Genomic DNA, 60,948 nt, shown 5'->3' with positions numbered 1-60,948 from the left:
GAAACTGTGTGCAGTTCCTGCACAGTCTGCATTTCCTCATTCAGTGACTGCCGCTGGATGCGTTGCTATGGGATACGGAGACTCCAGTGCAAAAACGTTAAACCCGGTCCTACATTTTTCCGAAAAAGCTGCTTAATTGTTTGTTTTTAGATTAGATTAGATTTAATTTATTGGTCCCCGTGGGGAAATTCGTCTTCACTGACTGAAAACATTACAGGAAAAAAGACATTACATAACATACAAGAAAAAGATAACATAAGATAACATACAAGAAATTAAAAAAAAAAAAAAAAAAAAAAAAGGAAAGTAATTCACACGATCCGCAACATCTCCAACTACAGCATAACAGTGAAAACACGGACTGACGGAAAATCTCGTCATTGGTGGGGAAGCGTTGGGAAGTAATTGATGGAATATCTCGTCAATGGCGGGGAAAGAGTTAATGGCAGCTAAACAGTCATGGAGGGAGGATAGTTGATTAAGGTTGTTGATTTTTGCAGAGAAGTAGATTTGGATGTCATCGGCATAACAGTGATAGGATATGTCATGGAACTGGCTGAGTAGTTGACCAAGGAGTAGCATGTATAGGGAGAACAGGACAGGGCCGAGTACTGAGCCTTGAGACACTCCACACAGGAGGGGAGCGGAGGAGGATACGTGGTTGTTGATATGAATGTTGAAGTGTCTGTTTGTTAAGTATGAATGGAACCAGTTCAGTGCAGTACCAGTGATACCAACCCAGTTATGGAGTCTGTCTAAGAGGATGGCATGATCAGTGGTGTCGAAGGCTGCTGTTAGGTCAAGTAGTATGACAATGGAATGTTCGCCATTGTCTGCGTGCATCAGGATGTCGTCTGTTACTTTAAGTAGTGCAGTCTCAGTGCTATGTTTGTGATGGAAACCAGATTGAAATTTGTCAAATATTTTATTACCTTCAACTAAATTGAGAAGTTGATCTGCAACAATTTTCAAATTTCAAAATGTCCAAACTCTGTACATGATGTATGTAAGGTAAAAGTGTTAATGTTTCAGAGTTACAGTGTTTATAAGATGTGTCACAGACAGACGGACAGACATGCTGATGACAATACTTCCTTCAGGTCTAGGGGGTTAAAAACTACAAAAAGTACAACAGTGGTTCATTTATGCAAAACTAAAACTGTTTTTTTCTGCTTTGCTCTTTTCAATATGTCAAGTGGATGCCAGATGTTTTCAGGGAAAATGAAAAACATTCTGACACTAAAATAAGAAAAGTAGAAGACCACTGAGGACTATAGAGGAGAATACAGTGGTTTCCTACAGTACATGTGTTTTTGTGTGGATACTATGATGTGACCAACTGTACGTCTTCCAAATGTGGAAATAAGACACTTCACCAGCTTCACCTGATGGGAAACATCAGCCCTGTCTTCCATATCTTCTCAGAACAGATGATGAGCCTTTTTTTGTCTTCACTTCCTGTAAAAGGGTAGAGAAAGCTGCTTTTGATTTTTTTTTTTCTTTTTCTGGCTGGATCTTTTCAACCCTTTTGCCAGTTTTGTTTGGAAAAAGCAAAGAAGAAGCACAGCGAGCAGATTACTCCTCATCTAAAATGTGAGTTATTACTTCTTTTAATCATTATTTAGCACTTGAATAGCATCACAAATAAGGAAACTTTATTATTGAAAAGAGCATTCTGTTAGATTTATACATAGCTGTAACATAATACAAAATGCAAAAGAAATAATTAAAATAATAAATGATATCATGAATGAATATGTATGAAATTAACCCTCAAAGGTCTAAACAACTGTTGGTGCTCAAACACATCTATTAATCTAAAACCACCCATATTATCAATACATTTAAGTACTTCGGGTAAAATACAGTTTCTCAGCTTTTCAGTATCATCAGATGTGTTTTATTTGGATGTCCAGAGTCTCTGTAGTGAACGTAGAAACACTATCGACTGCAAACAATAATTCACCAGTAAAACCCATGAAATTAGACAAATAACAGTGGCTGTAGACACTTGTTTTTATTTTCACTTACTGATAGATTTTGCTGAACAAGTCAATTTTTCTTCAGTTTTCTCTGTTTTAAAAAACCTAAACTGAGGTTTTATGAACATCTATGTGATTAGTAAATCAAATATAACAAAATTCCTTGAAAAATTAGGTAGAGGATAGTATTATAGTAAATGGTGGTACATTTTAACCTCACAAAAAATTAAAGATAGTGAGAAATTCCTTTGGAAGTCACTACAAAAGCAGTTCTAGATCTTTCAGGGTCCACTACTTTGGTTTATTTTTTTACACTTTGCATAAAATCATGATGAAAAACATATTTAATGTAACAGTGACTGTCACGTTGATTTTCTTTTTATATTTAGAAGATGAGGACTTGTCTCCTCTTCTGCCTTCTCTGCCTGATGGCTCCTGTTAGTTTTGGTCAGATTCCAGGTCCTCCTGGTCCTAAAGGTGACAAAGGGGATCCTGGATTTCCTGGGATTCCTGCACGTCCTGGGAGTTATGGTTTACCTGGTCTTCCTGGTCCAAAAGGTACATTTTACCAACTTCACCACAAATAATACAAGAGCAGTTTGGGAAAACCTCATTTAAAAAAAGAGTTCAAAATGTTTATGAGATATGATCAATAGTTATAAATCATCTGTTTGGGATTACTCTACATCATGTAATTTATGTACACTGCCTGGTCAAAAATAAAACCACACACACACACACACACACACACACACACACACACACACACACACACACACACACAATATTTCATTAATCCAACTTGATTCACTGTGGCATATGTGGTGTACAGATTTCAGTCTGGACACTGTAGTTGTCAAATTTTCAGCCCTTTGTCTGTTTCCAATATGAAAAATGTCTTCCACAGAGCTGTGACATATTTGATTTGTATTTTACCATGACTGTTATCTGTATATTTTCATCTCAGTCAGAGGTTCTCAATAAAGAAATTGACAATAATACAGAATACTGTAATGACAAAATAATAATCAAACACGTATCTAACCTAGAAAAGCACTCGGAGAATGCAGACCTCTGCCAAAGCAGATCAGTGGGCCCCCGTGGCCCTCCCACCCCCGATCACCACCAAAATTTAATCATTTCATCCTTGTGCCAGTGTCAACATTTCCTGACAATTTCATGAAAATCCGTCCATAACTTTTTGAGTTATCTTGCTAACAAACAAACAAACAAAGACGCACGCACACAAAGCAAAGTGATCACAATACCTCCTGGTGGAGGTAATAAACAAAAAGCTCTGTGGGGCTTCATTTGTATAAAATCACTGCCTAATCTAGTAATAACAAACAAATAAATTGACCACAAAGCATTGTTGGGCAGTAGCATGACCATACCACTGAATTTTTGCTGATGTGAATATAAATAAAAGTAGTGAACTGTTTAAAAGAACTTAACTCTGGTGTAGAAAAGACTTAAACACCAAGATCAGGTCCATTTCATCACAGTACTCACATGTGTGTATGTCCACATTAAGTATGTCAGTTACTCATGAAAGTGGGAACGATGGATCATCAGATGAACAGGTGGATTGGTGTGATGTCGGCAGTGATTTGTACCAGTCTGTTGTGGTGAAGAAGGAGCTGAGACGAAAAGCGAAGGTCTTCATTTACCAGTCATGATACGTTTCTACCCTCACATGTGGTCACAAGCTGTGGCAGAGACCGAAGGAACAAAATCACAGATACAAGCGGTGGAAATGGGTTTCCTCCACAGGGTGGATGGACTCTCCCTCAGAGATAGGGTGAGGAGTTTGTCCATCTGGACCAGATGATGGTCCTCCACTCTGAGAGGAGCCATTTGAGGTGGTTTTGACATCTGGTCAAGATGCCTCCTGGACACTTCACTGGAGACGTGTTTCACACAAGTCCAATGAGGGGAAGACTCCAGGGCAGATAACAAATGGACAGATTCTACTTTGTGGCTGGTCTGGGAACGCCTTGGTGTCCCCCAGAGGAGCTAGAGGAGGTGGCCGAGGAGAGAGAAGTCTGCAACAAATTCTTTGACCCAAACATACAGTCAGTAGCTTCATTTCTTAAACTCCTCCAGTTGAGGCAGCAACTCATCCTCAGAGGGCACTCCATCCTTTTCCATCTCAGAACCATGGCCTCGGACTTAGAGGTGTTGATCCTCATCCTGGCTGTGAACCACCCCAGTGTAAGGTGGAGGTCACTACTTAATGAACACAAGAAGACCACATCATCTACAAAAAGCAGAGATGTCACCCAAGTGTCCAGAACATACGGCTGCAGGTCTGATGAAACACATACAAAGTCCATCATGGACCTATGCCCTCAGGTGTCCTGGTGTCATGGACACTTGTGGACATCCTTATGTTTGTCTGTATGGACAAACTGTGATGTGCACAGAAGTCCAACAACAGAACACCAGTCGGATTAAGGCAGGCTGTTCCCCCCAGTCACACTCCTCCAGGTCACACTGTCATTGCCCACAGGAGCGTTCAAGTCCCCCAGAAGAACACTGAAGTCCCAAGTCAGGACACCTTCCAGACCCCCACCCAGGGACTCCAAGAAGGCTGAGTACCCCTGGCTGCTGTTCAGTGCGTTAGTGCAGTCAAACACACCGATTTGTGACCTGAAGGTGCCCCCCCTCTTAACCCCGACCGGCCAATCTCAGCCTCTTGATGACGTGGCACCACTTTAATTATCAAGTAAAATCATGTTACATTTCCATATTTATTTATTTATTTGCTCATCAGGAGACCCAGGACCAAGTGGACCACCTGGTTTCCCTGGACCTTGGGGACCTAAAGGACCGCCTGGATATCCTGGACCTATTGTAATGTGTGGACGAGGTGCTGTTTAACTGTTACTGATTCAGAACTTTTGATTGAACATCCATTTAAGCACAAATTTATAGAACTGTGTTCCAGTCCCTTAACATTCGATTCGATTCAATTCGATTTGATTCTATTCTCCTAAAAAGTAAATACTTGATTATATTCATAGGCTTATACATATTTGAAATTCTATTATTATTATTATTATTATTATTATTATTATTATTATTATTATTATTATTATTATTATTAAAATAACATAAACTAGTTTTGTTAAATTGTTAGCTTTGCTTCCAAAATGCCTCAGAGATGGTTTTTACTTTATTTCTCTCAACATTCTTTTTTTTTTGTTTTGTTTTGTTTTGTTTTTTTTAACCATGACCATGATTTTATGTTTTACCTCTAAACATCTCACTTTAGGAGGAAAAATCTCCCATTAAACTGATGATGACTGATTAACTGATGTCCTGTTCATGCTGATTTGAGATATAAATGTCAATATTTCTTTAAAGTTTAACAGTAGATTTTTCTTCTTAAGTGAGATGTGAAGAAAGTAGATGGTTAGTTGTGGTAGAAAATTGTTATTTACAGTCAGAGCAGGAAAAATATTTTTGAAATTTAGAGGAAGAACATTTAAAATATCCATTGTCATGGAAAAAAAAATGTAGAAATCAATATTGAGAGAAATTAAGTAAAGCCAGACCACTGTTTAGAAAAGCAACACCTGAATTCAACATGTCTGAATATTTTTGTCCAAATAGTGTAAATCAACTGATCATTTCAGGAAAACAATTGCAGCATTTCAACATTTTGTTTTAAGTAAAATGTAAATAAAGTCAGTACTTCTAAGTTGTGCATCGCTATGAAGGGTAAAGGGGGGATGATAAACCAAAGTGTTAAAGTTAAAACATATCCTTGTAAAGAATGAAACAAGAATCTCTTCTTTTCAATCCAGATCCCCATGGTTCTGTTAGCCGTGAATTTGAGGATCTAAAGAAAATCTTGGAGAACTTACAGCGACGTAAGTATTCTGCAAAAGTTGGATGGTAACATCTCTGAACGGTAGAGTTGTAGAAATTGCATTTTGTATGTAATTGTATTTAAATGTATTTTATTTCCATCCACATCCTTTATTGGATTTTGTTTGTGTGTTTGGTATGTTTGGACCTGTTTGATAAAAAGCATTTCTGGATTGAAGAGAGTGTCTTTTCCTGTTAAGTATGAAAGGGAAAAGTCCATGTAATTTGATACTTTAACACAGCTTCTTCTATCTATTTGTCTGTTGTAGTTATAAAGTATGAGTTCATCAGGAGAGCTGGTCAGAAATACTTCGTGTCCTTCAAGGAGAGAGGCTCTTTCTCCAAAGCTGTTGACTTCTGCTCCCAGCAAGGATTACAGCTGGCTTTGCCCCAAAATGAGGAGGAGAATAACGCACTGACTCAGGTGTTTGGTGAAGGTGACAAAACGGCCTGGATCAGCATCAACAACAGAAAAGCACAAGGGAATTTTGCAGTCGATCTGAAAAACCAACCTTTGGTTTTTACCAAATGGGCAGAAGGGCAGCCGGACAGATCAGTCCAGGATACAGGCTGCACCATGCTGACAGAAAACGGCTTCTGGACAGTCACACAAGAATGCTCCCTGCAGGCTTACATCATTTGTCAGTTATAAATAGAACTCATTTTTGTTTCCCAATCTCTGTGTTTTAACTTGTTACTAAACTAGAAAATCTCACCTCCTCTCGAAAGCTGAGTACTGAAAATCATCAAAACAACAACTATGAAAAACCACAGAAAACAGTTCTACAGTTGTTCATCCTTGTTCATTTTATATCACTCATAAAATACTTAAAATATAAAATCATATTTCAAAAGAGAAATTATATCTTCAGCAGTAGAGAACAAAGAAAGATCTTCATTATTATCTTCAACTATTGAAATTGAAAATACTGAAACAAATGTATTATAATCTTACTGTAGATATTACAAAAACAGGTTTTGGCACCAAGGCTTGCTTCCTGTTTTTTTTTTTTTTTTTTCTAAAACTATAACAAGTACTATGACATTAATTGTAGCTTTTGCAAAGACATAAAAGCATATTATGTCAAACTACAGCAATAAAATGTATTTTGTGTCATTATTTTGTTGTGTTTTCATTTTTGGCTGAATTAAAACCATATTTCATTCACTTTTACTACATTATAGTCATGGTTTTTCCAACTGTTACTCACATGAGCCAGTACTGAAGCAAAAATCAAAATAGACAGAGATAAAACAAACCAAATGATTAAAAGCTATTTTTAAGTGGGAAAAAATATAGCACAAGTCTTATAGGGGCGTGTAGAAGCCAATAATGTAATAGCGACCCATAACATAATAAATTTGCCATTTTTAAATGTAACAGGCTAATAATGTAATAACTGGCCAATAACGTAATAAAAGTCCTGAGCCGATAACGTAATCACTTTTGGCCAATAATGTAATAACTTATTACGTTATCGGTTGGTTATTACGTTATTGGCCTGTTAAAAAAAAAAAAATTATTTGCAAATGTAATAACTGAGCCAATAACGTAATAATATATTAATATCACTGTATTTAAGTTTCATTTATTAGATATAACTGTGATAAAATCTCTCTCTCTCTCTCTCTCTCTCTCTCTCTCTCTCTCTCTCTCTCTCTCTCTCTCTCTCTCTCTCTCCATGTATTTGTCTATTTAACTTGATGGTTAAAATACTTTCTAGTCCTGTCTGCTGCTCCTCAGCCTTTCAAGCTATCGCCATACGAAGTGGAAGCACATGTTTACAAACATAGACAATGGTATGTTATGAAATATGTATGACATGTAACTCACTCTCAAAGACAGTAATTATTTTTTCACTGTTAACCCTGTACAGCCTGAACCATTAAATCATTGACATAAAATTTCAGTTCTTTAAAACTGGAGCCTTTATTGGTCCTTCTGAACAACCAAAAAAAACAAAAATTCAAATATTAATTTCCATGTATGACTTTCAATTTGTATCATATTTGATACATTGGGTCTCAATGCTCACATATTATTTTTTAACAAACAAAAACATAGTATAACACAAACATATCATAACATGTTATGTCACTACTTATAAAATATAGATTCACATCTTTTTCGAAAGTCTGCTCTCCCTAGCATAAAAACTACCACATCTACAACCTGTGGTTCCCCACAGGTCACATACTAGTCTAATGTAAGACTATTATACAGCATTTGAAAGTTGTATAAATTATCTTTGTGAGATAAACAAAGATTTATGCAACTGTTGATCCACCTGTCCACATTTGTTTACTATAAGATTATTATATCCTGTGTAGATCAAAGTTCTTATGTCATATATCGGTCATTATATTGGTTATCGGCCAATATCGGATATCGGCCGACATATTGGACATCAGCATTTTTTTAGCCCCCAATATTGGCATCGGCCCCAAAAATCCCATATCGGCCGGGCTCTAGTATGTGGCCCCTGAACTAATGTGAGTTTGACATCCCTGGCATAAAGGAAGACCCAAAAGTATCTGTTCATATCATGGCAAAACTCAGGTATGACAACAACTGCATCAGATATGGTTTTACCTACACTGAGGACAAAAACCTCAGTTTGTTTAATGCTTGAATAAGTGGCTGAATGCACTTTTTAGTTTTGGTTCAAATGTACCTAATATAGTGGATAAGGGAATATTTCCCTCTTTAGCATCGCCCCCTGCTGGTCAGTTTGGTTTATTGTTGAACTGTGTTACAACCCGAAGGGTGAAACATATTTACAAAGGACACCGGGAGTCAAGGAGTATAATTAGAAAAACCTTTTTTATTTATTTGCAGTTAGTTTTTTTTTGTTCTTCTGCTATTCTCTTCGTTTGTACCAAACATGGTTCTAATGAAGCAGAATCTAATAACCCCTTTTAAACCCCGTGCCCAAAGTAACAAAAGAAAAGACCAGAGTGGACCGGCAAACTAAACATAAGGACGGTGCGCTGGACAGGCCAACCCTGTACAGGGCCGTAGAAGCTGCCAGCGCACCGCTACCCTATCAAATAAAGCAAACTGCAAAATATAAGCCCTAACGAAAGGAAAAACGAAAACAGGACGTCCGGATCCACCTGGTCAAACAAAAGGATAAGCTAACAAAAAGCTAACAAAAAAAAAACCCTGCTGGCGTGGAGCAACCTGCGTGGACGAGTGGAGCGGATGCGCGCCTCAACGTGCGCGCTCCGGACGCCGGCATCGCTGGAGGAGGTGGAGAGAACGGGAGGCGAGAGAGACCGAGAGCCCAGCCCTGGTCCAATTTATAGGCTCAGCCGGCGGGAAAACCAATTAGCCATCTATTGAAGAGATATACTAAATACATATTTTGCCCAAAAATGTTATCAAGGCAAAAAAAAAAAAACAAAAAAACATAGAGCAATATTTACCCAAAAGTGTAAAGTAAGAATTAACAAAAAAACCACAAAAGACAAAGGGGGAAAAATAGAAGTGCGTCAGAACATAACAAACTGTCTTCTGTGTTTTCATACTGTGATATTCTGTATTATCTCAGGTTCAAAACACACCATCTTTTCATTAAATACATTTGAGAAGTTTAACTTTTGTCAGTTTGGGTCGCAGCTTGTCACTGAGGGGTGATAGTGGGTCCTGAAGCCAGACCATCTGAGGACCACTGCTGTAAAGTCCAGTGGTGACTTCATTCCCCCCATGTCTCAGCTGTGTTTGACCCATTTGTCCTCTAGGTGGAGCTCCAAACTACTACCCCAACAGCTTCAGCGCCCCGGACACCCAGCCTCAGTTTGTTGAGTCCAGGTTCCAGGTGTCTCCTGATGTGGCCCGTTACAACAGCGCAGATGAAGATAATGTTACCCAGGTAACAAAAAAGTCACATTCACACGGCGGTGATTCTAGGATCAGAGGTTTAAGGGTGCTGAGCACCCAGAGTACTGGCTGGCCAGGCAAGAGAAATGTCACTGTTTTCTACATTTTAAGGCAATTTCAGACCATCATTCCCACATTTGTGAAAGAAAAGTGTGACATTTTTGGGGAATGAGAAACTCTGTGACTAAACCATCAAATCTGAAAAAAGTTATTTAAATGCTGAGCCACAGTAAAACAGGAATGGACTGTATTATGACTTTATGTCTTATACTACTGTAATCCTCCATTTTTGATACAGCAGCTCCTCAACATATACATATACATGAGAATGGGTTTAACTCCAGAGGAATATTAGTCTCAGAGCTACCAGATCTACTTCCAAACACTGTCTGTAGATTACAATACATTCACTTTACAGGTTTCATCAGTGGAACATTTATAAATCTGTTGTATAAACTGTACATAAACCAATATATATGTGGAATAACACCTTATGGTACCTTCAAAACATCAGCATACAAGCACTTTTGTCATTTGTTTTCCAATTAATGTGATTAAAATACATAACATTTAGCACATTTAATCTCCGAGGCAGATCATTTCTACAAAACTGTAGACCAGTGTATATGTTAAGTGTCTCTCTGCTCCCCTCTCTCTCTTTGTGCTTTAACCAAAAGACAAATAACCAAACAATGTGTTTTATATCTAATATGCCTACACACACACACACACACATACACTACACTGTCCTGATTTAATGAAATGCTTGTTTATAAAAGTGAGTTTTTAAGAGTCGCTTGAAGGTGTCTACAGAATCTGGTGATCTGATGTAATGGGGTAGACTATTCCAGAAGGTTGGGGCCAGAATTGCAAAGGCACAGTCACCTTTTATTGAGATGTTGGAGTGGGGGATGGATAGGAGGTTAATGTTTGATGAACGGAGTGGTCGTGAGGGTGAGTAGGAAACTAGGAGGTCAGAAATGTAACTGGGGGCGAGGTTGTGTAGGGCTTTAAAAGTACTTAGGAGTATTTTGAGGTGAATGCGGAATTTTATTGGAAGCCAGTGTAGGGATGCGAGTACTGGAGTGATGTGGGACCGACGACTGGTGTGTGTTAACAACCTGGCGGCTGAATTTTGAACTAACTGTAGACGATGAAGGGAGGACTGGCTGAGGCAGGTGAAGAGTGAGTTGCAGTAGTCTAGACGGGAGAAAATGAAGGTGTGGATGAGGAGCTCGAGGTCAGAAGGGGAGAGGATGTGTCTGATTTTGGCAATATTTCTGAGTTGGAGGAAACAGGACTGGACGAGCTTAGTGACATGGTGTTTGAAAGACAGATGTTGGTCAAAGATGATACCAAGGTTTTTAACAGTGGGTGTGATGTTTGAGTGGAGGGAAGCAGTAAACTGTTCAACTGAAGTGGAGAAGGTGTCTGGTCCGATTATGAGAATTTCTGTTGTACTCGGGTTTAGGTGAAGGAAACTGTGGGACATCCAGTCTTTAACTCTTTCCCCGCCAGAGCATTTTCCAGTGAGTTGGTAGCCAGCGCCAGCCGTTTTGGTCATTTTCACTAACCTTTGGAGGCTCACTGAAAATGTTGTTAGGAGTATGTGAACACTGAATACATCAAAAGAAAGAACAGAACTTCAACTTTTAAACACAAAAAAAACGATTTTATTCTATATTCATTCGTTCATGAGATATAGACATTTGAATATTGGTCATTTTCAGGAAAAAACTGAATTTTGAGCAAACAGCTGAGAAAACTGCATTTTTTTCAAAGATATTGATTTTCAAGATAAAACTGATTTCCTATTTACATTTTTGACTCTTTCTCATTTACCAACAGTAACACTGTATTCCAAATCACAAAATAAAATAATAATAACAGCAGTAATAGTAACAAACAGCTCTAAGATATCCCATCATTCCACAAAATGTCAGGGGAATCCACACCAAACTTTAGACTAAACATCTTCTAAAGCACCAGGTTCCTTCTAAACTTTACACATTTACGTACATCAGTTATAAGTCTTCCACATATTAGTTTAGCTTTTGATATAAACACTTCAATATTCCTCATTTTCAAGGAAAAAAGAAACAAATTCACTAAATACTGTAGATTTCTGGCCTTTCCTTGGCTGCACCAGGTCCTCTTGTTTGGACCACCTGCTGTGTTTGATCTGTAAATAATTATTTGGACATCTAGTTATTTATCTCTGTATGAAAATATGTATTTATTTATTTCCTACTAAAGCCAAATCAAACAGTGTCTTACCTGTGTCCCTGCTGACATTATACAGCTGAATCTGTTCTGTGTCCTCAGTCTGAACTGAACTCACTCTAACAGATGAACACTAGCTGTCCTTTGTCTTGTCCCATGTCTGTGTCTGTCCTCTCCTTGAATGTCCACTAGAAATGTCTCTTTTCTCTTCCTCCTGTCTGTCATTTTCTCTGTGTCGCTCCGTGCCCCCCCACCCACCCCGCACCTCCGTGTCGGACCTGAGCCGCTCCGTGTTTCCCGTGTTCCGTGTCCGTCTCCCTCACCTTCTATTTCTCCGTTCCTGTCTCTAAATGGTTCTTCTGTAGCTCCATCATATATTGAATTGTCAGACTCTGTCTCCATAATCATCTTTAAGGCTTTTGAAACTGTGTGCGGTTCCTGCACAGTCTGCATTTCCTCATTCAGTGACTGCCGCTGGATGCGTTGCTATGGGATACGGAGACTCCAGTGCAAAAACGTTAAACCCGGTCCTACATTTTTCCGAAAAAGCTGCTTAATTGTTTGTTTTTAGATTAGATTAGATTTAATTTATTGGTCCCCGTGGGGAAATTCGTCTTCACTGACTGAAAACATTACAGGAAAAAAGACATTACATAACATACAAGAAAAAGATAACATAAGATAACATACAAGAAATAAAAAAAAAAAAAAAAAAAAAAAAAAGGAAAGTAATTCACACGATCCGCAACATCTCCAACTACAGCATAACAGTGAAAACACGGACTGACGGAAAATCTCGTCATTGGTGGGGAAGCGTTGGGAAGTAATTGATGGAATATCTCGTCAATGGCGGGGAAAGAGTTAATGGCAGCTAAACAGTCATGGAGGGAGGATAGTTGATTAAGGTTGTTGATTTTTGCAGAGAAGTAGATTTGGATGTCATCGGCATAACAGTGATAGGATATGTCATGGAACTGGCTGAGTAGTTGACCAAGGAGTAGCATGTATAGGGAGAACAGGACAGGGCCGAGTACTGAGCCTTGAGACACTCCACACAGGAGGGGAGCGGAGGAGGATACGTGGTTGTTGATATGAATGTTGAAGTGTCTGTTTGTTAAGTATGAATGGAACCAGTTCAGTGCAGTACCAGTGATACCAACCCAGTTATGGAGTCTGTCTAAGAGGATGGCATGATCAGTGGTGTCGAAGGCTGCTGTTAGGTCAAGTAGTATGACAATGGAATGTTCGCCATTGTCTGCGTGCATCAGGATGTCGTCTGTTACTTTAAGTAGTGCAGTCTCAGTGCTATGTTTGTGATGGAAACCAGATTGAAATTTGTCAAATATTTTATTACCTTCAACTAAATTGAGAAGTTGATCTGCAACAATTTTCAAATTTCAAAATGTCCAAACTCTGTACATGATGTATGTAAGGTAAAAGTGTTAATGTTTCAGAGTTACAGTGTTTATAAGATGTGTCACAGACAGACGGACAGACATGCTGATGACAATACTTCCTTCAGGTCTAGGGGGTTAAAAACTACAAAAAGTACAACAGTGGTTCATTATGCAAAACTAAAACTGTTTTTTTCTGCTTTGCTCTTTTCAATATGTCAAGTGGATGCCAGATGTTTTCAGGGAAAATGAAAAACATTCTGACACTAAAATAAGAAAAGTAGAAGACCACTGAGGACTATAGAGGAGAATACAGTGGTTTCCTACAGTACATGTGTTTTTGTGTGGATACTATGATGTGACCAACTGTACGTCTTCCAAATGTGGAAATAAGGCACTTCACCAGCTTCACCTGATGGGAAACATCAGCCCTGTCTTCCATATCTTCTCAGAACAGATGATGAGCCTTTTTTTGTCTTCACTTCCTGTAAAAGGGTAGAGAAAGCTGCTTTTGATTTTTTTTTTCTTTTTCTGGCTGGATCTTTTCAACCCTTTTGCCAGTTTTGTTTGGAAAAAGCAAAGAAGAAGCACAGCGAGCAGATTACTCCTCATCTAAAATGTGAGTTATTACTTCTTTTAATCATTATTTAGCACTTGAATAGCATCACAAATAAGGAAACTTTATTATTGAAAAGAGCATTCTGTTAGATTTATACATAGCTGTAACATAATACAAAATGCAAAAGAAATAATTAAAATAATAAATGATATCATGAATGAATATGTATGAAATTAACCCTCAAAGGTCTAAACAACTGTTGGTGCTCAAACACATCTATTAATCTAAAACCACCCATATTATCAATACATTTAAGTACTTCGGGTAAAATACAGTTTCTCAGCTTTTCAGTATCATCAGATGTGTTTTATTTGGATGTCCAGAGTCTCTGTAGTGAACGTAGAAACACTATCGACTGCAAACAATAATTCACCAGTAAAACCCATGAAATTAGACAAATAACAGTGGCTGTAGACACTTGTTTTTATTTTCACTTACTGATAGATTTTGCTGAACAAGTCAATTTTTCTTCAGTTTTCTCTGTTTTAAAAAACCTAAACTGAGGTTTTATGAACATCTATGTGATTAGTAAATCAAATATAACAAAATTCCTTGAAAAATTAGGTAGAGGATAGTATTATAGTAAATGGTGGTACATTTTAACCTCACAAAAAATTAAGATAGTGAGAAATTCCTTTGGAAGTCACTACAAAAGCAGTTCTAGATCTTTCAGGGTCCACTACTTTGGTTTATTTTTTTTACACTTTGCATAAAATCATGATGAAAAACATATTTAATGTAACAGTGACTGTCACGTTGATTTTCTTTTTATATTTAGAAGATGAGGACTTGTCTCCTCTTCTGCCTTCTCTGCCTGATGGCTCCTGTTAGTTTTGGTCAGATTCCAGGTCCTCCTGGTCCTAAAGGTGACAAAGGGGATCCTGGATTTCCTGGGATTCCTGCACGTCCTGGGAGTTATGGTTTACCTGGTCTTCCTGGTCCAAAAGGTACATTTTACCAACTTCACCACAAATAATACAAGAGCAGTTTGGGAAAACCTCATTTAAAAAAAGAGTTCAAAATGTTTATGAGATATGATCAATAGTTATAAATCATCTGTTTGGGATTACTCTACATCATGTAATTTATGTACACTGCCTGGTCAAAAATAAAACCACACACACACACACACACACACACACACACACACACACACAATATTTCATTAATCCAACTTGATTCACTGTGGCATATGTGGTGTACAGATTTCAGTCTGGACACTGTAGTTGTCAAATTTTCAGCCCTTTGTCTGTTTCCAATATGAAAAATGTCTTCCACAGAGCTGTGACATATTTGATTTGTATTTTACCATGACTGTTATCTGTATATTTTCATCTCAGTCAGAGGTTCTCAATAAAGAAATTGACAATAATACAGAATACTGTAATGACAAAATAATAATCAAACACGTATCTAACCTAGAAAAGCACTCGGAGAATGCAGACCTCTGCCAAAGCAGATCAGTGGGCCCCCGTGGCCCTCCCACCCCCGATCACCACCAAAATTTAATCATTTCATCCTTGTGCCAGTGTCAACATTTCCTGACAATTTCATGAAAATCCGTCCATAACTTTTTGAGTTATCTTGCTAACAAACAAACAAACAAAGACGCACGCACACAAAGCAAAGTGATCACAATACCTCCTGGTGGAGGTAATAAACAAAAAGCTCTGTGGGGCTTCATTTGTATAAAATCACTGCCTAATCTAGTAATAACAAACAAATAAATTGACCACAAAGCATTGTTGGGCAGTAGCATGACCATACCACTGAATTTTTACTGATGTGAATATAAATAAAAGTAGTGAACTGTTTAAAAGAACTTAACTCTGGTGTAGAAAAGACTTAAACACCAAGATCAGGTTCATTTCATCACAGTACTCACATGTGTGTATGTCCACATTAAGTATGTCAGTTACTCATGAAAGTGGGAACGATGGATCATCAGATGAACAGGTGGATTGGTGTGATGTCGGCAGTAATTTGTACCAGTCTGTTGTGGTGAAGAAGGAGCTGAGACGAAAAGAGAAGGTTTTCATTTACCAGTCATGATACGTTTCTACCCTCACATGTGGTCACAAGCTGTGGCAGAGACCGAAGGAACAAAATCACAGATACAAGCGGTGGAAATGGGTTTCCTCCACAGGGTGGATGGACTCTCCCTCAGAGATAGGGTGAGGAGTTTGTCCATCTGGACCAGATGATGGTCCTCCACTCTGAGAGGAGCCATTTGAGGTGGTTTTGACATCTGGTCAAGATGCCTCCTGGACACTTCACTGGAGACGTGTTTCACACAAGTCCAATGAGGGGAAGACTCCAGGGCAGACCACAGATGGACAGATTCTACTTTGTGGCTGGTCTGGGAACGCCTTGGTGTCCCCCAGAGGAGCTAGAGGAGGTGGCCGAGGAGAGAGAAGTCTGCAACAAATTCTTTGACCCAAACATACAGTCAGTAGCTTTTCATTTCGTAAACTCCTCCAGTTGAGGCAGCAACTCATCCTCAGAGGGCACTCCATCCTTTTCCATCTCAGAACCATGGCCTCGGACTTAGAGGTGTTGATCCTCATCCTGGCTGTGAACCACCCCAGTGTAAGGTGGAGGTCACTACTTAATGAACACAAGAAGACCACATCATCTACAAAAAGCAGAGATGTCACCCAAGTGTCCAGAACATACGGCTGCAGGTCTGATGAAACACATACAAAGTCCATCATGGACCTATGCCCTCAGGTGTCCTGGTGTCATGGACACTTGTGGACATCCTTATGTTTGTCTGTATGGACAAACTGTGATGTGCACAGAAGTCCAACAACAGAACACCAGTCGGATTAAGGCAGGCTGTTCCCCCCAGTCACACTCCTCCAGGTCACACTGTCATTGCCCACAGGAGCGTTCAAGTCCCCCAGAAGAACACTGAAGTCCCAAGTCAGGACACCTTCCAGACCCCCACCCAGGGACTCCAAGAAGGCTGAGTACCCCTGGCTGCTGTTCAGTGCGTTAGTGCAGTCAAACACACCGATTTGTGACCTGAAGGTGCCCCCCCTCTTAACCCCGACCGGCCAATCTCAGCCTCTTGATGACGTGGCACCACTTTTAATTATCAAGTAAAATCATGTTACATTTCCATATTTATTTATTTATTTGCTCATCAGGAGACCCAGGACCAAGTGGACCACCTGGTTTCCCTGGACCTTGGGGACCTAAAGGACCGCCTGGATATCCTGGACCTATTGTAATGTGTGGACGAGGTGCTGTTTAACTGTTACTGATTCAGAACTTTTGATTGAACATCCATTTAAGCACAAATTTATAGAACTGTGTTCCAGTCCCTTAACATTCGATTCGATTCAATTCGATTTGATTCTATTCTCCTAAAAAGTAAATACTTGATTATATTCATAGGCTTATACATATTTGAAATTCTATTATTATTATTATTATTATTATTATTATTATTATTATTATTATTATTATTATTATTATTATTAAAATAACATAAACTAGTTTTGTTAAATTGTTAGCTTTGCTTCCAAAATGCCTCAGAGATGGTTTTTACTTTATTTCTCTCAACATTCTTTTTTTTTTGTTTTGTTTTGTTTTGTTTTTTTTAACCATGACCATGATTTTATGTTTTACCTCTAAACATCTCACTTTAGGAGGAAAAATCTCCCATTAAACTGATGATGACTGATTAACTGATGTCCTGTTCATGCTGATTTGAGATATAAACGTCAATATTTCTTTAAAGTTTAACAGTAGATTTTTCTTCTTAAGTGAGATGTGAAGAAAGTAGATGGTTAGTTGTGGTAGAAAATTGTTATTTACAGTCAGAGCAGGAAAAATATTTTTGAAATTTAGAGGAAGAACATTTAAAATATCCATTGTCATGGAAAAAAAAATGTAGAAATCAATATTGAGAGAAATTAAGTAAAGCCAGACCACTGTTTAGAAAAGCAACACCTGAATTCAACATGTCTGAATATTTTTGTCCAAATAGTGTAAATCAACTGATCATTTCAGGAAAACAATTGCAGCATTTCAACATTTTGTTTAAAGTAAAATGTAAATAAAGTCAGTACTTCTAAGTTGTGCATCGCTGTGAAGGGTAAAGGGGGGATGATAAACCAAAGTGTTAAAGTTAAAACATATCCTTGTAAAGAATGAAACAAGAATCTCTTCTTTTCAATCCAGATCCCCATGGTTCTGTTAGCCGTGAATTTGAGGATCTAAAGAAAATCTTGGAGAACTTACAGCGACGTAAGTATTCTGCAAAAGTTGGATGGTAACATCTCTGAACGGTAGAGTTGTAGAAATTGCATTTTGTATGTAATTGTATTTAAATGTATTTTATTTCTATCCACATCCTTTATTGGATTTTGTTTGTGTGTTTGGTATGTTTGGACCTGTTTGATAAAAAGCATTTCTGGATTGAAGAGAGTGTCTTTTCCTGTTAAGTATGAAAGGGAAAAGTCCATGTAATTTGATACTTTAACACAGCTTCTTCTATCTATTTGTCTGTTGTAGTTATAAAGTATGAGTTCATCAGGAGAGCTGGTCAGAAATACTTTGTGTCCTTCAAGGAGAGAGGCTCTTTCTCCAAAGCTGTTGACTTCTGCTCCCAGCAAGGATTACAGCTGGCTTTGCCCCAAAATGAGGAGGAGAATAACGCACTGACTCAGGTGTTTGGTGAAGGTGACAAAACGGCCTGGATCAGCATCAACAACAGAAAAGCACAAGGGAATTTTGCAGTCGATCTGAAAAACCAACCTTTGGTTTTTACCAAATGGGCAGAAGGGCAGCCGGACAGATCAGTCCAGGATACAGGCTGCACCATGCTGACAGAAAACGGCTTCTGGACAGTCACACAAGAATGCTCCCTGCAGGCTTACATCATTTGTCAGTTATAAATAGAACTCATTTTTGTTTCCCAATCTCTGTGTTTTAACTTGTTACTAAACTAGAAAATCTCACCTCCTCTCGAAAGCTGAGTACTGAAAATCATCAAAACAACAACTATGAAAAACCACAGAAAACAGTTCTACAGTTGTTCATCCTTGTTCATTTTATATCACTCATAAAATACTTAAAATATAAAATCATATTTCAAAAGAGAAATTATATCTTCAGCAGTAGAGAACAAAGAAAGATCTTCATTATTATCTTCAACTATTGAAATTGAAAATACTGAAACAAATGTATTATAATCTTACTGTAGATATTACAAAAACAGGTTTAGGCACCAAGGCTCGCTTCCTGTTTTTTTTTTTTTTTTTTTCTAAAACTATAACAAGTACTATAACATTAATTGTAGCTTTTGCAAAGACATAAAAGCATATTATGTCAAACTACAGCAATAAAATGTATTTTGTGTCATTATTTTGAAGTGTTATTTTTTTGGCTGAATTAAAACCATATTTCATTCACTTTTACTACATTATAGTCATGGTTTTTCCAACTGTTACTCACATGAGCCAGTACTGAAGCAAAAATCAAAATAGACAGAGATAAAACAAACCAAATGATTAAAAGCTATTTTTAAGTGGGAAAAAATATAGCACAAGTCTTATAGGGGCGTGTAGAAGCCAATAATGTAATAGCGACCCATAACATAATAAATTTGCTATTTTTAAATGTAATAGGCCAATAATGTAATAACTGGCCAATAACGTAATAAAAGTCCTGAGCCAATAACATAATCGCTTTTGGCCAATAATGTAATAACTTATTACGTTATCGGTTGGTTATTCCGTTATTGGCCTGTTAAAAAAAAAAAAATTATTTGCAAATGTAATAACTGAGCCAATAACGTAATAATATATTAATATCACTGTATTTAAGTTTCATTTATTAGATATAACTGTGATAAAATCTCTCTCTCTCTCTCTCTCTCTCTCTCTCTCTCTCTCTCTCTCTCTCTCTCTCTCTCTCTCCATGTATTTGTCTATTTAACTTGATGGTTAAAATACTTTCTAGTCCTGTCTGCTGCTCCTCAGCCTTTCAAGCTATCGCCATACGAAGTGGAAGCACATGTTTACAAACATAGACAATGGTATGTTATGAAATATGTATGACATGTAACTCACTCTCGAAGACAGTAATTATTTTTTCACTGTTAACCCTGTACAGCCTGAACCATTTAATCACTGACATAAAATTTCAGTTCTTTAAAACTGGAGCCTTTATTGGTCCTTCTGAACAACCAAAAAAACAAAAATTCAAATACTAATTTCCATGTATGACTTTCAATTTGTATCATATTTGATACATTGGGTCTCAATGCTCACATATTATTTTTTAACAAACAAAAACATAGTATAACACAAACATATCATAACATGTTATGTCACTACTTATAAAATATAGATTCACATCTTTTTCGAAAGTCTGCTCTCCCTAGCATAAAAACTACCACATCTACAACCTGTGGTTCCCCACAGGTCACATACTAGTCTAATGTAAGACTATTATACAGCATTTGAAAGTTGTATAAATTATCTTTGTGAGATAAACAAAGATTTATGCAACTGTTGATCCACCTGTCCACAATTGTTTATTATAAGATTATTATATCCTGTGTAGATCAATGTTCTTATGTCATATATCGGTCATTATTTCGGTTATTGGCCAATATCGGATATCGGCCGATATATTGGACATCATCATTTTTTTAGCCCCCAATATTGGCATCGGCCCCAAAAATCCCATATCGGCCGGGCTCTAGTATGTGGCCCCTGAACTAATGTGAGTTTGACATCCCTGGCATAAAGGAAGACCCAAAAGTATCTGTTCATATCATGGCAAAACTCAGGTATGACAACAACTGCATCAGATATGGTTTTACCTACACTGAGGACAAAAACTTCAGTTTGTTTAATGCTTGAATAAGTGACTCAATGCACTTTTTAGTTTTGGTTCAAATGTACCTAATATAGTGGATAAGGGAATATTTCCCTCTTTAGCATCGCCCCCTGCTGGTCAGTTTGGTTTATTGTTGAACTGTCTTCTGTGTTTTCATACTGTGATATTCTGTATTATCTCAGGTTCAAAACACACCATCTTTTCATTAAATACATTTGAGAAGTTTAACTTTTGTCAGTTTGGGTCGCAGCTTGTCACTGAGGGGGGATAGTGGGTCCTGAAGCCAGACCATCTGAGGACCACTGCTGTAAAGTCCAGTGGTGACTTCATTCCCCCCATGTCTCAGCTGTGTTTGACCCATTTGTCCTCTAGGTGGAGCTCCAAACTACTGCCCCAACAGCTTCAGCGCCCCGGACACCCAGCCTCAGTTTGTTGAGTCCAGGTTCCAGGTGTCTCCTGATGTGGCCCGTTACAACAGCGCAGATGAAGATAATGTTACCCAGGTAACAAAAAAGTCACATTCACTCGGAGGTGATTCTAGGATCAGAGGTTTAAGGGTGCTGAGCACCCAGAGTACTGGCTGGCCAGGCAAGAGAAATTTCACTGTTTTCTACATTTTAAGGCAATTTCAGACCATCATTCCCACATTTGTGAAAGAAAAGTGTGACATTTTTGGGGTATGAGAAACTCTGTGACTAAACCATCAAATCTGAAAAAGTTATTTAAATGCTGAGCCACAGTAAAAGAGGAATGGACTGTATTATGACTTTATGTCTTATACTACTGTAATCCTCCATTTTCGATACAGCAGCTCCTCAACATATACATATACATGAGAATGGGTTTAACTCCAGAGGAATATTAGTCTCAGAGCTACCAGATCTACTTCCAAACACTGTCTGTAGATTACAATACATTCACTTTACAGGTTTCATCAGTGGAACGTTTATAAATCTGTTGTATAAACTGTACATAAACCAGTATATATGTGGAATAACACCTTATGGTACCTTCAAAACATCAGAAAACAAGCACTTTTGTCATTTGTTTTCCAATTAATGTGATTAAAATACATAACATTTAACACATTTAATCTCCGAGGCAGATAATTTCTACAAAACTGTAGACCAGTGTATATGTTAAGTGTCTCTCTGCTCCCCTCTCTCTCTTTGTGCTTTAACTCTCAAAAGGCAAATAACCAAACAATGTATTTTATATCTAATAAGAGATCTAAACTGTACATTTATCCAATTTACAACATCATTCTAATAGAATATTTGATTGCTGTGGAAAATGAGGTCACATGAGTTGATGTTACACTCTTACCTGAATCTGGCTCTATGTTTTGTTTTATTTTTCTAAAAAAAAAAAAATCTTATGTTCATGATGAGGCTGGCTGTCTGCGCGCACACACACACACACACACACACACACACCTACACACACACACAGACACACACACACACTCACACACACACACACACACACAATAGGAGTTAATGTTCATCCAGTCAGATAAAGACAGTAGCACCTTGTCTTTAATCTGAACACATGCACAGACACAACAGCAGCTTCTCTCAGTCCAGTTCAAACAGAGGACAGAGGTGGACTGAACCACATGGAACATTTCCTAGCGAGAAAAAACATCAGCTAACTCCCACCTAACAGCATAAACAGTGATCTATGTTTCAATGCAGCAAAAATAGGGACTGGTGTTGATAAAAATGTGTTGGTAGTAAGTGGTAGAAGTAAACAAATGTGTTATGTCCTGGTTTAAACCAGGTACTTACACCACGACTGTATCCTGGGGTGCTGTAAAGGGGGGGTAAACATGACAAATTCACGGGGCCCAGCACTTCCAGGGGGCCTGGTGAATGTAGGTTAGAAGTTGTGATAATTTCATGTAAGCTCCGCAGTAGAACAGAGGCTCAGAAGCCCGGAGTCAGACATTCAAAATTAAGTTTTATTACTCTTGTTTTCATGCCAATTGCGGTTGTCATGGTACGAAACACGTCCCTATACCTGCAGTTGTTACAGTACATTTTGACATTTTTCTAGTATGTTATACATATACATACATAAACAAGAAAAAAAAAAATGAACATAAAATAAACAAGAAAAAGAAAAATTTTAGCAACCTTAAAATATTTTAGGGGTGCTGGAAATCAATTTAGGGGCCCAGAAATGGGCTAAAAACGCCCATGCCTGTGAGTACAGTAAGTGGAGAACTCAATAAAATTAAACAATGGGTGGATCATGACAAATTAATTCTAAATGTAAATACAATAAAAGTATTGATATTTGGTAATCAAAAAGTAGCCCAGAATTACAAATAAAGATAGACGGTGTCAAATTAGAGAGTGTTACTGAATAGAAATTCTTAGGAGCAATAATTGATAACAAGTTGTCATGGAATGCTCACATCACACATGTAAGAACTAAAATTTCGAAAAGCCTCGCAATTATGAACAAAGCAAAGCAATTCCTAGATCATGATGCTCTCAGAAAAATAACAAATATCAAATATCCAATAGCAAAATATCCACAGTTTTAAAGCACTTTACGAACATATGGTCTGGTCTGGTACAGGGAGGGCGGGGCTTATTGTGAATTGCTGGGCCATTCCATCCTTGGCTCTTTCTTACTCTTGTTGGTCTGTGCTTGTCGTTGTTTACCATGTTGGTACATGTCAGTTCCATCACCATTGTTAGTATGTGATTATTATTGAATTATACTGTATTATAAGTTCTGCAGACTATCATTTAGATAGATACTGAGTGTAATATACATCAGTTTTCCTAATCTGTTTTCTGTCTGATATTTATATTATTAGGACTCTAAACAGATGTTACTATATCATTAAGGAAGTAAAAGTAATGTGTTATGTTGTATAAATGTGAGATGGGGGTGGGATTTAGTAAGTTTTCTTCTTCCCACTCCTTTTTGAGCAGTACATATTAAATTTATTTTGTTATTACTAGTGTACATGGCAATTGCTATTTCATCTTGATCACCTTTATTTATTAATGTATTTGCTCTGATATTAGTTCCTTGTACCCAAAAAAAGTTATTTTTTTTCCTCTGCTCAAAACAAATGAATGAATGAATGAATGAAATGAAAAATGAAGGACAGAGCTAGGGTTCTCAGAAGAGAGAAGATGTTAAAAGAAACTGTCATGAGTATGAGGATTTGTCAAGAAGTAAAAATGTATGAATAATGACAAATAAGATAAAAAGATGGAAGGAAAAAAACATTATGTAAGAGAAACCACAGACAAAAAAGTTAACACACACCTTTGCAAGTAATGAGATATGCTTTTTTGTTTTCAGGCCAGAGACCGGAAGATGGTAGGAGACCTGGATGGTGCCAGAGACTATGGAACTACTGCCTGTCGCCTCAACATTGCAGCCATCATCCTGATCATTCTCATATTCATCCTGATCATCATTTTGAGGGTTGTCTTAGCTCAGTAAACAGCAGCAGCATATAATCGTTATGACTAAAATTAAAACAACCATTATGGATATTAAATCTCAAACTATAGATGCCTGCTGCTGCCTCTTTATGATACTTTTTTCTTGTTTATGCGCAAATTTTATCATTTTGATTTTTTTTTTTTTTCAAGTGTCTTTCATGGCCTTATAAAAGACTCATCTGGCATTTTGTCATAAATATGGAAACACGGTCACTTTCTGCAACACTGATTCACCCATGAAACCCTTGTAGTTTGATGCATCACAGTGGAAATAGAAGCTTGTTTTTACATTCAGTTAATAATATTTTGCTGAAAAAGTATTTTACTTCAGTTTTCTTTGTTCTGATATAGTTACCTTTGAATTCACACTGGGCTGTTGTGAATATCCTTGGTTTATACTTACTTTGCTTTTCACTCTGCAATGTAGAGAATAAAATTTATCAATAAGTTTCATTCCTTTCTTTCCAGTGGTGTAGTCTAGTTTATTCTAGTGGGTATACTCTGATTTTTCCCCTCCCAGCCTCAATACACTCCCATCCTGGAGCCACATCTTTACCACAGCACCCCTCCCAGAGCAGCAGCTGCTCCAAAACGGCCCCACACAAGAACCACCACACTCATTAATGCATAAAGTATACATCCACCCATAAGTGAGATCATGAAAGACTGGTTATGTATTATCTAAATGTAAATGTATTGTAAGTACGACAAGATGTGTAACTGTCATTAGCAGCTGGACTATAACTATTCAACAGCCCGTGACAAGACAAGACAAAGACATTTCAAATCAAGAAAAGTGAATGAATAAATAATGTAACCTGGATGTAAACAAAAACCTGGAGGTAAACAAAAACATCAGTAATTAACACTAAGTATAACACAAGTTGTCTTTTTTGTGTCTATGTTAGCATTAAGACCTGCTGAACAGGGCCAAAACCTATTAGTGAACTGTTTACAATCTTCAGCTATGGTTAAGAAAACGCATGAAAAATAAACAAAAGGAGGCCAAAATTCCATTCTTCCAAGGGCTCGAATTATGATATTATATTATCTAACATATCAGTCATTTAATGGTGTACACGGTGTCTTAATTAATGGACCGTTAAAATGCCAATGGGACCAGATCAAGCGAAAGTGAACATCAGTGTTGTAATTGAAGTTTCATCTATCGTTTCTTAAATAGGCTCATTTTTAACTGAAGAACTCTATTTTATTGAACTGTTTACAAAATTTCAGTATCACTTGTAGAAAAAAAGAAAGATATAATCAATATAAAATTGACCTAAAAGGGACTAAAATATGTAAATGAACTATTAACTTTAATAATATTTATTCTTGCTTGTATCAGTGATATTTTAAGTCTGTGAATCTGAAGGAACTAACAATTCAACAGTACAATAATATCGAAAGGTTCGGTTCAATCCAATTATTAGTCTAATATGCTCTGCTAATATATATCACTACAGTTGGAATATGTATGTAAATAAAAGTTTATTAGCATATTTGTCGTGCTTTAGTTAAAGCAAAGCCTTTTACTCTGACTACTGAACAAAGGTACAAATTGCTGTCCCTGTGTCACAACATATTAGTGTTCATAAAAACTTATCATTTCAATATTTTTATCCAATATTGATTACAATTGTCCTTCAACATCATACCTAAAGCCCTATGATTCATTTAGGATCCATTTCTTATGAGACCAGCATGTTTTGTACATGCGTTTGTGAAAGGTGAAAAAAAAAACAAAAAAAAAAAACATAAATTTTGAGTCCCCGTGTCACACTCAGTAATTGCGAGTATTTTTACCCAAAATTTTCTTTCTGTAAATTGCAACTTGTCATGTGAAAGTATGTACTCACACCTGTTCATACATGTATTAAACATGGAGATCAGTTATTTAGTTTAAACGCAGAGACTACTGAACAGGAAATGTGTCCCTGTGGCCCTGCTGGATCTAGTCCAATGAATTAATTTAATTTTTATTAATAATTTTATGAATGAACTATATTAACATTTGAATATGGCTTAACTTTGTACATTTACATGGTTTCTACCAGCGTCATGTGTTGCCTAATATTTACCTAACTTTCTGTTTCTCCACTCTAACCAAGGATGTCTGTTTTTGAATTCCCTTACCTGACTCTCATTGCACAAGGATGGACAGGGCCAGTTCACATCTACAACGCGCGTGCATGTATGCACACATACACACGCACACACACACACACACGCACACACACACACACACACACACACACACACAGAGCTGCAGCCGCACCTCATTAATTTCAACTAAACCACCACTTAGCCAGTGTTCGATATAATTCAATGTGCCAATCACTTGCTGTTACAACAGCGGTTACTATTTTTATAACATACACACAGGGCCAGATTAACACTTCATTGTACCCTGGGCAACAATATTCAAGGGCCCCATCATCACAACCCCAGGATCCCTATAATCTGGCAAAATACAGAATAAGTTCCAGGAATATATGTAAATATACCCCATACTTCAATATCTAACTATCATCAAATGCATTTTGATGTACAAATGTGTACATGCTTGTAGAACTACAAGTGCACCACTATAGCCTCTTGTCAAGGCCACTCACTTGCATATGATGATATGAAAACAAAACACATTAGCATCAGTATAATCTAAAATTGATCCACTACATTAGAAAGAGAGGGAAGTGTCCTCCATTTTCACAAAAAATAAATAAGAAACCATTTCCAAAGTATCCAGTATTTATTTAAGAACACTTTTTGCCAACACAAATGTATTGAATCATCAGAAAAAGCCCACAGACAAAACACAAACATAATCTGATAGAATCAGATACGAATTTTAAACAGAAATCCCCTTGTCACCTCAGAATTCAACAAGAGAGTTAAAGTAAGTGCAATGTAAACATCTTGAAATCTGCTTTCTCTCAACAATAAACATATCTCAACATTTTCATGGAGCCACCACAAGGAAAAAATAAATATAATGCAGTATAATCTGCTAAAATAAACATTTTGGTCCCAGTTTAACTTTTAAACAGAAAACACATCACAATTCAAGGCATGTCAAGGCAAGGGTTAAACATTTTAATACTAAATACTACATATATTAAATACTATAAACATCTGGAAAACCGTCAGTTTCTCTCAAAGAAATACTTATCTGACCAATACAAAACTTCCCACTTAGCTGCTTCTCCATGTTTGCAATGTTTTGATTCGCGTACATCGCGTATGTCGCGTAGTTCTTGACATCTCACATCCTGCTCAGTGCACGCACGTTGATTTGTGTCACCACTGATTCGCTTTTTGGACTGACCAATGAGGAGAGGGTCTCAGCTCACGGTCACAGACAGCAGGAGCAGGGTTTCTGTGCAGTGCAATGGCTCCGGGCAGCGGACAGTTTCATTTATAAGTAAAAGATAACCAGATATTTGACAGAAAATGGAATGGGAAAATCATTTACTCACGGTTAACTGGCTTTAATTCATAAACAATGTCTACTAAACGTTTCTTTTGTTACCTTAATAATGAAGATATTTCTTTGTTCTCTACAGCTGAAGATATAATTTCTATCTTTTGAAATATGATTTTATATTTTAAGTATTATATGTTTATGAGTCATTAAAATGAACAAGGATGAACAACTGTAGAACCGTTTTCTGTGGTTTTTCATAGTTATTGTTTTGATGATTTTCAATTCTCAGCTTTAGAGAGGAGGTGAGATTTTCTAGTTTAGTAACAAGTTGAAACACAGAGATTGGGAAACAAAAGGGAGTTCTATTTATAACTGACAACTGATGTAAGCCTGCAGGGAGCATTCTTGTGTGACTGTCCAGAAGCCGTTTTCTGTCAGGAGGCAGAGACCAAAACACGAGACTGTTGGGCATGTATTTGTTGGATGGTCACAACTCCAGACACACACATCCAGTTCTGCTGGGTGTGAAAATGACCAATTTTCTCACCATAGAATGGATATTGCTGATAATGAACATTAGTCTGTTATTAACTCACAGATAACACGGTGATTTTTAAACTGCAGTTGTTCAGTGAATTTCACTTAATGTTGTTTTGATTCAACCCAGTTCCAACTAAATGGTATTTTCTTTCAGGTGCATGCGTTCTACACTCAGGTGTTGAATGAAGAGGAGCGGCAGAGGCTTTGTCAGAACATGGCAGGAGCTCTGACGGGAGCCCAGCTCTTCATCCACAAATGGATGGTAAGGTCACATTACCTCCAACGTATCCAACTGTCTTTTCATGTCTTTATAAACCTCAAAAGTTTCCATTGTTTAAATTATTTTATTTTGTAAAGGTTCTTGCTTCACCAAGTATCTGTGGTCAGACTGCTGCAGATTTCAGATTTGCATGGCGTCTGTTAGTGTTTCCACTTGATCAAACCACCAGAGGTGGTTGGTGGAACTTGTGAGTCTCAACAGGAAATCTCAGATCTGAGATGGTAAAAACAGATACAGGGTACTGTATCTATATACTGTATACACTGGAAAGTCTTACAAAGTATGGAATTTTGCAACGCTGTTTTCCAGACCTTAAAAAGTCAGGAATTATGTGTGAAAGTCTTAATAAAGTATGAAAAAGTTTGTCTCTTACAGGGTTTATGCGGGTCAGTAAAAGGCATTAAAAGTCATTAAGAAGATTTTGTGAAAATGAAGGCCTTAAATGGCATTAAAAAGCATTAAATACGATTTCCAGAGGCTTTAAATAATGAAATACACTTATTATGGTTACAAATCCTTTTTGCCACATTTACACAAGTGTCTTAAACTTAAACTTAACTGTCCGACAAAATGGCCGACAACAACCGGTTGATGCGCGACTGAATGTTAGACTTGTACTTAACTGTTGGATAAAATGGCTGACAACGGCCCGTTAACGAGCAGCTGAAAGTGAAACTAACTTGCAAATGGAAAATCATTTACTCACGGTTAACTGGCTTTAATTCATAAACAATGTCTACTAAACGTTTCTTTTGTTACCTTAATAATGAAGATATTTCTTTGTTCTCTACAGCTGAAGATATAATTTCTATCTTTTGAAATATGATTTTATATTTCAAGTATTATATGTTTATGAGTCATTAAAATGAACAAGGATGAACAACTGTAGAACCGTTTTCTGTGGTTTTTCATAGTTATTGTTTTGATGATTTTCAATTCTCAGCTTTAGAGAGGAGGTGAGATTTTCTAGTTTAGTAACAAGTTGAAACACAGAGATTGGGAAACAAAAGTGAGTTCTATTTATAACTGACAAATGATGTAAGCCTGCAGGGAGCATTCTTGTGTGACTGTCCAGAAGCCGTTTTCTGTCAGGAGGCAGAGACCAAAACACGAGACTGTTGGGCATGTATTTGTTGGATGGTCACAACTCCAGACACACACATCCAGTTCTGCTGGATGTGAAAATGACCAATTTTCTCACCATAGAATGGATATTGCTGATGATGAACATCAGTCTGTTAGTAACTCACAGATAACACTGTGATTTTTAAACTGCAGTTGTTCAGTGAATTTCACTTAATGTTGTTTTGATTCAACCCAGTTCCAACTAAATGGTATTTTCTTTCAGGTGCATGCGTTCTACACTCAGGTGTTGAATGAAGAGGAGCGGCAGAGGCTTTGTCAGAACATGGCAGGAGCTCTGAAGGGAGCCCAGCTCTTCATCCACAAATGGATGGTAAGGTCACATTACCTCCAACGTATCCAACTGTCTTTTCATGTCTTTATAAACCTCAAAAGTTTCCATTGTTTAAATTATTTTATTTTGTAAAGGTTCTTGCTTCACCAAGTATCTGTGGTCAGACTGCTGCAGATTTCAGATTTGCATGGCGTCTGTTAGTGTTTCCACTTGATCAAACCACCAGAGGTGGTTGGTGGAACTTGTGAGTCTCAACAGGAAATCTCAGATCTGAGATGGTAAAAACAGATACAGGGTACTGTATCTATATACTGTATACACTGGAAAGTCTTACAAAGTATGGAATTTTGCAACGCTATTTTCCAGACCTTAAAAAGTCAGGAATTATGTATGAAAGTCTTAATAAAGTATGAAAAAGTTTGTCTCTTACAGGGTTTATGCGGGTCAGTAAAAGCCATTAAAAGTCATTAAGAAGATTTTGTGAAAATGAAGGCCTTAAATGGCATTAAAAAGCATTAAATTCGATGTCCAGAGGCTTTAAATAATGAAGTAAACTTGATGGAAAAAAGCATTATTATTCATGATTTATTTTGATTATATAACCATTTAATAATTTTGATCAGAAGTATAATGTGATGATTGACAGGTGGAACCCTTTATTGTCTGTTGTTCATGGCCGATTCACCGAGTCACAACATCGGATGCTTGGAATGGAACATGCTGTGAGCGTGCTCATGCTGTGGCGAAAGAGCGGAGGGAAGATTAGCAAATGTCGGAAAAATGGGAAAATGAAAGTTTCAGCAGAAGTGATTGGAGGAGGAACTATTCAGAACCAGGTTAAAGCCTGTCAACGGTAAACCATCATGAAACTATATATAAAACTGTATCTGCAGTTGCACATGGACATTAAATTTGTTTAAGCATCATTAAAAAGGGCTTTTAAAAGCATTAAATTAGAGTCTTTAGCTGAATGACATTCATTTATATTGTCAGAGTTTAGGTCAAATCTTATATAATCTGCATGCAGACGTGACTTTTCTTGGTATCTGAATATAAATATTCGTTTGTTCTGCAGGTTGAGCAACTGAAGACTGTTCATCCCGACTATGGCAACAAGGTTCGGACCTACCTGAATAAGTACAACGCAGAGCCCAAAAAGGTAAACCCTGTACTTCACTTTGCATGATTAAAGGAAATCAGTATTCCACTAGTGCTGCCATAATGAGTCCATTTAGTTGATGTAGTCGACCATGAAAATTTGTCCACTGCAATTTTTTTTTAGTCGACGTGTCGTTTTACTATTGACCACCTAGTTATTTTTGGTCTCCCTCCCGTCTCAAGCATCTTAAGTTTCATTTGCCTGGTCCACTAAAATGGACACAACAAAGTAACAAACACCTGATTTTTTTTAAAATTTATTTATTTTTAATAATTATTAGTCGTTTAGATTAGTCGATTAGTGTTTCTTTATTCATCAATCAAAAACAATGGATTTGCAATTAAAAAGAATAGTTTTGCAACCAAAAAAGAGATTTGAGAGCAAAAGACAGTAATTGGCGATGAACAAATAAGATAATTTTGCTTATAAATCAGTCCTCTTTGCTTGTGAGTTAAAAACTTTTGCTTGAGACTTCAAAAGTTTTGCTTGCGAATTTAACTGCACTTAATGGGCGGGGCCTACACTGATGGATGAAAGAAGAGTTTCTATTGGTGGGTTTGACCTGGCTCCAGCACCTGCTCCAGCTTCCGCCTTAAACCCACTTCTCCATTGTGTTATGTTACTGGGTGGTCAGTTGATAGTCTGCTGCTCTTTGAAATTGGAATGTGTCCCATAAGTAACGAATTACACTAAATAGCGTCGGCTACAGACTGTACATTCACAGCCTGAGCAGAATACGGAATGAGTGAGTGAGTTACAGGGAGGAGTTGGGAGACAGCGGGTGCATATAGAGCCACTGGCATCACCTGTGGCTCACTTTCAGTACTGTTACATGCCTGAGGGCATGAGTATGTGTATGTGTTTCTCCTCCCCTTTTGTTTCTAGGTCGGGGATGGCCTGGTCGTCGGGGTGTGGGCATAGTTCTGGGACCTCCTCCGGGGCTGTACCTGAAGGGGCCGGCTCAGGTGAAGGAAGGAGGAGCAGTCCAATCCTGACCGGCCACAGAGACTATAAATCCACCCCTGCCTCTCTGTCTGTGCTGCTCCTCGTCTCTGCCCATGCTTTGTCAGAGCCATTTTGCTTTTGTGTCCTACCCTTTGTTCTTCCGTGGTGAGTTGAGTTGGGTTTAGTTAAGACGGGGTACCCTATACACTGCACTGAGTATTGTTTTATGTTATCCACACTAGATTAGTTGGTTGGTGCCACCCTCTGTATTTTTTTATTTTGGGACTAGCAAGGAGGTAGATGTTTTTTTTTTTGTCCCACCAGTTTTCTTTTGGTAGTGCAGGGGTCACCAGATAGTTTGGTTTTGTTTTGCTGAGTTTTTTTATTTATTTTGGTACCACCTTGTCCAACTGTACTCACCTGGATTACTTCATTTAATTTTTTTGTAAACACCTTGTTTAAAGAAAGCAGCCTTTAATAAACTGGCTTTCTTGAGAAACCTTTTACGTTGTATGCTTTTGGGGACTGAAGAGGTGTGACACCCCTCCCTCTCCTGGACACCTTTATATGGGGGGGGTTGTAACAGTACCTGTGACACCGCTGACAGAGAGACAGTGGATGGTGCCGTGGCTTTGTGCAATGGGTGCCAAGTGCCATGGCGTAGTACCACAGCTCGGTGCAAGGTGCCATGGCACTGCAGTACCACAGCCCAGTACCACAGCCAGGTGCCATGGCGCAGAAAGAGAAATAATGACCGAGTGATATAGGAGCACATAGGATACCCACAAACATAACTGAGAGGCAATCAGATTATCAATTCTTCTTAACGATTATCATTTTCCAGCATGACGTTTTCTGTTTTTCCCGTCATGTTCCAACCGGATCCGAGCTCACCACAGACTCCGCTCCGAGCGAGCGCACCTCAGACCCGGTCCGAGTGCTGGTTTAAAAAGTGTATATGATCTGTCATCTAAATGTAATACAGTATTACTGTTAAAAAAAACTCAAATTGGTCACGTGATGCATTCAGACTGAGAGGATCGCTTTTGCCGACCTCCTCAGCCGATAAATTTCATTTCGGATGGACTAAACCTCAATTATTTTGGCTCCTCTTACTGGAGAACATGTCCGGCAGTAAAGGGAATACTAATCCCTGTGAGACATCGCGTAAAGATCGTCCCGAATCAAGAAAGCAGCCCGCGGCTAGCTCAGTGGCTAGCATGGATGACGACAACACCATGTCATTTGAGGAAAGCGTGGCTGACACGGTTTCTAAAACTGTCACTGAAAAGATCGGCGCCCTCATGGAGCAGAAGTTCACTGAGCTACACTCTACTCTGGACAAACTAAGCAGCCGCATCGAAGACAACACAAAGCGTATAACTGAGACTGAGAACCGCATCTCTGATGGCGAGGACCACATAACCACTCTGGAGAACAAGCTAAATGACCTGGAACAGAGAGTGAAAATCTTAACCGACCGAGCCGAGGACAGCGAGAATAGGAGCCGCAGAGACAACATACGAATCATCGGCCTCAAAGAAGGTGCAGAGGGGAACCAGGCTGTCAAATTTTTTGGGAACTGGCTTCCAGACACATTGGGCCTGGAGACAAAACGAGGCTCAATTAAAATTGACCGGGCACACGGAGCCTTAGGCCCGGCGAAGAAAAATTATAATCGACCAGTTATTATCAAGTTGCACAATTTCAGCGACAAACAACGGATCCTTGCCGCTGTATGAGAGAAAGGAGAGATCACCTACCGGGGCGAAAAGATTCACATTCGTCAGGACCTATCAACCCAGGTGAGGGAAGCCCGACGCCAGTTCAATGGGGTCTGTGAATGCCTCATCCAGAGAGGACTACGGTTCCAGATGCGCTACCCGGCCACCTTGTGCTTTACCTTCAACGGAGAGGAACGCTCCTTTAAAAGCCCACGAGAAGCGGAGGACTTTCTGAGCAACAGCTGTTGATCTTTTAACGCGGAATGTGGATAAATCTAAGTGTCTGGGTTTTTTTTTTCTCCTTACATGGCTCATTCAACAAACAGTAACTGAACTATTACCGAATGGAAGATGAGGAATAGACGACTAAAGCCTGTGAGACACGGGGACAACATTGGAGGAGATGTATTTCGGAGGATTATTTTTCATAATGTACCTGGATCGATTCTCTGACCATTTATATGGACCACTGGATGTATGGACCTCATCTTTTGTGAGTTTACTTTCAGAACTATACGATGTGAACGTGGCCCTGTCCCCTGATTTGTTACAGGTATCTGTCGTTAATTATATATATTTTTTTGAATTCCTCATTATATTTTTATTTAGATACTTTGGATTTACACAGTTTATTGATATCTTGGTTCTGATTGGTGCCTGTAACAACTACCAGTGTAGCGTTTTGTTTTGTTTTGTTTTTTTTGTGTGTATGTCATGCTATTTGCTCGCTCACTCTTTTCTGAAACCGACACATACTCGGGCAATATGTCTGCGTTTTGTTTATACGATATTATTGAATTACGTAGTCTATGGTTTAATCATACTGGTTACGTGGCTGGGGAGCGGGGGGGGGGGGGCGTTGCGGAGAACGGACATCAGCAGTGGAATGCAGACGGTCACTCCTGCGGCTGGTGTGTTTCTTTCTCTCACAGGTGAGAGGATGCTTCTCTGCATCACCTACCCTAAGACTGTTAACGCCTTTGTAAGGTTGTTCCTTATCCTTGTTTTCTTGTTTGGGGGGCTCTATTTCGTTCAGGGTTCTGAGCCACCGTTTGGGGAGGGGTCTTTACAGACAGCCTTACTGACTGTGTTACTCTCTATTTTACTGTATGTGTTTAGCTACAGCCCTTTATTTATGATCAGATCGGTTGCTGTCTTTTTGTTTCATCAGTGTTTGCATAGAATACCCTCAACTGTATGAAGAGCTTAGTTTTGCATGAGTGACCTTAAAGTTGATTCACTTAATGTAAAGGGCATTAACCACGTCATCAAATTCCAGAAAATTTTGTCCTACCTTAAAAAAGAGAGATGCCAAATTGCCTTTCTCCAAGAAACCCACCTCTCAGACCTGAAACATATAAAACTGAGGAGAAGTTGGGTAGGCCAAATATTCTACTCTTCTTATAACTCAAAAAGTAGAGGGGTTGCAAGTCTCCTACATCGCTCCCTGCCTTTTACCCTCGATAAAACTCTATCAGATAAGGAGGGACGTTATGTACTTTTATCTGGCTACCTTTATGGGGAACATGTCGTTTTTGGGTGTATTTATGCTCCAACAATATATGAAGCCTCTTTTCTTCCACAGCTTATTTCAGATTTGGCAACATTTTCTTCCCCATATTTACTCCTAGGAGGTGACTTTAATTGTACAGCTGATCCGAATACTGATATATCCCCCTCCCAGTCTACTCCCGCCAAGAAAAGTACAAAAATGGGCGAAATTCGTAAAGATTTAGATTTATATGATGTTTGGAGGGTGCTACACCCCCAAGATAAAGATTATACATTCTTCTCATTCCCCCACCAGGTTTTTTCCAGAATAGACTACTTTTTATCTTCAAGGACAGTTTTGGGCAGAATACTGAACTGTACAATTGATACCAAATTTTTATCTGATCACTCCCCTATCAGTGTGACTGTCTCTTCCCCCTTATAGACATCCAGACTGCAGGCACTGGAGGTTTGACCGTACCCTACTAAGTAACCATTCTTTTATTGAGTACATTACATCTGAATGGCAGCAGTTCATTTCTATAAATAAAACCCCAGATATTAGCCCCTCTACATTGTGGGAGGCTGGCAAAGCATATATACGTGGGGCTACCATATCCTATACGTCAGCACAGAGGAAAGATGCCCTCAAAAAACAGCTGGATTTAGAGAAGACAATAGATAATCTTGAAGCCCATTTCAAGAAATCTTACAGCAGCCTCTTGGCTAAACAGCTGGATGCAGCTCGTTCTGCCTTAAATCAGCTCCTGACCAGAAAAGCGGAGACACAAATTTTTTTTGCTAAACATAGACTATTCGAATCAGGAAATAAACCAGGCCGATTACTAGCTCGCCTTGCACGTGGTAAAACTGAGCCTAATGTAATTCCATCCCTCATAGACAGAAGTGGAGTGAGGCGCCTCACTGTATCTGATATAAATGAAATAATGAAAATGTTTTATAAAGACCTCTATAGTTCCGAATGCCCAGCCTCATCCGAGAACAGTGCAAAATTTCTTAATAAAATAAAACTACCATCTCTTTCAAATGTCCAGAAAGCAGATTTATGCAAGCCAATTAGTAAGGAAGAAGTCTTACAAGCCATACGCACTCTCAAGGGAGGTAAAGCCCCAGGACCGGATGGTTTTGGCCCTGAATTTTACAAAACTTCCAGTCAGCAATTAGTCGGCCCCCTTACAGATATGTATTTAGACTTCTTTAATAGAGGCTTTCTCCCCCCTACATTAAACACTGCCAATATATCAGTTATTCTGAAGAGGGATAAACCCCCTGACGTGTGGTTCCTACAGACCAATCAGTCTAATATCTGTGGACAGCAAACTTTTGTCAAAACTCTTGGCCAGGCGATTAGAGAAGTTACTTCCCACACTTATAAATTCAGATCAAACAGGCTTTATTTACAGACGCTATTCATCCAGTAATGTCAGAAGGCTCTTGAACGTCATACAATTTACCTCACAATACAAACAGAAGGCACTGGCTGTCTCTTTAGATGCAGAAAAGGCCTTCAATAGGGTTGAATGGGGCTGTATCTGTTTGACGTTCCGGGAAGATTTGGTTTGGGGGGGGGACTTCCTTAAATGGATCCATCATTCACCTACAGCTGTCATCATAACTAACGGACGACGCTCTGAGCCCTTCCCAATAGCAAGGGGTGTACGCCAGGGATGCCCTCTCAGTCCGCTTCTCTTTGCCTTAGCATTGGAACCATTAGCCGAAACCATCCGATTACATTCGGATGTAAAGGGAATAACAATAGGATGTAAAGAACACAAAATTGCCTTGTACACAGATGATATTCTTGTGTTTTTATCCTCCCCTCAGCTGTCAATTTCTGCAATTATGGATATTTTTTATAACTTTAGTAATATATCAGGCTATAAAATAAATTGTAATTAATCTGAAGCTATGCCACTGGGAATTCTAAATACTACGGATATTCAGGAAGGTTTTCCTTTTAAATGGGTGAGATCTGGCTTTACTTATTTGGGGATAAAAGTGTCCTCAGACCTAAAGGATTTGCGAAAACTAAATTTTGCCCCAATTTGCACTTCAGTTAAAAGAGACCTAGAACGATGGCAGAACTTACCCCTTTCCCTATTTGGTAGAATCAGTCTAATTAAGATGAATGTGCTCCCTCGACTTCTATATCCTTTGCAAATGCTCCCTATATATCTATCAAAGAAGATTAACCTAGACTTAGAGAAGGCATTTACCAAATTCATTTGGCAAGGCAGAAAACCTAGGCAGAGGCTTAAGATACTACAATTACCTGCAGACATGGGTGGTCTTTCTATGCCTAATATGTTATTCTACAACTGGGCCTGTCACTCACACCACTTTTGGCTCTGGTTGCGTTCATATATTAACAGAGAGACCTGTATTGACTCCTGGGCCTGCCACCCTCATTCCCCATGGAGTTTAATCACATGTGAGGCAAAAAAGATAAATCCAGCGATAAAACGCAATCCTATCATTTACAGTAGTATCAGGATATGGCAGGATATATCTAAATATCTGGGAAGGAGACATGTAAAGTCTTTACTGTTTCCCATAACCCAAAACCCTGACTTTCCTGCAGGTGTTAGCTCATCCATGTTCTTCTCTTGGAGGGACATGGGAATTCATGTACTTGGCGATCTATTTAAAGATAATACCTTATTGTCCTTCCAGCAGTTACAGGAGACATTCAATATTCCCAAACACCATTTTTTGGGGTATTTACAGATTAGACATTTTGTATCTTCACAGACCACCTCTTTCTTGACCAATATCACTTACAGTGAGGTTGAGAGTTTTCTGTTAAAGTGCAAAAACAGAAAACATTTTATATCAACATTTTACTCTCTCCTTGGTTCTTCTGTTAGATACCACTTACCAGACATCTCTCACAGATGGGAAAAAGACTTGAATAATGAATATATTGAGGATGATTGGCAGGCAGCTATATGTCTGATCAGGTCTATATCTACCTGTAACCGATTGAGAGAAACTCGGTATAAAATACTTCATAGGCTGCATATTACCCCCTCTACTTTAAACAAAATTGATCACTCCATTTCTCCTCTGTGTACTAAGTGCAACTCAGAAAGGGGGACATATTATCATTGTTTTTGGGAATGTAAACTTATTTCTAGATTTTGGACACTTATTTCAAAGGTGATCAGTGGAATATTTAAGATAAAAATTAAGAAACACCCTGGGGTTTTCCTCCTAGGCCTTCCCTCTAGAGACCGGCATCTCTCCGCATTACTCTTTAGGCTCCTTGAAAAACTCCTTTTAGTTGCCCGGAAGTGCATTCTGCAAAACTGGATCAAAATTCTTCCACCTAATGTTACACTCTGGTACAGGGAGATCTTTAACATCCTCCCCCATGAAAGGTTAGAAGCTGCTATAAAGGGCAAGGATGAACTATTCTTAAAAATCTGGTCACCCTTCTTAGATTATATACCTGCAGATCTGAAAAATGTATTAATGATGGGCAGACAGTTTTCTGAATGGAAGAAGGCTTAGCCTTGCAACCCTCAAATCCTGTACGACACGAAGTATAATAATATAGTAATGATGACTGGTGTATTATAATGATGATGTCTGGGTTTTTTTGTTTGTTTGTTTGTTTTTTTGTTTTTTTGTTTGGTTTTTTTTCCTTTTGATTTTACTTTTCTCCTTCATTTTTGTCTGTATAAGGCTGTAACTGGCATGTGCTGTCTGAGGGGTTGGGATGGGGGGTCTTGTTTCTATGTTTCATATGTCTAAAATCAATAAAATGTGTTTAAAAAAAAAAGAAGACTCAAATTACTTGAAATTCAAGGTTTAGGACTTGGGACTTGACCCTCAGGTCCATGCCTTGGCACGGCGCTGTGACACCTGGCACCCTTTGCATGAAGCCACAGCACTGGGTGCCGTCTCCAAACCCAGAGTTGAGCTGGGACCCGGTCTGTGGTGCACTCGGACCCGGTCTGTGGTGCGGTCATACCACAGATCGGATCACTTGTGTTTGTGGGTATCCTATGGGCTCCTATGTCACTCTGTCATTATTTCTCTTTCTGCGCCATGGCACCGAGCTGTGGTACAGGTGTCCTGTCGAGCCACCCTACACCCGCTGTCTCTCAACTCCTCCCTATAACTCACTCACTCATTCTGTACTCTGCTCAGGCTATGAATGTACAGGCTGTAGCCAATAATATTTGGTTTAATTTGTTACTTATGGGTCACATTTCAATTTCAAAGAGCAGCAGACTATCAACTGACCTCTCAGTAACAGAACACAGAATACACAGTGAAAAAATATCATTTACATTATGAAAATTTTTACATCTACGAAGTTTCCTTAAAAATCTGAATAACATAAGCATCCTGAAATGTCTAGTGCTGCCATGATTAGTAGACATAATCGACCATGAAAATTAGTCGATGGCAATTTTTCTTTAGTCGACATGTCGTTTTACTATTGACCGGCTATTTATTTTTGGTCTCCCTCCCATCTCAAACGCAGTAGGAATGGGATCTCCCTGTGACCACTGCCAGAGACAAGCCAAGGGTATGTCACAGCACCTGGGCAATCCATGCCTAATCGAAAAATAAATGGAAAGATTAGTTGTTAGAAAATTAGTTGTTGGTGGCAGCACTAGAAATGTCTGAGAAAAATAATTTCTATTATGCCTCCATTTATCATTTACACTTCACACTACAGCTTGCATTACAAATACGCAAAACATTTTACAACAGGCAGAATATTGTTAAAATTACACTTACATTGAGACATTTCAGATTGTTCATATTTGTTTAAGTTCACAGTTTTTGTAAAAGGATAGTTTGTAAATGTAAACATTTTCATGTAATTTTAATTTTTTTACACTAAAATAAAGAGAGCATTTGCAGTTTTCTTTATAGGTTATTATTGTTACTAGCACATTGTCATATTAATCCTGACATGTAGGGACTGAAGTTAGTAAATGTGTCATTCCTGTTTTTAACTTCATTTCCCATCATGCCGTGTGGTACTGTGCTTCTGGTCAACTGAGCAACATGATTGTAAGGCTACTGTATTCCAAAATGACTAATATCTTCCAAAGTATCAACTTGCCAAGATATTTAATGTGGAGATGGGACTCTTCCTCAACTGTGGGTACCAAATTGTCCTGTTTAAAAATGTCTACATTTCTGAGAACAGTGCAGATACACACACACACTCACACACAGATGCCCTGAGACCTTCCAGTATTATAGATTTTACTGGTGTGACCCTCTTGAGTTCGTATTGGTCTGTATGTGGAACCTGAAAAATGATTTTAACACCACTGATTGTTAATATCTTCAGTTTAATCTTTTCCATCCACGGGCCACATATTCATCCCACAGGCTGGATTGGACCCTTTGGCCGGCCGGTTTTGGCCCACGGGCCACATGTGCGACACCTGTGCTTCACTTCATCAGTTATATTAAACTTATTTTCACCTTCTGTTCAGAATAAGAACTAAACCAATGTATTTGGTGATGAAAAATCCATCTCAGGTGATTTGCATTGACTGCCATGCAGAGGAAGAAACTGAAATATTTACTTGAGATTTTTACAGAGGTTTTTTTGTTTTGTTAACATCTGTCAGACTACCTGCTTTGCATGAAACAGGAAGCAGTTACAGTCCTTGGTGATAATCCAGCTAAAGATCCATCTGTAATCATTCTGAGAATTTTCTAAGAACAGAAAAGATTTTGAAACTGAATATGTGTTAAAAGGAAGATTATCATCCTCATTTTATGCTAAACTGAATGTTTTCTCGTCTTGGTGAAATAAAGATTTTTAGATTAGTGTGGATTTACAGCCAAATCCATTCTTTTTAATGACTTCTAGCTACCTTTTCTTAGCTACTTGATTCCATACTCATAAAATTAGGTCATATCTGCAGAGTTTCAGTTTTATTTTTATATGTTCCATTTGCTGGTTCTTTTTTTTTTTTTTTTAACAGCAGTTGCTATGCGGAGGGCAGCTGTCTTTTGTGTTTTGCAACCACAGTTAGTTGGGGGTGAGGGGTGGGGACAACAAACAGACTACACCCTAAGACAAAACAGGAAGCCACCAAGCAGAAAGCCATTCTGAGAACACTGAAAGAACTCATGAAGTAGCCGGAAAATTCTGACTAACCCTGTCAATAGGTGCTACTCTCCTGTAAAAATGTCAAAAACACATTTAAATGCATTAGAAAGAGGAATCAATTACTCAGTTACTCTAGTCACACACTTCATTGTCTGGTGAAACATGAGTGGTTTATTTCACACCGAGGGGTACAGTATTATACAAGAAATGCAATATAGCAAGGAGTTGTATTGTAGACCGGTAGTTCACATAGTGAAAATGAATGTCATGAATAAAGCAAGAAACCAATGAGCACAACTCAGCAGGCCTCCTTTCACTACAGACGCAGCTGCACCATGTGCATCATCTCAAGAATCATCAATATTTACTGAATAAAATGACAAAAACCTACAAATGTCAATTTCTCGAGGGCTCTGCCCCAGAGATCAATAAAGTTCTATCTAATCTGACCTAATCTAATCTAAAATGTCCATAAAATGTATCATACCACCCAAAACTACTCCTACTACTACTACCTAAAGTGAGGGTATTGCGTCCATCATCGCTGTCGTTAGCAATTTCTTCAAACATCTTCTGCAAAAGTACTGGTTCACAGTTTTGAAAAATTTAGATTTTTGATGAATTTTTGGAATCTTAAAAGTTTGCCTTTACTTATAATGGGCCATATTTTCATGTTTATAACAGGGAAATGGTTAGAGATATCAATATAGTTACTATAGTTATATAGGAAGTCATATATGGACTTTGATTTAATTAGTTGAGTTCTCCTCCACTGAAAGTTCCACCCACTTCTATTGCGAGACTGATCTCCTGCACCAAGACCACAGGACTCTAATGTAGAGGCAGAACCTGACAACCTAGATCATGCTGGTGAGTCACAGGGGCACTGGTCCTATTTTTTTTTTTTTTTTTAATTTATTGTGTTTGCAGCGTTTGGAGCGTGAGATTGACAGACAGATCGGTGCAGCGTCTGCAGTGATGCGGTCGCTGTACCGGTCCGTCGTGGTGAAGAAGGAGCTGAGCTGAGAGGCGAAGCTCTCAATTTACCGGTCAATCTACGTTCCTACCCTTACCTATGGTCATGAGCTTTGGGTCATGACCGAAAGAGCAAGATCCCGGATACAAGCGATCGAAATGAACTTCCTCCGTCGGGTGGCTGGGTGCACCCTTAGAGATAGGGGGAGGAGCTCAGTCACCAGGGAGGAGCTCGAAGTAGAGCCGCTGCTCCTCCGCGTCGAGGGGGACCAGCTGAGGTGGCTCGGGCATCTGTTCCGGATGCCTCCTGGACGCCTCCCTGGGGAGGTGTTCTGGGCATGTCCTGCCGGGAGGAGACCTCGGGGAAGACCCAGGACACGCTGGAGAGACTGTCTTTCAGCTGGCCTGGGAACGCAAATGTCAGTTTCTCGAGGGCTCTGCCCCAGAGATCAAAGTTCTGTCTAATCTAATCTAATCTAAAATGTCCATAAAATGTATCATACCAACCAAAACTACTACTACTACTAGCTACAGTGAGGGTATTGTGTCCGTCATCACTGTCATTAGCAATTTCTTCACACATTTTCTGCAAAAGTACTGGTTCACAGTTTTGAAAAATTTAGATTTTTGATGAATTTTTGGAATCTTAAAAGTTTGCCTTTACTTATAATGGGCCATATTTTCATGTTTATAACAGGGAAATGGTTAGAGATATCAATATAGTTACTATAGTTATATAGGAAGTCATATATGGACTTTGATTTAATTAGTTGAGTTCGCCTCCACTGAAAGTTCCACCCACTTCTATTGCGAGATTGATCTCCTACACCAAGACCACAGGACTCTAATGTAGAGGCAGAACCTGACAACCTAGATCATGCTGGTGAGTCACAGGGGCACTGGTCCTATTTTTTTTTTTTTTTTTTAATTTATTGTGTTTGCAGCCAAATCTATTAAATCTGAACCGATATATTTTCATTTATTAAAGTTGCCTCAGATACTGTTTTCTAGCTGAGCTTACTCTGACGAGTACGCTCTTTGACCATCCAATCAAATGACGTGAAAATGCCAATGTTATTTCATGCCTGCTACATTGCCAACATGTGGATACCATGAAATCTGATTGGTTAAAGCAACAGGTTCATTCCATATATTTGAAGCTCCAGATCCCACTGTTGATTCTGATGGCCTCAGATCAGCAGGTGATGGATGAAGTATGATTGAACAATCATGAACATACTGGAAGCAATGCGTTCAATAGAAAATCTATGAACTTAAGAGAATAGACTACTGGGTATACTTTAGAACTTCTTCAAAAATGCAGTGTAAAAGTAGATCAGTGATTCTGATTCTTTAGGTCAGCAGAGAAGACTTTGCTGGCCACTGGCATTTACAGTAGGATGGATGGACAGACGGACGGATAGACAGACACAGACTTTATTTATCCCAAACTGGGAAATGACAGTGTAGCAGCAGCATGGCGCACATTAAATAACAATCTAAAACCACAGCAAACATGAGTAAAGACAAATATACGTAAGAGCAAATACTAAACACTGTACACTATAAATTAGAAGTATTTAAAGAATCTGGGTAATGGCTGTAATGTGCTGAAAAATTATAAAGTGCTGAAATAGAACTGTAAGGTGTAAAACAAGTTGAAATATTCCAACCAGGAATGTACAAAATGACATTTAAGTGAAAATGGAATTATGACCAGAGACCTCAGACAGAGGTGAGTTTATTGCACAGTGTTATGGAATGTGGCAGGAAAAATTTCCTGAACCTGTCCGTTCAACAGTGGAGCTGCAGCAGTCTTTTTGAAAAGATGCTCCACTGTCTGTCCAGTGTGTGGTGGAGAGGGTGCTCATCATTGTCCATGACAGATTAGTTTTTAAGTGTCCTCCTCTCCACCACAGTCTCAAAACTGTCCAGCCTCAGACCGATTACAGAGCCAGCCTTCTTGATAATTTTATCCACTCTGTTGGTGTCCCTGGCTCTGATGCTGCTACCCCAACAAACAGCCGCAAAGAAGATGGCGCTGGCCACAACAGACTGGTCAAAGATCTCCAACATTTTGGTGCATACATTGAAGGATAGAAGCTTCCTCAGAAAATAGTCGGCTCATCCCCTTCTTGTGCACAGCCTCAGTGTTGGATTTCCAGTCCAGTCTGTTGCCGATCACCACCCCCTGGTATTTATAGTCCTCCACCTCCTCCACAGTCTCTGCTCTGATCTGTAGTGGCTGTGAAGGTGTCCTCTTCTTCCTGAAGTCAACTACCATCTCCCTGGTCTTGTTGACGTTCAGCCTCAGGTGGTTCCATTCAGTCCACTCCACAAAGTTGTCTCAGTGTCCTGTACTCCCCCTCCTCTCCCTCTCATAAACACTCCACACCAGCTGAGTCATCAGAAAACTTCTGCAGATAACATGACTCAGAGTTGTTCTGGAAGTCTGTGGTGTATAAGGAGAAGAGGAAAGGGGAAAGGACAGTCCCCTGTGGAGCTCCTGTACCACTGACCAGCACATCAGACAGGACAAACTGTGGCAAGCCTGTCAGGTATCAGTAATCCAGGAGATCACTGAGCTGCTGGCACCCATCACCTGCAGCTTCTCACCCAGTACCAGAGGCTGGATGTTGTTAAAAGCACTGGAGAAATCACTGAATGTGATCCTCACAGTGCCTCCTCCACCATCCAGGTGTATATGGGCTCGTAGATGACAGGTGGATGACAGCATTGTCAACTCCCAAATGGGGCTGATATGCAGACTGCAGAGGGTCTAAAAACGTCTTCACCTGTGCCCTCAGCTGGGCTAAAACCAGTCACTCCAGAACCTTCGTAACATGAGAGGTGAGAGCCACTGGTCTGTAGTTGGTCAGGTCAGCTGACTTCTTGGGGACCAGAACCAGGCAGGATGTCTTCCACAGCACCAGTACTTTCTCCAGACTCAGGCTCATGTTGTACAGGTGTTGCAGTACTGCAGACAGCTGAGTGGCACAGGTCTTCAGCATCCTGGGGGAGATGCTGTCAGGACCTGCAGCCTTCCACTGCTCTAGTCTTTCCAGCTGTCTCCTAACCTGGCCTGTAGTCACTGTCATATGGGGGGTGGTGCTGTCGTCTTCAGTGGAGGAGTAAGAGGAGAGGTGCTGCACGATAACTGGTTTGTTCTGTCCAGTCTCCCTGATGTCTGTCTGTCCCTCCCCTTCATCTCTGTGATGTGCTTCATCCCCGTCCACACGTCCCTCACATTGTTCTGCTGGAGTTTGACCTCCAGCTTCCTCCTGTAGTTGTCCTAGCATCTCCTCAGCTCCTCTCTGTGTTCATGCTGTATACGCTCCTCGGCTCCTCTGTCTTCAGACCTGAAAGCCCTCTTCTTCTTGTTTAGAAGAGCTTTCAGGTCACTGGTGATCCACGGCTTGTTGTTGGTAACATACTTGACACACTGATACTAATATTCAGTAATGCTAAGATGTATTTATCATATTGGTATTTTAATGTTTCAGTTGACTACATCCATGATCACAGCTGCAAGTGACTGATTTCTAGGTTGCGAAATCTGATAACCCTTTTCCACGGAGGAAGTTCCACCTCTAGTTCAGAAACAGTTATTCTTCTGTATCCAGTTCATTGTGTTTCATCCATCAAACAACTTGCTTGGGGCTAAGACAACAGGTTGCAGAGGGGCACCAAGTCTTTGCTGGGTTACAACAGGCCTATAACTAAGCCCTGATAGATAGATCAGGGACTGGAGGTGGGGTTATTGTTTCTACTATGCACGCGCTATCTATGAGGAGAGTCTGTATGTAACTCTAAGGTAATACAGAGTCATGTAATGCATTACAGTTCTGAGACAGTCATATTGTAAGGTAAGGAATTACTTTTAAATAAGAGTAACAAGTAATCTGTAATGTATTACAGTTAGGAAGTAACTTGCACAACACTATGAGGATGTAGTCTCAACTTTTGAGGAATATCATCAGAATTTTCTTAGAATTTCATCACCAGGAGCAACTTAATGAACCTTTATGAATCCTGCAAAAGCAAAGGCTGCTTACCAATCAAAACCAACATTGAACATTATAATGATCCCTCGGCAACTCTTTTCAACAATAGGGGCTTTCCTGCACCTGACCTGCGTGAAATTGGCCCCCCACCCAATGAAAATCTCTGGATAAATAGTCTCATTCATTTGTGCTAGTTTGTGCCATTAATGCTGTTGTGGTTATTGAGTTATTAACAATTCTTTTATAGGTTATTCTGAGGTCAGCTAGCCCACCACTTGCTCCATATTTAACTAAAATGGTCATGTTTGCTTGTGCTGGTTTGTGCCATTTAAAGTTTTGTTTGTGCTGTTATGGTTTTATAGATATTACATTTATTTTCAGCTGATGACATTAGGCTACAAATTCACCCAAAATGGTCTTTCATGTATTTTTACAGGAGTTACATTTGCACTGGATTACACATTGCTTGTACTCTGTTAATCACAGGTGTCACGATGGTCTTACCTAATCATAACTTCTTGATTCCTCTTCCTTGTTTACCTGGTAAAGTTGTCCTGTCAACAATGTTTGAAATTTCAATAAAGTAATGCAAAGCAAGTGTTTTGTTCAGTAGTTTTGATCCCAGTTTATTTAAATGGAGCATCATGAGACTTAACAATTTTACCACTAGTGGGAGCTCGACAGGTTTTATCCTGTAGTACACCTGTGGAAGAAAAGTTAGTGCTGCAGGAAATTCACATAATATTGCACATTTTTGCAAGTTTTAGCTTCTCAGCATAGGATTTACAACCTTCTGCAAAATCTGATTTCTGGCCAATGTAAGTGAAATGTTTTAAAACTAAGTTAGCAGAATATTAACTCCTCCACCTCCAGCGGTTGCCCAGGGCACCAACCACTGAAGGGGGTGCCACCAGTAGACAAAAAAATAAAATAATAGTAATAATTATAGAAAATGAAGAAATACTAGTACTGATGTGGTATATTATCATTAACTGTCTTAAAACTTAAAACTTTATTGTCAAATGACAATAAAGGCAATTCTGATTCTAAAAACAAAGACATGAAAAAACACACCCCCCCCCCCCCATAATTTCTGAGGTGAGCTCTCCCTGACCCAGTGTTCACTGTGTGTGTGAGTGACAGAGGCAGAGTGGAACTGAATGACAGCGTCAGACAGGTGTTGAACTACGCATCCAGGTCAAGGGTGGAGAATTTACCACCATGAAAAGGCCTTCCAAGCCCTTAGCTGCACAGTTTAGAAGAGGAGAAAAGAGGAGACAGGAAACTAATCCAATTATAGAGGGATGTAACCTTTTATAATGTTAAAAAAATATCTGATGTTATTAGCAAAAGCTAGCTGAATTGAAATGAAGCAAAGTTGGCTAATTATGGTACTGTAGATGATTAAGATATGCGATATCTGCTAAGGTGTCTGTTTACTGATGCTGCACTGGTTTATATATGTTTCTATTTGGTTTACTGCTGGTTTATGTTTCTATCTGATTTATATATGTTTCTATGTGATTTATATATGTTTCTATTTGGTTTACTGCTGGTTAGCTGGTTTATATTATATGTTTCTATCTGATTTATATATGTTTCTATGTGATTTATATATGTTTCTATTTGGTTTACTGCTGGTTAGCTGGTTTATATATGTTTCTATCGGATTTGCTGCTGGTTGGCTGGTTTATATATGTTTGTATATGATTTATATATGTTTTTATCTGGTTTTCTGCTGGGGGGGCTACAACCGGCCCTAACACCCCTGGCCGCACATTCAAAGTATGTTTGCCTTATGGTCTATGAAAAAGAACAGCTGTGTCATGTGCTGTCATCTGTGTCTGCCCAAACAAGTCGACATTTCAGCCTGTAAGAACTCTGCTTCAAATTTGAGAAACCATGTCATGTTAAGTTGAAACAAGCTTAGTTTTAGCTGTGGACAGCCTAGCGCTATTTGTAATACAGTTCATTTAATATGCGAAAGAAGGAGAAGATATGTTCAAAGACATCTAGGCTAACTCGTAAAAGTAGATAGAAAACCATGCACAGTATCTGCCTCCATAAGAACAGACTGGATATTAATGTGATGTAGCCAACATTGATTATTACGAGGTATATTTGTACGTAGCTGTAATGTTCCCATATATATTTTATATATTTTATTTTAACATTACATTTATTAATTGTTGAATTTAACAGAACAATAAATATGATGTTACTTAGGAAGTACTCAGTACTTGAGTTTTTTTTTTTTCATTAAGTAGTTTTTTACTTTTACTTGAGTAATTATTTGGATGACTACTTTTTACTTTCACTTGAGTAATATTTTTCTAAAGTAACAGTATACTTTTACTTGAGTATAATTTTTGGCTACTCTACCAACCTCTGGGTACTTGAATATCCTTAAATATGTTTGGAATTGTTTTGGTAATAGAGTTATTGTTTCCCTTTGTTTAATATTCAAATAATCTTATCTATGTCATCATCTGATCCAATCAACCTGTAATAATCCTGCCTGAAGATAAAATAAAAGCATAAACGGAATCCCTGACCAGTTTCATATCTGACCATATGCCAATGCAGAAGTTTTAATTATTCCATCGCAATTAGCCCTTCAGTATCACCCTTCATAGATTTTACAAAACCACAACAGCACAAACAAACATTTTAATGGCACAAACAAAGCACAAACAAACGTGACCATTTTAGTTAAATTTGGAGCAAGTGGGGGGCTTTCTGACCTCAGAATGACCCATAACAGAATTGTTAATAACTCAATAACTATAATGGCACTAACAAAAAGTTTAACGGCACAAACCAGCACAAACGAAGCACAAACAAACATGACCATCTGGGTTAAATTTTGAGTAAGTGGGGGGCTATGTGACATCATCGGCTGAAAATACATCTTGTAATATCTATAAAACCATAATAGCACAAATGAAAATTGTTACGGCACAAACCAGCACAAACGAAGCACAAACACCACTATTTTGGTTAAATTTGGAGCATTTGGGGGCTGGCTGACCTCAGAATGACCTATCAAAGAATTGTTAATAACTCGATAACCATAACAGCACAAACAAAAATTTTAACGGCATAAACAAATGAGACTATCCTGAGATTTTTGTTGGATGGGGGGCCAACTTCACACAGGTCTGCAACCTGTACCCCTGTTGTTCCCTGCTTCCCTACCAGACTCACGATCCCCCCACCTCATCTGTGTTAGCTTCTCCCTCCTGCCCCATGACCATGAACTGACCCTGAAATACTTGAAGAATATAGGTCAACATTGCCATCCAAATTTGATGGGTCAAGCCCAATTTAATCTTCAAAATGAAGGGAAATGCCATTGCCCAAAGAACTTGGAGTGACACAAATTAATCATGCTGACACTGATGGACAGACAGACACCACAGAGTAGAACAATACTCATATGGCCGATGTCCGAGGGGTAAAATGCTCATAATGTAAAAGGTACTGGGAATCAGACTAGATGACTTGAACTTCCTGAGCTGTTCTGTTATGATACAAGAGACCAAGGTCATTTAAGTTCAGTCCAGTAAATACACATTCACAATTTTCCGGGGAAAAAAAAAAGCAATTTTGTCCACACTGAGATTGTTGTAGCAGAAGATGATTAAAAAAAGATTAATATAACTATAGTTAACATTAAAAGGTGGTAATTGTGTCAGGCCAAACTCAGGCTGCAGTGACCATGTGAGCAGCCCACTAGCAGGGTCTGCTATCTGATAAATGACAGAATGTGAACAGTTTCACTCAAATACTGATGGGACCAATTCTGTACTTTAAAATATTGCTAGGGATATGTCACTACCACATTTATCAAGAGAGAAGCCCCTTACTTCTGTTATAGGAATATTTTTCCTTTATTCCAGATCAACATCTGTGTAAACGAAATGGTTGGATCATTTGGTCCCACCTCTGTCATGGCTCTGTAACACCTCTGAAGGTAGAAACAGAGCTGTGATAAAGGTGGAGTCATGATTCCGGAACACTATGTAAAAGGAACACTTCTCGTTCCGCAACCAAGGTGTGACATTTTGATGATGCGCGACCCCTGTGCTGCGGGGATTTAAAAATGTGCACGGGCTAGTGTACAGTAAACAAACATATCAGTGCGACCAGAAAGATGTCAAACTGGGGAGATGCTGAGATCTGTGAGTTGTCGCTTCGGGCGGAGGACTCTATCCATGACTCTGGAGAGGTTAGCGACACTACTATGCTTAAGGAATTTCCGACGTGCAAGTTATATGTCACACTATACGCTGTGCTGCATCACCGCCCCTTTGAATCCAGAACGCAGATCCGCTGTGTAAAAGTCCAGACTGTCTTAAAAGGGGGGGGGGGGGATTATTGTACTCAAGTTGTTAAATTGAATTTTCAGATTGTCTTTCACATCACCTCAAAAAATATCCAGTTAATCGATTATATATAGGTCTAGGTTTGCTTAACTGAGTAAACGCATGCTGTTATTGGCCAACTGAGGCATGTCATTCATGTGATTAGTTGTTGTCAATAATGGGGCGCCTTATTTTGTTGCAATGTGCAAATACATACAGCAGTTTTAAACCATCTCCAAGTGTTGTAACTATATTTTTTTGGCATTGCTTGCAATTGTTTTTTTTTGTTTTTGTTTTTTATATAATAATTATATTATTAATAGTAGTAGTAGAAGAATTACAGGTCATATTATTACCAATCTCTAGGGACTGAAGTTAGTAAATGCGTCATTCCTGTTTTTAACTTCATTTCCCGTTATGCAGCGTGGTACTGTCCTTCCAGTCAACTGAGCAACGTGATTGTAAGGCCATTGTATTCCAAAATGACTAATATCTCCCAAAATATTGGTCCTATCAACTTGCCGAGATATTTAATGTGGAGGTGAGACTATTCCTCAACTGTAGATACCAAATTGGTCAGTTAAAAACGTACAGTTCTCAGAACTATGTGTACATGCACACACACACACACACACACATACAGATGTTCTGAGACCTTCCAGTAATATGATATAGATTATTATTATTATTATTGTTATTATTAAATCTGAATATCATGAGGGGCAGGGCACTCCTGATGAAGTCAGGGGGCGTTTGTTCAAAAAAGGTTGAGAACCACTGCTTTATGAGGAAGCTGACACACAGACCACACACACAGACCACCATTCACTCTCTGCAAACAGCTGGGTAGACAATGAATCCCTCAGGTCACTATGAGCCTTTTCCATTGCAAGGAGGGTACCCTGGACAGCCTGCAGGACCTTCAGTGGTTCAGCACACCGTGGTCAACATCAGTGAGCCACCCAAGGACCACATCATCTGGTCCATTTGTACCTTGTTCTATGGAAACCCTTGCTGTCTTGGACTGGCAGCTCTGATCTACTCTGTCAAGGTACGATGAATGGAACAGATTTGTCTTTAAGATGAATTAAGTCATTAGTCTTTCATTCTCCAAGCTTTTGTCACTTACCTTCAGGACAAGACACAATACACAAAAGTAAAAACTAAACTTGTATTAACTCTAAGTGCGTTTTAATGCCCACAGTTGGCAGACATATCCTCCTGAGACCCAAGAAAGTAAAAGCTTTCTTTTTTTATTTTTTACATTAAATAATTGCCTGATTGGAAACCACATGATGCAACATTTTCAGATTTTATTCATGTATTTAATGTGTTATGGAATGTCTTTTGCAGTGGACAGTAGTTTTTTTTTTTTTAAGTAAAGCTGTGAAACTCTTGTCTACGGAAGCAGAAGGGACCACTGTCCCACTGACACAGAGAAACAGAGCCGAATTTATTTATTTATTTAATTTTTTTCAGAAAACAGTATCTCGTAAACTCAGAAAAACAGAGCAATTTTTTTTTTTCAGAAGACAGTATCTCGTAAACTCAGAAAAACAGAGCAAAAATTTTTTTTTCAGAAAACAGTATCTCGTAAATTCAGAAAAAAAAAACGCTGATTTTTTTTTTTTAACTTATTTTTTCTCGTAATTATGAGATAATTATCTCATTAATTCAGAAAAACAGAGCAGAAATTATTTTTTTTGTGAATGCAATACGCTTCCGTACTTGTCCCCTACAGAGGACAAAAATGCCTTTCTGGGCATCAAGAGGATGTTGACATTCATCAGGTCATTGGTGACTCCTTTGTAATGTTAAGGTTCCATTTGAGAAGTGATTAAAGGGTCATTCCACCTCAACTCAACGGGTTTAGAAAAAAATTCCTGCTCGACCATCTTGGATTTGCTTCAAATTTTTACCATGTGAAGTTCAACCATGAAAACTAGCCCAGCCAAAATTTCAGGCCGATATATCAAATGTATCCAAAGAAAAAACTTCTTGAAGGTACCCCTCTCCTTGCCGTTTTTGGTGCATTTCGCGATCGTCTTAAAATGCAGCAAAGTTTAAAGTGCAACATCTCAGTAAGTTTTCTAGCTAAATGCATGAAATTTTCAGTAAAGGAAGACTACCACATATAGATTGCATATGTCTATTCTCAATAACATTGTCTGCATTGGGACTGTGGTATGACCTTGTGAAATCTGGAAAATAAACTTGAAACTTTTACGAACCCCTATATTTATTGACCAGTTAAACACAAACCAAATATGATATATTGCAAATAATTACACATCCTTTTACATAAGTTTATAGAGTAATCAGATCAGCATTTATTAATGGGTATGATCCTTTTTTGTTGTTGTTTTTGTCATAATAAAATCGCAAATTAACATTTTTCATCGATTTTCACTTTCAAATACCACAGGTATGACAAGGAGTACCAACCAAAAGAACTTATTTTCTGAAAGACCATCACATATGCTTACAAAATGTAAAATTTCATGATGGTTCTAGGACTCCAACCTAGAACCATCGTGAGTCCTAGAACCATCATGATTTTTTTTTTTTTTTTTTTTTTTTGTCGTAAGTCCTAGAACCATCATGAAATTTTACATTTTGTAAGCATATGTGATGGTCTTTCAGAAAATAAGTTCTTTTGGTTGGTACTCCTTGTCATACCTGTGGTATTTGAAAGTGAAAATCGATGAAAAATGTTATTTTGCAGTTTTATTATGACAAAAACAACAACAAAAAAGGATCATACCCACTAATAAATGCTGATCTGATTACTCTATATACTTATGTAAAAGGATGTGTAATTATTTGCAATATATCATATTTGGTTTGTGTTTAATTGGTCAATAAATATAGGGGTTTGTATAAGTTTCAAGTTTATTTTCCAGATTTCACAAGGTCATACCACAGTCCCAATAAAGACAATGTTATTGAGAATAGACATATGCAATCTATATGTGGTAGTCATTCTTTGCTGAAAATTTCATGCATTTAGCTAGAAAACTTACTGAGATATTGCACTCTAAAATTTGCAACATTTTAAGACGATTGTGAAATGCACCAAAAATGGCAAGAGGGGTACCCTGTTCATGAATTTTTTTCTTCAAATGTATTTGATATATCAATCTGAAATTTTGGCTGAGGTGTTTTTTAGTTTTGAACTTTATATGGTAAAAATTTCAAGCAAATCTAAGATGGTCGAGCAGGAGGCACTTGTTGAATTGAGGTGGAATGACCCTAAAGTGAAGTAGTTTAGATTGTGTTCCAGTCATATTTTTAAACACAAACTAGAAGAAGTTGCCTTTAAAATGAAGCTTAATAATAGGCATACTGGACTTAAACACTAAACCAGGTTTAAGGTTAAGGTTAAATGATTTATTCAATGTATCTAAATTATTAAAACTAATTTGGTTTGCTGACCACACAAATATATTCTACAGTAGTGACATTTATAAGGAACCTGTGAGCAGAGGTGATTCTAGGATCAGAGGTTTAGGGGTGCTGAGCACCCAGAGTACTGGCTGGCCAGGCAAGAGAAATTTCACTGTTTTCTACATTTTAACGCAATTTCAGACCATCATTCCCACATTTGTGAAAGAAAAGCGTAACATTTTTTGGGTATGAGAAACTCTGTGACTAAACCATCAAATCTGATAAAAGTTATTTGAATGCTGAGCCACAGTAAAAGAGGAATGGACTGTATTATGACTTTATGTCTTATAGTACTGTACTGTAACTGTGGGCTCTTCATATGCTCTTAACAGCAATAATCACACACTGAGACAACGCTATAATTGGGGTCAGGTCTTTACTGCAGCTCACACTCATTACAACACCACAATTAACCTTATACCATGGCCCCACCTTGTGGTGGGAGCACTGACATCGATCACACTCAATTACCACTCATTGCAACACACCACAGATGGGAATCATAAAAGAAATATACCCTAACCCTAATTTCTAGTGGAAGACAATCCTCATGAAGAAAAAAAAGAATGAAAATAAAATAAAAAAGAAAATAGAAAAATTCAGCAACCTTAAAATATTTTAGGGGTGCTGGGAATCACTTTAGGGGTGCTTCAGCACCCCCAGAAATGGCCTAAAAACGCCCTTGGTGTGAACGATTTATGGATTATTTCATATGACCTTCTCAAGGCAGACTTATAAGAATGAGTGGTCATGGACTTTTCCTAAGTTTGTTGCCAGGTGAATGATCATGTCCAAGATTTTCCACGAACGTAGTACGAAACCCCCTTTAACAGGGTGCACTAACAAATGCCTTTGAAACAACTTAAGAGCAACGCACAATGTTTGTGGATCAGGAGGCCATTCCAGAACCCACATGTGCCTGCGGTGGCTGCAAGTAGACCACATGAACATAATACGGTGTTATTAGGGGTCCCTTAAAGCACATGAATGACTGCACAGACAGAGATGACCATGGTGTTCTTAAGGTGGACGAAAGATGTCTCTATACGTAGTAGTGCGTCACTCCATTCTCATAAGTCCGCCTTGAAAAGGTCGTACGAAATAATCCATAAATCGTTCACACCATGGGCGCTTTTACCCCATTTCTGGGGGTGCTGAAGCACCCCTAAAATATTTTAAGGCTGCTGAAATTTTTCTTTTCTGTTGTTTATTTTCATTCTTTTTTTTCTTTATGTTCATTCTTAACATACTAGAAAAATGTCAAAATGTACTGTAACAACTGGAGGTATAGGGGTGTGTTTCTTAGGTACCGAAACAACCATAATGGGCATGAAAAAAGTAAAAAAAAAAAAAAAAAAAAACCACTTAATTTTGAATGTCCGACTCCCAGCTTCTGTTCTACTGCGGAGCTTACATGAAATTATCACAACTTCTAACCTACATTCACCAGGCCCCCTGGAAAAGCTGGGCCCCATGAATTTGTCATGTTTACCCCCCCTTTACAGCACCCCAGGATACAGTCGTGGTGTAAGTACCTGGTTTAAACCAGGACATAACACATTTGTTTACTTCTACCACTTACTACCAACATATTTTTATCAACACCAGTCCCTATTTTTGCTTCACCTAAATGTAGACCACTGTTTATGCTGTTAGGTGGGAGTTAGCTGATGTTTTTTCTCGCTAGGAAATGTTCCATGTGGTTCAGTCCACCTCTGTCCTCTGTTTGAACTGGACTGAGAGAAGCTGCTGTTGTGTCTGTGCATGTGTTCAGATTAAAGACAAGGTGCTACTGTCTTTATCTGACTGGATGAACATTAACTCCCATTGTGTGTGTGTGTGTAGGTTTGTGTGTGTGTGTAGGTGTGTGTGTGTGTGTGTGTGTGTGTGTGTGTGTGTGTGTGTGTGTGTGTGTGTGTGTGTGTGTGTGTGTGTGTGCAGACAGCCTGCCTCATCATGAACATAAGATTTTTTTTTTTTTTTAGAAAAAAAAAAAAAAAACATAGAGCCAGATTCAGGTAAGAGTGTAACATCCACTCGTGTAGCCTCATTTTCCACAGCAATCAAATATTCTATTAGAATGATGTTGTAAATTGGATAAATGTACAGTTTAGATCTCTTATTAGATATAAAACACATTGTTTGGTTATTTGTCTTTTGGTTAAAGCGCAAAGAGAGAGAGGGGAGCAGAGAGACACTTAATATATACACTGGTCTACAGTTCTGTAGAAATTATCTGCCTCTGAGATTAAATGTGCTAAATGTTATGTATTTTAATCACATTAATTGGAAAACAAATTACAAAAGTGCTTGTTTGCTGATAATTTGAAGGTACCATAAGGTGTTATTCCACATATATACTAGTTTATATACAGTTTATACAACAGATTTATAAATGTTCCACTGATGAAACCTGTAAAGTGAATGTATTGTAATCTACAGACAGTGTTTGGAAGTAGATCTGGTAGCTCTGAGACTAATATTCCTCTGGAGTTAAACCCATTCTCACATATATGTATATGTTGAGGAGCTGCTGTATCAAAAATGGAGGATTGTCTTCCACCAGAAATTAGGGTTAGGGTATATTTCTTTTATGATTCTAATCTGTGGTGTGTTGCAGTGAGTGGTAACGGAGTGTAAGTGATGTCAGTGCTCCCACCACAAGGTGGGGCCATGGTATAAGGTTAGTTGTAGAGTTGTAATGAGTGGGAGCTGCAGTAAAGACCTGACCTGAATTACAGCATCGTCTCAGTGTGTGATTATTGCTATTAAGAGCATAGGAAGAGTTTTAAAGCACTTTACAAACGTATGGGCTGGTCTGGTACAGGGAGGGCGGGGCTTATTGTGAATTGCTGGGCCATTCCATCCTTGGCTCTTTCTTACTCTTGTTGGTCTGTGCTTGTCGTTGTTTACCATGTTGGTATGTGTCACTTCCATCACCATTATTAGTATGTGATTATTTTTCAAATGTATTGTATTATAAGTTCTGCAGACTATCATTTAGTTACTGAGTGTAATATACATCAGTTTTCCTAATCTGTTTTCTGTCTGATATTTATATTATTAGGACTCTAAACAGATGTTACTATATCATTAAGGAAGTAAAAGTAATGTGTTATGTTGTATAAATGTGAGATGGGGGTGGGATTTAATAAGTTTTCTTCTTCCCACTCCTTTTTGAGCAGTACATATTAAATTTATTTTGTTTTTACTAGTGTACATGACAAATGCTATTTCATCTTGATCACCTTTATTTATTAATGTATTTGCTCTCATATTAGTTCCTTGTACCCAAAAAAATGTTATTTTTTTTTTCCTCTGCTCAAAACAAATAAATGAATGAATGAATGAAAAATGAAGGACAGAGCTAGGGTTCTCAGAAAAGAGTAGATGTTAAAAGAAACTGTCATGAGTATGAGGATTTGTCAAGAAGTAAAAATGTATGAATAATGACAAATAAGATTAAAAGATGAAAGTAAAAAACATTATGTAAGAAAAACCACAGACAAAAAAGTTAACACACACCTTTGCAGGTAATGAGATATGCTTTTGTGTTTTCAGGCCAGAGACCGGAAGATGGTAGGAGACCTGTATAGTGCCAGAGGCTATGGAACTACTGCCTTTCGCATCAACACTGCAGCCGTCATCCTGATCTGTCTGATATTCTTCCTGATCATCATTTCGGTGTCTGTCTCTGTAGCATCAGCATCTAACCGTAATTGAAAATAAATCTCAAACTATAGATGCCTGCCGCTGCTTCTTTATGATACTTTTTTCTTGTTTATGAGCAAATTTTATCATTTTGATTTTTTTTTTTTTCATGTGTCTTTCATGGCCTTATAAAAGTCTCATCTGGCATTTTGTCATAAATATGGAAACATGGTCACTTTCTGCAACACTGATTCACCCATGAAACCCTTGTAGTTTGATGCATCACAGTGGAGATAGAAGCTTGTTTTTACATTCAGTTAATAATATTTTGCTGAAAAAGTATTTTACTTCAGTTTTCTTTGTTCTGATATAGTTACCTTTGAATTCACACTGGGCTGTTGTGAGTATCCTTGGCTTTTACTTACTTTGCTTTTCACTCAGCAATGTAGAGAATAAAATTTATCAATAAGTTTCATTCCTTTGTTTCCATAAGTCATTGACTCATGTTTATAAAACAGAAAGAAAAAAAAGTGCTTTCGTACTCACTGGCATTGTTTTTTCATAAATACCGTGGAGCATTTCCACTGCAGATATGCTACATGTTTCTCTCAGCTGGAAAGAAATCATGAAGATTTTGTGGACACAGCAGCTGTTTTGTAAAGTGGAGAACTGCTAACTTGTAGGTCTTTTTGGATCTGTTCTCCTGTTAATTTGTAGTTATAACCATTATTGAGGCGATCATTGTTGGTGTGACGCACACAATGTCGTCACGTTTTGTGTTTGTTATGTTATTTTGAACTGTAGAAATGTTTTCCTGTGGAAAAAGAAAGAGAAGAAACAGTAATTTTAGTCCTAATGACTGCAAATGTATATATTTTATAACTGATTAAATTCAGTGGAGTTTATCCTGGATACCTCGGCTTGGCCAGAAGGAGGCAGTGTGGCGCTGTGCTTCTCCCTATGGACTCTCTTTGCTAGCGACGATCGTTGCTTCCTCACGCTGCTGAGCGAGGCTGAACTGGAAGGAAGCACCGTTGCCTGTCTCATAATTTTTATCCTGTTTACACAGGTTAGTATGGTTTGAAAACTTGTATATGAATACAGAAATGCCATTGAACACTAGGGATAAGACACAAAATGTTTTTTTAGGTAGTTTAATTACGTGAACTTATGAACGGGTGGAGTATTGATTTTTACTTTCTGTTTCATGTCGGCGAAAATGGCGCCCGTCTTTTGTTTATCTCAAGGTAGGAAGCTAGCTAAGTTTATGGCTCCAGCACATTCCATGGTTGGCTAAATTTAGTGTCATGGTTTTGAAAACTTTTGATGAAAGTCATGTGTGTATGTTTAGGTGTATGTTTACAGTTTAAACACATTTATTAGTATTGGTTATCAGTCTACAGCTCATGTTTTATTTTTGCTCATTTGGAGTTATATCATCATTTTATTTCACTGATTAGTGAGGCTAAATACGGGAAGGTTAAAATAGGGACCTTTGTTTTTAATGTACATTTTGTGCCAATGTCTTAATTTGATTAGTCTTGGAACTAAAGATAAAATTTGACACAGTTTCAGAACTGAAAGGCTGAGATATGCAAGACTGAAAGCTTTGTTGATACAGTTTTAGGCTGATCAGTATATAAGTATTTTTGATCTGTGATTGTGAATGAAGTAATGTTGGAAAGAAACAAAACCAATGCAGAATGGAATGGAAAAGAAATGATTTTATTTGATGATTCTATTTTATTTGTAAAACTGAGTAATAAAGACTCTGCTGAGCGAGGCTGAACTGGAAGGAAGCACCGTTGCCTGTCTCATAATTTTTATCCTGTTTACACAGGAACCTTTTCTGCTTATGGGTGTCCATTGTGAGACCTGTAACATTGGGTAATGACACACACAATATTTCATTAATCCAACTTGATTCACTGTGGCAGAAGTGGTGTACAGATTTCAGTCTGGACACTGTAGTTGTCAAATTTTCAGCCCTTTGTCTGTTTTTAATATCAAAAATTTCTTCCACAGAGCTGTGACATATTTGATTTGTATTTTACTATGACTGTTATCTGTATATTTTCATCTAAATCAGAGGTTCTCAATAAAGAAATTCACAAATATACAGAATACTGTAATGACAAAATAATAAATATCTAACTAAACAAAAAGCTCTGTAGGGCTTCATTTGTATAAAATTACTGCCTAATCTAAAAATCAAAAACAAATAAATTGACTAAAAAGCATTGTTGGGCAGTAGCATCACCATACCACTGAATTTTTGCTGATGTGAATATAAATAAAAGTAGTGAACTGTTTAAAAGAACTTAACTCTGGTGTAGAAAAGACTTAAACACCAAGATCAGGTTCATTTCATCACAGTACTCATATGTGTGTATGTCCACATTAAGTATCTCAGTTACTCATGAGAGTGGGAATGATGGATCATCAGATGAACAGGTGGATTGGTGTGATGTCGGCAGTGATTTGTACCAGTCTGTTGTGGTGAAGAAGGAGCTGAGACGAAAAGCGAAGGTCTCAATTTACCAGTCATGATACGTTTCTACCCTCACATGTGGTCACAAGCTGTGGCAGAGACCAAAGGAACAAAATCACAGATACAAGCGGTGGAAATGGGTTCCCTCCACAGGGTGGATGGACTCTCTCTCAGAGATAGGGTGAGGAGTTTGTCCATCTAGACCAGATGATGGTCCTCCACTCTGAGAGGAGCCATTTGAGGTGGTTTTGACATCTGGTCAAGATGCCTCCTGGACACTTCACTGGAGACGTGTTTCACACAAGTCCAATGAGGGGAAGACTCCAGGGCAGATAACAAATGGACAGATTCTACTTTGTGGCTGGTCTGGGAACGCCTTGGTGTCCCCCAGAGGAGCTAGAGGAGGTGGCCGAGGAGAGAGAAGTCTGCAACAAATTCTTTGACCCAAACATACAGTCAGTAGCTTCATTTCTCAAACTCCTCCAGTTGAGGCAGCAACTCATCCTCAGAGGGCACTCCATCCTTTTCCATCTCAGAACCATGGCCTCGGACTTAGAGGTGTTGATCCTCATCCTGGCTGTGAACCACCCCAGTGTAAGGTGGA

General features: G+C 38.4%; 4 protein-coding genes across 6 annotated transcripts; all 4 read left to right on the top strand.

Moving 5' to 3' along the window:
- Window positions 1–1,490: 1,490 nt before the first annotated feature.
- Window positions 1,491–6,900, top strand: LOC115421234 (pulmonary surfactant-associated protein D-like). 2 transcript variants are annotated; one of them, XM_030137018.1, is made up of 5 exons: window positions 1,491–1,593; window positions 2,372–2,540; window positions 4,759–4,854; window positions 5,795–5,860; window positions 6,128–6,898. In XM_030137018.1, the coding sequence occupies exons 2-5, from the start codon at window positions 2,375–2,377 to the stop codon at window positions 6,508–6,510; spliced, it is 711 nt and encodes a 236-aa protein (XP_029992878.1). In that variant the 5' UTR covers window positions 1,491–1,593; window positions 2,372–2,374; the 3' UTR covers window positions 6,511–6,898. The 2 variants fall into 2 exon arrangements, with proteins under 2 accessions (XP_029992878.1, XP_029992879.1); XM_030137019.1 differs by having other exon boundaries at window positions 1,544–1,593; window positions 2,375–2,540; window positions 6,128–6,900.
- Window positions 6,901–13,841: 6,941 nt separating this feature from the next.
- On the top strand, window positions 13,842–19,353 carry LOC115420483 (pulmonary surfactant-associated protein D-like). 2 transcript variants are annotated; one of them, XM_030135732.1, is made up of 5 exons: window positions 13,842–13,977; window positions 14,756–14,924; window positions 17,130–17,225; window positions 18,169–18,234; window positions 18,502–19,353. In XM_030135732.1, exons 2-5 carry the CDS (start codon window positions 14,759–14,761, stop codon window positions 18,882–18,884), a joined length of 711 nt encoding a protein of 236 aa, XP_029991592.1. In that variant the 5' UTR covers window positions 13,842–13,977; window positions 14,756–14,758; the 3' UTR covers window positions 18,885–19,353. The 2 variants fall into 2 exon arrangements, with proteins under 2 accessions (XP_029991592.1, XP_029991593.1); XM_030135733.1 differs by having other exon boundaries at window positions 13,925–13,977; window positions 14,759–14,924.
- Window positions 19,354–19,892: 539 nt separating this feature from the next.
- LOC115420385 (catalase-like) lies at window positions 19,893–32,055 on the top strand. The gene is made up of 5 exons (XM_030135622.1): window positions 19,893–20,026; window positions 21,208–21,338; window positions 29,907–30,014; window positions 31,051–31,134; window positions 32,020–32,055. The coding sequence occupies exons 1-5, from the start codon at window positions 20,005–20,007 to the stop codon at window positions 32,053–32,055; spliced, it is 381 nt and encodes a 126-aa protein (XP_029991482.1). The 5' UTR covers window positions 19,893–20,004.
- A 19,543-nt stretch (window positions 32,056–51,598) lies between these two features.
- On the top strand, window positions 51,599–58,328 carry LOC115421287 (dispanin subfamily A member 2b-like). The gene is made up of 2 exons (XM_030137098.1): window positions 51,599–51,806; window positions 57,764–58,328. The coding sequence occupies exons 1-2, from the start codon at window positions 51,609–51,611 to the stop codon at window positions 57,923–57,925; spliced, it is 360 nt and encodes a 119-aa protein (XP_029992958.1). The 5' UTR covers window positions 51,599–51,608; the 3' UTR covers window positions 57,926–58,328.
- Window positions 58,329–60,948: the final 2,620 nt, after the last annotated feature.

This window comes from Sphaeramia orbicularis, chromosome 6, assembly GCF_902148855.1.
Source record: "Sphaeramia orbicularis chromosome 6, fSphaOr1.1, whole genome shotgun sequence".
NCBI classification, from domain to species: Eukaryota; Metazoa; Chordata; class Actinopteri; order Kurtiformes; family Apogonidae; genus Sphaeramia; species Sphaeramia orbicularis.
Note: the sequence above shows the minus strand (reverse complement) of the source record. Positions and strands in the feature narration are given on the sequence as shown.

Coding starts and splice junctions, on each gene's coding strand:
- LOC115421234 (XM_030137019.1), top strand. CDS start 2,375: ATGAGGACTTGTCTCCTCTTCTGCCTTCTCTGCCTGATGGCTCCTGTT. Junction 4,855..5,794: donor TATTGTAATGTGTGGACGAG/GTGCTGTTTAAC, acceptor TTTTCAATCCAG/ATCCCCATGGTTCTGTTAGC. Junction 5,861..6,127: donor CTTGGAGAACTTACAGCGAC/GTAAGTATTCTG, acceptor TGTCTGTTGTAG/TTATAAAGTATGAGTTCATC.
- LOC115420483 (XM_030135732.1), top strand. CDS start 14,759: ATGAGGACTTGTCTCCTCTTCTGCCTTCTCTGCCTGATGGCTCCTGTT. Junction 17,226..18,168: donor TATTGTAATGTGTGGACGAG/GTGCTGTTTAAC, acceptor TTTTCAATCCAG/ATCCCCATGGTTCTGTTAGC. Junction 18,235..18,501: donor CTTGGAGAACTTACAGCGAC/GTAAGTATTCTG, acceptor TGTCTGTTGTAG/TTATAAAGTATGAGTTCATC.
- LOC115420385 (XM_030135622.1), top strand. CDS start 20,005: ATGTTTACAAACATAGACAATG. Junction 20,027..21,207: donor GTTTACAAACATAGACAATG/GTATGTTATGAA, acceptor TTTGTCCTCTAG/GTGGAGCTCCAAACTACTGC. Junction 30,015..31,050: donor TCTTCATCCACAAATGGATG/GTAAGGTCACAT, acceptor TTTGTTCTGCAG/GTTGAGCAACTGAAGACTGT.
- LOC115421287 (XM_030137098.1), top strand. CDS start 51,609: ATGAATCCCTCAGGTCACTATGAGCCTTTTCCATTGCAAGGAGGGTAC. Junction 51,807..57,763: donor CTCTGATCTACTCTGTCAAG/GTACGATGAATG, acceptor TTGTGTTTTCAG/GCCAGAGACCGGAAGATGGT.